Source organism: Phocoena phocoena, chromosome 3, assembly GCF_963924675.1.
Source record: "Phocoena phocoena chromosome 3, mPhoPho1.1, whole genome shotgun sequence".
Lineage (NCBI taxonomy): Eukaryota > Metazoa > Chordata > Mammalia > Artiodactyla > Phocoenidae > Phocoena > Phocoena phocoena.
Genome location: NC_089221.1, coordinates 167,678,730 through 167,739,677, shown reverse-complemented (window position 1 = coordinate 167,739,677; position 60,948 = coordinate 167,678,730). Strand labels below are relative to the sequence as shown.

Sequence of the window (60,948 nt, the reverse complement as noted above, 5' to 3'; positions counted from 1 at the left end):
GAGGATGCTGGAAGCAAACATGCCGGGAGGACAGAAGGGGACGGTGGGGAGGGGGCCACCTGGTGCACACAGGGGAGCCAGTGTGTCCGGAGCTGCCTGGGCCCCAGGAACAGGCCCCGGAGAGAGGTAGGACGTCGATTCCAGCAGGCGTGGGTGGGGCGGTCCAGACCAGCAAGGCATTCCAGTCCGGCTGGTGTGGGGCTGGGCTCCAGGAGGCCCCCGGCTCCTGCTCTGACGCCGCCGGAAGCCCCCTGGCTCTCGCCTCCAAGGACGCCTGAGGGCCTGCGGGGCGCCTCCCAAGGCGGGAAAACCTTTGCTTGCGTGCTCACAGCGCTTCCCCCGGCAGAGTGTGCCGGCAAGCGGCAGGCACTGTCTTCACCCATGTTTACCCTTGGGGTCCACAAAGGTCACGAGAATCTCCCCAGGGAAAGCAAACACACGTGTGCGCCGGCAGGACACGCCACGCTCCCAGGAGGGGATGGGCACGAAGGCACGCCCTTCCCCGCCAGGTCGCCTCCCCTTGCCCTGAGCCCCAGATCCCCCGACAGAGCCGCACATGGGGACACAGAAGCCCAGTGCGAAAAGGACTGGTCCAGGTCTTTCGCGGGGGGCGCTGGGACACGGGCCAGGGCACACGCACCACGCACATCCCACACGTGCGCTCAAACACATCTACACTGGCCCCGTGGTGCGTGCGCCCACACCTGCTACTGCACGGGCACATCCAGACAGGAGGGCCCACGCCCCAGCTCCCCTCCTTCAGGAACCCCCACCCACTGCCCCATGACACCCACGCCTCAAACACGCCTGTGCAACGCATGTTAAGGGGATGGGGAATTTCTACAAAGGCTGGGGCTCAGGGACCACCATGGGCGGGTGGGGGGAGGGGTGGTTCTCAGGAGCCTGACTTGCTGTAGTGATTTCTCATCTCATAAAAAAAATTTTTTTCATTTACTTTCTTTTTCAAATTATTTATTTATTTTTGGCTGCGTTGGGTCTTTGTTGCTGCGCGTGGGCTTTCTCTAGTTGCGGTGGGCAGGCTTCTCGTTGCTGTGGCTTCTCTTGTTGCAGAGCACGGGCTCTAGGTGCGTGGGATTCAGTAGTTGTGGCACGCGGGCTTCAGTAGTTGTGGCTCGCAGGCTTGGTTACTTCATGGCATGTGGGATCTTCCCGGACCAGGGCTTGAACCCGTGTCCCCTGCACTGGCAACCGGATTCTTAACTACTGTGCCACCAGGGAAGCCCTCATCTCATAGAATTTTATACAGTCAAGAAAACACAGTTCTGTGCGTGTGTGTGTATAGATTGAAACCCCCGCCATAATTGTAAAAATTCACCCACCTGGTCTCACTTATATATGACAAACAAGGGCATCTAGATGCACACAAATACCCTTACACACCCACAAAACCATTCAAAACACAACTCCTTACACATGTACACCTCCTCACACACTACAGCCATATGTTCACAACCAGGCACCCATAAATGCACTTACACATAAAGAGATACATTCAGATACTCAGTTTACATTCAGAAACCAGATACACACACTCATACATGTGCACCTCGTCAAACTCACACTCACAGATCCGTGCAAATATCCACAAATCCACACAGATGTAAACGCCAGCTTCACACACACAAATACACAGAATACACTCATCGATACATGTCAACAAATAAACAGATAACATATAAACCCAAACACATACGTACACCTATTATACACATGAAACTACACTCAGGTATACACATCGGGACATACACGAAGACCTCACACTCACAAGCACAAACACTTGTGCATTCACAATTACACACAGTTAAGAGGCACACAGTAGATACCTTGACAAAAAATCACATGGAACACACAAGCAAATATTGACTATCCACAAATAGAGGCTCAGACATTTACAAGTACACCAGGCAACCTCCATACAGTTGCATCATGTATACAAATATCTGCGTTCACACACACACAAATATATTCTCTCTCACACACACACCCCTTCACACTGCCGTACACAATCAAGCTCATGCCACACATAGATTTGCTCACACAAATATGCAGTTCCTAGATAATCTTGCAATCTCATAGATGCATCCAGAAATGGACATTCTTCTACAGTTATACCCACTTCCACTGTTTACGCACCCTGTCACACCACCTTATCTCACACCATATACCCAAACACAGTCACCCACAAATACACTCACATGTAAATACACATATATGAGCAAAACACATTCCACAATCGCTACCCCCATACACACACCCGTGTGCACACAATCATACTCATAGACTCATATACAAATGCACTTAGATACAAATACATCATCCTCATTTACACACAATTGGAGCCCAGCCCCCAACACATTCTGTTGATACCACAAATGCACACACAGACATTTGCAAATATACCCAGTAACAGCCATTCAACCACACTCACAGATACAAGCTGTCACACTCCTGCATAATTACACACACTCTCAATTTGTCGCATATACTCCTTCATTGACATTCATCACACCCTGACACAAAAGAGATGTACATTTAGATGCCCACAAATAGGAAAACTCACAAATGCACTAACAAAACACAAATACACACACACTCCTGAATCCTCAGGACACCAACACCTACACAACACAGATCCTTGTACACACAACACACATGGAAAACAAGGACGCGCGCGTTGTCACATTCGCACAGATACGGACACGCAGACACCCTCAAACATATTCCACACCCTCCTTTCACCACCCAAACACGTCCAGAGATGCACACACTGATGCGAATACAGACACACCTTCTTGGACGCTCACAAGACACAATGAGAAACAGGTGCACACACGCGCGCGCTGCCTCCAGGCCGGGAATGACTAGCTCACACTCACATCTAAGGAAACACAGTTGGGCAGGCACACACACCCGCAAGCAGAGGGTCCCTCATCCTCCCCAGCGCGCGCGCACACACAGGCGCGCGCGCGCACACACACTCCTCCGCAGCCTCCCCCGCCACCACCGCAGTCTGGGCCCGCCCCACCCTGCGGCGGCGAGGGGCCGGGAGAGGCGAGGGGACAGGGTCGGGGGCCAGGCCCGGGGGCGGGGCACACCTGGGCTCCGCCCCGGGGCGGGGCCGACGCAGCGTCGTGAGCGCGATCGGCCGCACCTGGCTCGCCTGCGGCCGCGGCGGTGACGGTGGTGGTGACGGCGGGCCCGGCCGGGGTGCTAGCGCGGCGCAGCCCAGCCCAGCTCAGCCGGAGCGAGCGCGGAGCCGGTGCCCGCAGCCCCGGCGCCGCCATGGTGGAGGCGGCGCCCCCCGGGCCCGGGCCGCTGCGGAGGACCTTCCTTGTGCCCGAGATCAAATCGCTGGACCAGTACGATTTCTCACGGGCCAAGGCGGCGGCCAGCCTGGCGTGGGTGCTGCGGGCCGCGTTCGGGGGCGCAGGTACCAGGCTTGGGGAGAGGGGGCGGCAGGTGCGGGGGGCGGGGCGCCGCGCCGGGGAGGCCGGGGCCGTGGGAACAATAGCGCCGGTCGCCGGGGGTCCCCGGGCCCGGGCCCCTGCGCGCCGGGCCTCTGGGCTTCCTGCTCGGCCCAGGCGGTGGACTTTGCCCGGCCGGCTGCGGGAGCGCGGTGGGGGTGGGGCCGGCGGCCCAGCTCCGCGCCGAGACCCGGGCGTCCCGGACCCCAGGTGACCCGGGCAGGGTCTGCGGGCCGAGTGTTGTCTCCCACTGCGGGCCTCGCCTGGCTGCCCTCCCCCCCTTTACACACACATCGTGCGCCCGCGAGGACCCCCGCCCCCGTCCAGCCCGGACGCACACCCCGCGTCGGCCCTGCCTGCTCTGTGGGCGGTGAGGGGAGCGGGAAGCCCCTGTTTCGCCTCCACTGCCCCGGCCGGCGGCTGGCAGCTGTGACTTATTGCCCCATTTTGCTTAGGAGGCGGGCGAGCCCAGCAGAAGGGAAATGGCTTTTCCAAGATCGCCGGGGGTGGGGGCCCAGGTGCAGGGCCTTCTCCCACTTCCTCCCCCCGGTTCACGTGTGTGAAGAACTCAGGCCACCCCACCGGGGAGGATGCGAATGGGTCCCTAGGTTTTGCGGCCCAGGGAAGGATCAGTAATGGCCCCGTGCCAGAGCTGAGAGTCAGGGCCTGGCCATGGGGAAGACGAGTTAATTAAGGTCTGGGCCTTCTGGGGGGACGCCCTGCCCTCCCACTGGCCCTGCCCACTGGTCTTGGCACCAGCTGAGCACAGCCCATCATACCTTCAGTGGCCTTCCCAGAACAACCAGTTCTGGGTGTGGGTCTTGGTGACAGCTGTCCGGCTCCTGGTTCCGCCTGAGCCTGTCTTTCTCCCAGTCTCTTTCCCTGCACCCTCCCAAGCAGGGCCCACTCTGGGGCTCACCGCCCACAGGGATCTGCTTGAGAAAGGGGGTGGGGGTGGGGGGATGGTTGGCGGGGAGAGACCCAGGTCTGCCCCAGCCCCTCGCATCCCAGGTTATGAGGCCACAGAGGACTCAACTTTGGGAATCAGAATTGGCTTTGAGTCCCACGCTCCACCAGAATGTGGACGAATTAACCCAATTCTCTAAGCTTCTGTTCAGTCCTCTATAAAAGAAGGCATTTGTGCACTTTGTTATCCATTTCACAAATGTCTGCGGGGCACCCACGAAGTGCCAGGGCAGTGCTGGGGTGATTGGGGTCCCAGTTCCTCCTCTCGCAGGGTGAGAGAGACTGACCACAGGATTACTCTGTTTCTGGCGCACGGTACACGCTAAGTGGATGTTGCTATTCCTGCTGCCGTGACCAGTGGTATTTTTATTAACGATAATATTATTCATCATCTGGTCAGGGATCAGAAGAGAAATTACTGTTCCATTTCCCAGAAAGAAAAGTCAGGTCCCTGGGGGACGCCCTGACTCACCCGGTTCTGTTCTCACTGACCCAGCTCCCCTGCGTTGTGTGACATCCTTCCCGAAGGTCACGTTGAATCTGCCCCCCCGACCCACGTTCTCTAAACAGAGGGGGACTGAGGAAGGTGGGACCCCAGGCTCTGAGCAGGAAGTGGGGAGCAGAGCCCTGCTTGCTTCATGAACTCTGGGACTCTTTACTGATGCCTGTTGGGTGCCAGTCCAGTGCTGGGTGCTCAGGATGGAGAGAGGGGGATGAGACTTGAAACCAGATCATTGGTGCTTAGGGTGATAAAGTCGGTGATGTCCAGTTAATGTCGAGGTGTGCTGAGGGCCTTCCAGCGAGCAGGCTGGGGGAGGAAAATCCCGGAAATCTTCCGGGGGGGGAGGAGAAAGGAAGGCTCCCAAGAGGAGGGAGCATTTGAACCTTGAAGGCTGTGTAGGAGTTTGCCAGGGGGAGGAGACGAACAGCGAGTTCTCCAAGAAGAGTGTACAGGTCCCAGTGGTGGCCAGGAGTGGCCAGGGAGATGAGGGAGTCTGGTGCAAGTGATGAGGGCCTCTCAGGCCATGGATGGGGAATCTGAGGGCCCTGGGGAGACATGGAAGGTGTTTGGGGACTGACCAGATGAGATCAGATATGCAGTTGCCCCGGGGGAATAACGGCTGGGGGAAGGGGTAGTTCTGATGGCCCCAGGGTACAGGCGTGAAGAGGCTGGGCAGGAATGCAGGCTAGTGGGCTCCACAGAACTCAAGCTCAGAGATAAGGAAGGGTGGCATCTTTATGCAAGTTTGGGAAACACCACATGCAGTCCCTTAGGCCGCCAGAACCTCCAGGTGATACTTAGGGAACTAGGGTCCCATCGCTCTGCCCTTTACTATCTCTGTGATCTTGGCCAAGTCATCTTAGCTCTCTGGGCCTCGGTTTTCTTATCTGTACAACAGATAAGAATAAGTCTCGGAATAATTCAACGAGCAAATGCACACAAGGCGGCCAAGGCAGCGGCGGCGGTGGTCCAAGGGCTAGCTGCGCTTTAGCTGTGCTGTCCAGTGTGGTAGCCACGAGCAGCATCTGGCCGGTCTGAATTGTGAGGTGCTGTACATGTAAAAAACACAGGGGCTTTGGAAGCCTTTCTACCAAAAAAAAAAAAAAAGTGAAATATCTCATTAATAACGTTTTTATGTTGATGACGTGTTGAAACGATAATATTTGGGGTATATATAGGGTGAAATATATTACTAAGGTGATGTTACTTGTTGCAACTTTTTTAATGTAGTGACTATAAAATTTTAAACTTCCTGTGTGGCTCACATGCTATTCCTGTCAGACAGGACTGCTCTACAGTAAATGGTCAATAGAACACTTTATAGTACAGAGCAGTGGATCTCAACCAAAGATGAGTTTGTCACTTAAGGGACATTTGGCAGTGTCTGGAGACATTTCTGGTTGTTGCTACTTGAGAGGACAGTGCTCTTGGCATCTAGTGAGGAGAGACCAGGGATTCTGCTAAATATCTTAACAATGCACGGGACAGCACCCCCCTGCCCCAATTCCCCACACCTCAGCCCCACTAAACACGAAATTATCCAGCCCCAAATGCCAACTGTGCCGAGGTAGAGACGGACTGGTGTAAAGTAAGGACTTGATAAACATTAGCTCTAGCTCAAGTTGTCATCTTCAAGGCCCTGACAAGCCCTGCAGGAAAGAAACTTTAATTTTGCTGATGGGACCAGGAAGCAACCGGGCGCTGGAGAGAGGGGGAGGAGGGTTTGGCTTCAGGGGATGCCAGGAGCTGAAACCAGATGACGGATTGGATGTTGGAGCGGGGAGAGAGAAGGAGAGATGGTGATCTGTCTCTCACTGTGATGATGGGGACAGAGAGAAGGAGCACGTTTGGAGTAAGACGCTGAGCATGACGGGCGATGCCTGGGCTGTGGCAGGTGGCAGTGTTCAGATGGCCATGGAAGCCATCATAGTAGCGGGGGCAAGTCCATTGACAGGGCTGCCCAGAGCTGTTGGGAGCCCAGCATCAAAGAGGCATGTCAGGAGGTGGCCTGGCTTGAGTGGTGGGAGAGAGAGAAAAAGATGCCAGGGGAAGGAAGTTTTCTGGAAGAAGGAGGTACTCGGCAGAGAGCCCAGGCAAGATAGTGGGCGTTGGAAGGCCACTGCTGGCCTTGGGGAGGCCGGGAGCTAGGAGGGCAAGGGCAGATCAGGGAGGTTGGGACAGGGGAATGGTGGAAGGAAAGAAAACCTGGAGAACTCTTTTTTTTTTTTAATTGAAGTGTAGTTAATTTACAATGTGTTAGTTTCAAGGGTACAGCAAAGTGATTCAGTTATACACACACACATATATATACTTTTTCAGATTCTTTTCCAGTATAGGTTATTACAAGATACTGAGTATAGTTCCCTGTGCTATACAGTAGGTCCTTGTTGTTTACCTGTTTTATACATGGTAGTGTGTATGTGTTAATCCCAAACTCCTAATTTATCTCCCCTGCCCATCATTTTTGCTTACCCTAAGTTTGTTTTCTATGTCTGTGGGTCTATTTCTGTTTTGTATCGTCTCTTTTAGATTCCACATAGAAGTGATATCGTATGATATTTGTCCTTGACTGACTTCACATAATATGATAATCTCTAGGTCTGGAGGACTCTTCTTTCAAGGGGCAGAGAGATGGCCCAACTCTACATGGGGTTTGGGTATTAAGTAGGAAGGTCAAGTGTGAGTTTAGGGGGTGGGGAGAGAGTGGGGGGGTGGGGCAGGGAGGGGCTGAAAGCCAGGGTGCCTGGTCCTTGTAGGTGAGGGTAGGGGCCTCTGGAGAGCATCGCTGTGAATTCAGGCACCTGAGGAAGGCCTGGTACGACACATCCAAATGTTTTTAAGCAGTAGAATCCTGCCCCCTTCCATCTTTTCAAACACGCAGAAGCCCAGGATACAAAGCAGCAGCTCTGATTGGGATGAGTTGGGGCCTCCCTGGAAGACCCATAAGGGCACATCCAACCGCCTTGGCCTCGGTTGCCTCCTGTCTACCTCCCAGATCTTCCTGGCGGCTTATTCTGATCTTTCTCCTCCCCACCCTTGGGTCCCACTTGGTTGGGGCTCTGCCACCCCTCCTCCCTCCACATGCGGCTTCCTCAAGCCTCTTCCTACCCTGCCCCTCTCTTTCAGGGTTTTTGTGGCTACCTCTAAGCTCCAGCCCCTCCTGTACCCCCATCTCAGCCACCACCCTCTTTCTCTTGCCTTCCGCCTCCCTCTGTCTCTCTTCCCCCTCACTCCCAATGGAGCCCTGGGTGCCTCTCCCCCCTCCCCTTCAGTCACCAAGCTCAGGCCATTCACCCGCCCCCCACAAAGTATCTGCAGTCTGTCCCCCTCCCCCATTGCATGTCCTGTCAGCCAGCCCCCCACTCCACAGCTCATCCCACCCCCTGCTTAAGGCCTGGGTTTGAATCCCAGTCCAGAGCTGTGTGGCCTTCTTCGTGCCTAGGTTTCCTCATCTGTAGAGCGGAGTTACCACGTGTGCCCTGGCTGCTTCTTCCTAGGGTTGCCTTAAGGCAAAGCGAGTCCGCTGGGGTGGTGTAGGGCACCCAAGGAGAACGATTAAATCACACAGTTGTGCAGTCCTTAGGTGAGGGCGAGAGGGGTGGCTACAAGACCCCGCCCATCTGGCCTCCGCCCCCTCTCCTCAGGGTCCAAGAGCCCGCCATCTCCTCGAAGCACGTGCTCTCTCCCACCTCCTCGCCTTTGTATGCAGACCCCCTGCCTGGAACACCGTCACCCCTTCCTCTGGCAAACTCCCCCACACCTGCACCTCGTGTCTCAGGCCAGGTGCCCTATTTTCCCGTCCCGGTGCCATCCTCCCTGGTCCAGACCCGCAACGACCGCCCCCCCCCCCCCCCCCCGACCCATAATTGGGTCCATGTAATTGTATGTATGCGGAGGGGTTCTGTCCGGTGGCCCTGACCCGCCATGATCCACCCCCCCTCCTCGCCCCGGCAGAGCATGTGCCCTCGGAGCTGTGGGAGCCCTTCTACACCGACCAGTATGCACAGGAGCACGTGAAGCCCCCGGTGACGCGGCTGCTGCTCTCGGCTGAGCTCTACTGCCGGGCCTGGCGCCAGGCGCTGCCGCAGCTCGAGACGCCCCCCAGCCCCTCTGCGCTACTGGCCCTGCTGGCGCGGAGGGGCATGGTGCCCGCGCTGCCCGAGCGCCCGGTGCAGGAGGCCGACCTGAGGCACCAGCCTATCCTCATGGTAGGCCACGCCCCTACCTCGTTAGGTCCCGCCCACCAGGCCTGGCTCCTCCCCTCATGGCTGCTCCACCAGGCCAGGCTCCTCCTGCCAAGCCTGGCGCCTCCCAAAAGGCGCTAACTCTGGCTCCTGAGGACTTGCCTACCCGGCCCACCAGATCCCTAAGGCCTAGTTTGTGACCTCAGAGCTTGGACAGCCTCCCAAGCCCCTCCCACTTCGAGCCCCTCCCACCTCCAGGTTCTTCCTCTTTCTCCTCCCTGGGAGGCGCTCTGGTCTCACCCTGCAGCTCTTGCCTCCACAGGGAGCCCACCTAGCTGTCATTGATGCCCTCATGGTTGCCTTCGCCTTTGAGTGGACAAAGACACTGCCTGGTCCCTTGGCCCTGGCCAGCTTGGAGCACAAGCTCCTTTTCTGGGTGGACACGGTAGGTGGGGCTTGGGCCAAGGTGGGCTGGTGGGGGCCAGGATCACCCAGTGACTGGAGCACTGACTTCTCCCTGCTCCCCAGACCATCCGGCGGCTGCAGGAGAAGACAGAGCAGGAAGCTGCCCAGAGGGCATCTCCCGCGGCCCCTGCCGATGGGGTGGCCCCAGCGCAGGCTTCGGTGAGCCTGGGGCGATGGATGGAAGGAAGGAAGGAAGGGCGGTCCCTCGAGGGCTGGGTGGGCAGGTTGGAGCTGTGCCTCGAGGCCATGCCTGCACTGGGGGGGCTGGAGGTGACTCTCTCTCTCTGCCCTCTCCCCTCTGCCGCCCCTGCCACTCTCCTCTCTGCCTCTCTGGCATCAGTGTCCCACACGCTGGTACTGGAAGCTGGTTCCTGTAAGTGGGGCTCTCTCTCTGCCCCGTCTGCCTGCCCTGCTCGTCGCTGTCTGTGTGTCTGTTTCTGCCTGCCTGTCCTGCTCCCTCTCCTGTCTCTCCCCAGATATGAGCAAAGGAAGTAGGACCCCAGCCCTGGGGGCACAGAGAGAAACCCTTTGGGAACCAAGGGAAGGGGGGAATCTCTGCTGTTCCTGAAAGGACAGACTTCTCCCCGGTACATGACCCACCTCCCAGTAATCAAGAGGCTTGTACACTTGAGCCAAGGTGGGGAGAGGGAGGACCCCAGCCCATCAGACACATGGATCCTGACCCCAACAGGCAGGGCACATGGAGAAGACCCCTCTAGCCAAGAGAAAAAGAGGGTAGAAGAACCTTCCTAACTGAGACTCCAGCTTCCCTAAGGACAGCTCCCTGCTCTCAGTTTTGGGGGCAGTGGGGTGTCCATCCCTGAAGTACAAGGGGAAAGTGACCACTGCAGGTGTCGGGGGGAGGTTTTGGGCTGAAGTCCCTGCCTTTGCTCACTTCAGGGTCTCCTTCCCCCCACACTAGGGCCTGGGTTGGGGGTTCCTCTCCTGCCTTCCTGCTTCCTCTGCATCCCCTCCCCCAGCTGGGACCTGGGTCTTGTGTTGGGGGGAGAGGATTCCCTGCATGAGTGGCTGCTCTGTGGGGTCGCTCCTGGCTGGGAGGAGCTGGGGTCCCCAAAGCCGGCCAGGGCGCAGTCAGGGAGCTGGATGGCCGGGGCTCAGGACAGGGGTCAGGGCTGTCTCCTCCCCCGCTGGAGGTGTGCTTGGGGGCCCAGCAAGTCAGCACCCCTCCCGCCCCGCTGACAGCTGCTCCTCTCCCCCCAGCACGCAATTGCCTTCTGTTTGAAGGAGTCGGGGAGCAAACCCCCCATGGTAACGTATCCCCCACCCCAGGGTCCCAGGAGTCCCTGTCCCCAGCCCCCGCTGCTGGCCTGGCTGCTCGCAGACACCTCCTCTGCCTCTTGCTGCTGCCCTTCCCCTGCTCCAGGCTGGCCCCCCCCCACTCTGGCTCTGGGACCCCCGGCTTCACGCCCCCTCGTGGCGGAAACCCCAGGCCTCCCCGCCCAGCCTGCATGACTGCTGACTTTGGAGGGGGCCAGCTTGACCTCTGACGTGACCCGGCTCCCACCCACAGATCCGATATCGCAAGGACCGCGCCGTGGCCCGACGCGCCCCCTGCTTTCCGACCGTGACCAGCCTCCAGGACCTGGCAAGTGGGGCTGCGCTGGCCGCCACGATCCACTGCTACTGTCCCCAGCTCTTGCGACTCGAGGGTGAGTGAATGTGCCTGAGCCAGACCCCGTCCTTGCAAGCCTGGCACCCAGGCATTGGCGTCTGTCCCCAGAGTAGTGCAGCGATTATAAGTGCAGCTCCCAGAATTGGCAGACCTGGGTTTGAACCCCTCTCTTCCCGTAATGAGCTGTGTGACCTTGCACAAGCGTCTAAACCTCTCTGCGCTTTATACAGTTCACTCCTGCAGCAGATACCGATAGAGTACAAACTGCCAGGTCCTGTTTTAGGTGCCAGAGCTCCAGCCAGAACAATGCAGACCCGTTCCTGACCTCAGGCGGCTCACATCCTAGTTGGGAGAGAAAGACAATAAGTTCATCGAGAGGAATGTTCCGGATGTTAGGTGCTCTGAAGGGCACTGGGTAGTCAGGATAAGCTTTCTGAGTTGAGTTCTTGGGGAACTAGCACTCCAGGTGGTGGGAACAGCAGATGCAAAGGCCTGAGGAACAGCGTGTCACGGTACGCACCTTGTGAAGGGGGCCTAGCCTGGCTCGTCAGAGGTCCTCTGTACATGTTGGCTGCTGGGCCCCCGCTTCCCCGGAGCCCCATCCTCCTTCCCTCAGAGCTGGGGACGCAGGCATCCTGTCCTTACAGAGGTGTGCCTCAAGGACCCCATGTCTGTGGCGGACAGCCTGTACAACCTCCAGCTGGTGCAGGATTTCTGCGCCTCCCGCCTTCCTCGGGGCTGCCCGCTCTCTCTCGAGGACCTGCTTTATGTCCCACCGCCCCTCAAGGTAAGGCCATCTCGGGGCCTTGTGGGCAGAGGGGGGGTGTCGGGGGCCGTGCGCCTGGTTGGCTGACCCTGCTTTCCACCTCCAGATCAACCTGATGGTGCTGCTAGCGGAGTTGTTCATGTGCTTTGAGGTGCTGAAACCCGACTTCGTGCAGGTCAAGGATCTGCCTGATGGTCACGGTGAGGCCCGACCCTGGGTCCGGGGGGCATGGGGGCGGGGGAGGTCAAGCCCTGCCTGACCCTCCGCTCTGTGCTGCAGCTGCCTCCCACAGGGCCACGGAGGCCTCCCCACCTCAGAACAACAGCGGCAGCAGGTACCGCTCCCCTGTTGGGTTGAGACTACACAGCCACAATGGGCTCCTCCTCCTGCGGGGACGGGGAAGGGAGATGATCTGGTCTGCAGTCCCAGGAGGGGCGAGGGAGGGGGAGAGGGGGCCCCTCGGCTGACGCGCATCTCTTGGCAGTTCTCCTGTCTTCAACTTCCGCCATCCACTCCTGTCATCCGGCGGCCCCCAGTCCCCACTCCGAGGATCCACAGGTGAGGGCAGGGAGATGGCTTGTCACTGGAGACCCCCATCCAAAGACCACCCCAGCTGACCTCATGTCGTCCCTCTAGACCCCTCCATTGGGTCCCTCTGGCACCCGAATGATCCTTGGTGACGCTCATTGTCCCCCCAGTGACCTCCCCAGTGGCTCAACAGGACCCCGTAGTGACACCACCCACAGTTATCCATCCGCATAATGACCCATCAGTGACTCACCCATTGACAACCCGTGGCTGAGGCCACCCAGGATCCCCATTGACCCCCCCCCGAGTGAGCACTGAGTGACCACTCACTGCCCCTCCCCAGGCTCGCTGAAGTCCTCCCCGTCCATGTCCCACGTGGAGGCCCTCGGCAAAGCCTGGAACCGTCAGCTCAGGTGAGCGCATGGCAAGGGCCCGGGCAGTGGAGCGGGTGGGGCCCAGGCTTGTCCCAGGGGCTGACCCCTCCCTCCGGCCGCCCAGCCGTCCCCTTTCCCAGGCCGTGTCGTTCAGCACTCCCTTTGGCCTGGACAGCGACGTGGATGTTGTCATGGGAGACCCCGTCCTACTCCGCTCCGTCAGCTCAGACAGCCTGGGTCCCCCGCGCTCTGTGCCAGCCCGGACCCCCACCCAACCAGCCCCGGAGACTGGCGACCTGCCTACCATCGAGGAGGCCCTGCAGATCATCCACAGTGCCGAGCCCCGGCTGCTCCCGGATGGGGCTGCCGACGGCAGCTTCTACCTCCACTCTCCCGAGGGGTCCTCCAAACTGCCACTGGCTTCCCCCTACCCACCCGAGGGGGCCTCAAAACCACTGCCCGACGGGCCCACCAAAGCACCCACCTACTCGCCCCACCCCGAGGGCCTCTCGAAACCGTCTCCCTGCCCAGTGGGGGAGGTATCGAAACCGCCAGCCCTGTCTGAGGGCTCCCCGAAGGCGGCGGCTTCATCCCCAGTGGCCAGCAACTCTGAAGTGAAGATGACCAGCTTTGCTGAACGCAAGAAGCAGCTGGTGAAGGCCGAGGCTGAGGCAGGGTCCCCGGCAGCCACCCCAGTGGCACCAGAGGCCCTGAGCTCAGAGATGAGTGAGCTTGGAGCCCGGCTAGAGGAGAAACGCCGGGCCATAGAGGCTCAGAAGCGACGGATCGAGGCCATCTTTGCCAAGCACCGCCAGCGACTGGGCAAGAGCGCATTCCTGCAGGTGCAGCCGCGGGAGGCCGGCGGGGAAGCAGAGGTGGAGCCAGGCCTGGCCCCTGGTGGGGAGCGGCCGGCAGGCGAGGGCCAGGGTGAGCCGTCGCCACGGCCAAAGGCAGTGACCTTCTCGCCGGAACTGGGCCCGGTGCCCCCCGAAGGGCTGGGGGACTATAACCGGGCGGTCAGCAAGCTGAGTGCAGCGCTGAGCTCGCTGCAACGGGACATGCAGAGGCTCACGGACCAGCAGCAGCGGCTCCTGGCCCCGCCAGAGCCCTCTGGGCCTGCCCCGCCTCCCGCAGCATGGGTCATCCCTGGTCCCACGACGGGCCCCAAAGCCGCGTCCCCCAGCCCCGCCCGGCGTGCTCCGGCTGCCCGGCGCAGCCCCGGGCCTGGCCCCAGCCCCACACCCCGGAGCCCGAAGCACGCGCGGCCGGCGGAGCTGCGGCTAGCACCCCTGACGAGGGTGCTCACGCCTCCCCACGATGTGGACAGCCTCCCCCACCTGCGCAAGTTCTCGCCGAGCCAGGTGCCCATGCAGACACGCTCCTCTATCCTTCTGGCGGAGGGGCCACCTCCCGAGGAGCCCGCGGCCCGGCCTGGCCTCGTCGAGATCCCGCTGAGCAGCCTGGAAGAGCCCACGGCTGAGGATGACGGAGATGGGAGCCCCCCTGGTGCTGAGGATTCCTTAGAAGAAGAGGCATCTTCAGAGGGAGAGCCCCGGACCGGGCTGGGATTCTTCTATAAGGTGAGAGTCACCTGAGCAGGTGGGGGAGGGGCCAGGTGGGTAGATGGATGGATGGTCAGGGATGGGTGGGCAGGTGGGTAGACAGGCAGTCACATGGATAGGGCTTTCCCAATGGATGGACAAACAGATGGAACTGGGGTGAGGGGGGAACAGAGGTGGATGAGTGGTTAGCCAGCTGGCAGCTGGCAGACAGACAAGGTGTGTATGTCCAGATGGACACATAGATGGGGTGGGTGGATAGACAGAGGGAGAACAGGTAGTAGACAGTTGGACAGGGCTGGGCAGATGGATGGATGGGTGGGTGACGGACACATGGATAAGAGTGGGTTTAGACAGATGGGGCTAGGGTCCTCTATGGTATCCTCTCCCTCCTGCTCCCTCCTTCATTCCCTACCGGCTCCCCTTCCGGACTCTTCCATATCCAATCACTCTTCTTCCTGTTGGCATCCCCAGCCTGGGCCACCACCTCTTACCTGGACACCTGCAGTCATGTCCTGATTGGTCTCCACTGCCCACCCCTCACCACACACCAATCCCTGGCCATTTTCAACTGAGCGGTCAGCAAAATTTATTTAAAATGTAAATTGGACCTGGTCACCCCCTTATTTCAAACCCTTCTGTAGGTCCTCTTTGCTCTTAGAATAAAAGTCTTTCCCATGGCTGTAGGCTCTGCTTGCCCCTGACCTCATCCTATGGCATCCTCCCCAGCTCTGCATCCCAGCCACACTGGCCTCCCTGCTGTTCCACACCTGCTAGGCTTGTTCTGGCCTCAGGGCCGTTGCACTTGCTATTCGCACTGCCCAGAATGCTCTCCTCACCGCTCACCCCCACCCAGTTCAGTCCTCATCATCACTCTCCGAGGTTGCTTCCTCTGGGAGGCCCCTCTCGGTGTCCCCAGGCCAGGATAGGTCCCTCCCCACAGTGTAGACTGACCGCAGCCTCTGCTGGTGTTCACCAATGTTGGTGTGATACCCGATTGCCTTCCCCGCTGGGTTAAGTGCTTGGTGTGCCCAGAACCCAGCATGGGGCTGTGCGTACAGCAGGTGCCCACCAAGTGCCTTCAGAACAATTACAAACACTCAAGGACAGGCGAGCGGCTGGCAGGCTGGGTCGACACAAGGTCAGACTCCAGCCGAACCAGGGGAGAGACAGCCAGCTACACTTGGTGCCTGCCCCCAGGATGAAGACAAGCCCGAGGACGAGATGGCCCAGAAGAGGGCCAGCCTGCTGGAGCGTCAGCAGCGGCGGGTGGAGGACGCACGGCGGCGGAAACAGTGGCAGGAGGCCGAGAAGGAGCAGCGGAGGGAGGAGGCTGCGAGGTGAGGCTGGACCCAGCCTGGGGAGTCTCCCACCACTGGCGTCCCCACAACCTGACTGCTTCGATCCCCTCAATCTGCAGGCTGGCCCAGGAGGAAGCAGCCCCCGGGCCCCCGGCCCCCGCAGCTCCTGCCGCCCCTGCCTCAACTGCAGCCCCTGCCACCCGGGCCCCAGCCGAGGAGGAGGTGGGCCCCCGGCGGGGGGAGTTCACGCGGCTCGAGTATGAACGCCGGGCCCAGCTGAAGCTGATGGATGACCTCGACAAGGTGCTGCGGCCCCGGGCGATGGGGAGCGGGGGGCCGGGCCGGGGCGGTCGGAGGGCCCCCCGGCCACGCTCCGGTTGCTGTGATGACTCGGCCCTGGCGCGAAGCACAGCCCGTGGCCTGCTGGGTGAGGCCCCCGTGGGTGTGTGGGGCGGGCGGTGCAGGGCGCATCCGCAGGGCCGAAGCGTGGGCTCCCAGGGGTCAAGGCTTCCACAAGGATGTGGGGCTGCAGCAGGGTAAGGGCCGTGGGCAGAGCTGGCCTGGGGTTCTCTCCACGGCTTAACAGGTGAAGGGCCGCTTCCCACAGCCTGGCGTGGTGGGGTGAGGTGGGGAGGTCATTCTCCAGCGAGGCTGCGTAGGGCGAGGGTCTTGGACAGGGCTGACCGCACATTCCCTCACCAGCCGGCCAACTAAGGTCCCCTGGGCATATGTGGAGGTAAGGGGACTTCAGGTGGGGCCTGACCCAACACCCTCTGCTCCCAGGCTCTCGGCTCAGCAAAGTCTACTCCCAGTCCACCCTGTCTCTGTCCACTGTGGCCAACGAGGCGCCCAATAACCTCGGCGTGAAGAGGCCCACGTCTCGGTGAGTTTAGCCTGGGCAGGCAGGCGTTTATGTTCCAGGTGGCCTCTCAGAGAGAGGAGAGGAGAGGGGAGAGGGAGAGGGAGAGAGGGAGGGAGGGAGGGAGGGAGAGAGAGAGGGAGGGAGGGAGGGAGAGAGAGAGGGAGGGAGAGAGAGAGAGAGCTGGAGAGGGGGAGGGGGAGGGAGAGGGAGCCTTAGGAGGGTGATCTGGCACGAGGGTGTGCACCTGCCACCGAAGATGCAAGGCTGCACACCTGAGACGGGTGTTCAATGTGCCCGGGGCCGGAAGAGGGCCTTGCGTGGACTTGGGAGCCCAGATGATGTCAGTGGATGCGTCCTGCCTGCTCGGCTGTGTCCTTGGCTCGCCCTTCCCGGGTCCCACCGCACACTGATTGGGAGGCTTCGTCCACCGCTGAGCGCACCCCACCCCACCCCTCCCCCCGCAGGGCTCCATCTCCATCCAGCCTCATGTCCCCAAGCCGCCTGCCTGGCAGCCGAGAACGTGAGTGGGAGAACGGCAGCAACGCCTCCTCCCCGGCCTCAGTGCCTGAGTACACGGGTAGGTGGGACTTCAGGGGGTGAGCACCGAGCCCCACCGGCGCCCCAGGTTGTCCCTGCTGACCGCCCCGCCCCCTAGGTCCACGGCTGTACAAGGAGCCGAGCGCCAAGTCCAACAAGTTCATCATCCACAACGCCCTGTCGCACTGCTGCCTGGCGGGCAAGGTGAACGAGCCGCAGAAGAACCGCATTCTTGAGGTGGGCCTGGGCCGGGGCTGGTGGACTGGCGGCAGGCGGGTCGCAGGGGCCCTGCTGGCCTGGCTAACTGCTTCCGCCCCCCACCCAGGAGATCGAGAAGAGCAAGGCCAACCACTTCCTGATCCTCTTCCGCGACTCAAGCTGCCAGTTCCGGGCCCTGTACACCCTGTCCGGGGAGACGGAGGAGCTGTCGCGGCTGACAGGCTACGGCCCCCGGACGGTCACGCCCGCCATGGTGGAGGGCATCTACAAGTACAATTCGGACCGAAAGCGCTTCACCCAGATCCCCGCCAAGACCATGTCCATGAGTGTGGATGCCTTCACCATCCAGGGGCACCTCTGGCAGAGCAAGAAGCCCACCACTCCCAAGAAGGGCAGCAGCACCCCCAAATAGCCCCGTCCCGGGTGGTCCGCAGGCCGGGCCCCATGTGCTCTGGCCACCGCCCTCCTGGGGGACAGCCCAGAGGACAGTCCGTTGGTATGCCCGGGTCCTGTCTGTCCCCCCGTGACCTCGCCTGGGTGGGGCTGGAGTCCCCACCCCCTTACTTTGGTCCCATCCTGCTGTGGGGGCTGAGCTGGGAGGTTCAGGGACTCAGGGCTCAGCTCAGTCCCCCGTCTGTCCTCCCCACCTTCTCGAATAAAGTAATTTAAAGAGAGCTCGACTGAGGCTGGCTGGCTGGGGTGCCTGGTGACATCTCTGCCCGAGACGGTTTCCCATACTCGCCGGCTGTTCCCTGCCTCCCGTTCCCTCTTGAACTTGCTCCAGCCTCTCCTCTGCCCCCTCGACACGACCCGGCCCCCAGGGCCCCGTGGCCGCTTCCCAGCTGCCTCTTAACTGACTTCCTGGGCACCTGAGGCCTCTGGCCAGCCCTCCCCGCCCCCGCTCGCTTCAGTTTTCTCCTCAGTGTGGCTGTTATTATCGGCCAGTCCCGGCATTTGGTCCTTGGCCAACTGCTAAACGTGATCTCTCCAGCTGCCTGCCTACGTTTCTAGGCTCCGTGGCCGCCTCTGGGCCGGGGGTTCCTGTTTCTCTCCTCTGAGCTGTGCGTCCAAGGGTCTGGTTGCCGCCTTGGCGCGGCCGCTGGACGTCTCAGATGGAGGAGCTACATCACAAGCTCGAGCCGGGCGGAGCTCGGGTCTCCCTGCAGCTCAGACTCTCCACCGCCACTGGATCCCACACATTCACCTCCCGAGGGCCTCTCTGTCCCCGTGACTGCACCCCCAGTCACCTCCTGCCACAAGCCGGTCCCCACAGCAGCCTGCCTGGCCTGTTCAGGGCACAAATCCGGTTAAGTGCCCGAATGCTTAAAATCCTTTACTAGCTTAGAGCCCGCTAATGGCTTCCGGGAGCTTAGGACTAAGGACCGCACCTAGGCCATGGCCCATGGCTGAGGTCTGGCTCCTGGCAGCTGTCCAGGGAGAGAAGCGCCTTGCTAAGATCACAGAGCTGGTTGGGGCCCGCCTGCCCCCGGAGCTCTCAGCCCAGTCTCTTCCCAAGGGGAGGGGGGTGCCCTCATCCAAGGAAGAAGGGTTCGTGGTGGGGAGGCTGAGTATCTCTATCTGCTGAGAGGGAGGGGCGCAGGGGCCCCCTCCAGGCTCAGGGCCTCAGGCGGCAGAGAGACTGGCCTCTCGGAGCTCAGAACTGGCTCTGCGGGGTTAGGGTGGAGCGTGTGCCCTGGCCTGGAGCCCAGCTGCCCCACCTCCCCACACCGGCCAATCTGGGGGGTGGGGTGGGGGGCAGGGCGGCACTGAGCTGGCAGTCCCCAGGGGCACCGAGGCAGTAGGAGAGGTCGGGGAGGAAGGAGGCTCAGACCAGAACGTCCAAACACAAGCTTCACTGGGGCAGCAGGGGGGGGGGGGGGGGGGGCGGGCGGGCGTAGGGGATGGGAGTCAGTCTTCCTTCAGGCTCCCGAACACGGCGGCCGGCACGCTCTGCTGCTCCAGGCGCACCTCTGGGGGTGGGGCGAGGAGGACTCAGTCAACTTCCAGGAGGGGGTCCCGCCCCCACCTCCGCCCACCAGCCCACCTGGCCAGCCGGCCTCTTACCGTTGGGCTCCAGGTCCATCTCGTCCTCGTCCTCACCCAGCTCGATCTCCTCCGGGTTGGCCTGCTGGGCCAGCTGGGCCAGCTCCTCCCGGGAGGCGTCACTCCTGGGGAAGGCAGGCGGCCGGGGGAGGGGGCCACACTGCTCAGCTGGGCCCAGCAGCCCCCCAACCTCCCCACCCCTCCCCTCCTGCAGAGCTGGCCGGCTCCCAGCTCGGCTCCACCGCCCCGCCCTCACCTCACAAACAGGATCTTGCTCTGGGCCCGCGAGGGCTGGTCCTGCTCAGCCTCAGCTGCCAGCTGCTCGGCCCGCTGTTCCAGCAGTTTCATGTCGTCCATGCCACTCTGCCCAGGGGCCAGGTCGGACACTGCGGGGGGAAGCGTGGGAGTCAGATGCCTTGGGCAAGCTGTCCTCAACCACGGCCTTAGGTGCCTGCCTCGGTCTGAGTGCTGCTGGGCGTCCCCCGACCTGGGCCTGAGGCCCTGGCCCTCGAGGAGCTCCCAGCCTGAGGCAGGGGAGGCAGAGGAGACCCTGATGCTCCCAGCCTGGGAGACCACCACTGGGCCACAGCTGCTCACCAGTGCCCGTGGCGCTGCCCGTCACCTTGAGCATCTGGGAGGCCATGAAGTTGACCTGAGTGTTGTACGTGGCCTGCACGCTGCGGCGGATCCGCAGCATCTCCCGGATGGTGTCCTCGTTGCCGTGCCGGACCTCGAAGTCCTTCCACGTCTGCCAGAAGGCCCCGGTCGTCTGCAGAGGGGCAGGGCCGGGGGACGTGAGCCGGCTGGCTCAGCCGCAGACTCCCACACCCACGGGCCCGGGACCCGTCCCTACCCGGGGGTCACAGATCTGCGAGCAGAAGCTGTAGATGGCCCGGGCGCGGTCGATCTCCCCGAGCTTGCACTCCATGTCCGCGAACCGCAGGCACATCTCACGGGCGTGCTCGTCTGACAGCACCTGGGGGGGGTTGGGAGGGATCAGGGAGGGTGGGATGTGAGGCGGAGGGGGCCGCCCCTCTGGGGGAGCCCTGGTGGTTCCCAGCACACCAGGCCGGCCCCTGGGCGGGCGGGCCTCCCCACAGACGCCACGCACAGGCTCGCTCGGATACCCTGCCTACAGGACCCCTTGTTCCCCCTCTCTAGCCCCAGCTCCGCACCCCACCCCCTGCAGCGGGCACCTCGATGGCCTTCTGATAGATGCTGCGGGTGTGGGTGACCCCGTAGATCTCAGCCGCCCGCTTGATGTAGATGTTGAACATGTCGTATTGCTGGGCGGGCTCTACGGCCCTGGTGGCGCGCTCATACACGGCCATGGCGTGCCGGGCCAAGCCCCACTCCTCCTCCAGCTGTGCGTACAGCAGGTACAGGGCTGTGACAGGATGCAGCGGCGGGGGGGGGGGGGGGGGGGTCAGAGGTCAATGGCTGGGCCCGTGATGCCCCCTCCAACCCCCCCACCCCCACCGAGCCCACCTGACCCTCCTCACTCTTTGCGTATTTGGGAGGGCAGCCATCCAGTGCCTGCTCAAACAGGTCCCGTGCCCGCTCCAGCTTCTGGCCCCCGTAGCGGGCGATGAACTTGGTCAGGTAGGTACTCCAGATGTCGGACACGTTGGGCCACTTGAACAGCGAGATGCCGCGCTCGTATGCCTGCCCCGGGGGGGAGTCATGTGAGTCCGCAGGGGGAGACTCCTTAGGGCTCAGCAAGTAGGCCCCTTGTCTGCCCACCTCTCCCCATCCCACTTCTCCCTGTGATCACGCAGTCAAAGCCCAGCCAAGAGTGTCTGTGCGCTGCCTGTCTCCCTGGACAGACTGCAAGGACCCCAAAGACAGAGCTGGACTAGGGCTCACTAGGATCAGTCAGTGACTTTATGGCTGAAGAGGAGGGTGGAACCTCAGCTTGCAAACACTGGAGCCCGGTGCCCCGGAAGAAGGTTCACCACCCAGGCAGAGGGGCAGGGCCTGCCACTCAGGCAGAGGGGGCACTCGCACGTGTGTATGACTTCCCCGTCCATGTATGTGCACAGTCTCCACTTGTACACGACAAAACCTCAGACAGTGGGGCAAGGCCCCGCCACACGTACACGTGCACATGGAAAACACCCCACGTGCCTAAAACCCACCGCCTGAGCAGCAAGGCAGGCGCACCCCCGCATACACAGGCAGAACTCCATGCCTGTGACAGGCTGACCTGTGTCCCCCCCAAATTCAAGTTGAAATCCTAACTCCCCGTACCTCAGAACAAGACTGTCTTCTGAGATAAGATCTTTAAAGAAGCAACTAAGTTAAACAGAGAGAACTTCCCTGGTGGCGCAGTGGTTAAGAATCCACCTGCCAATGCAGGGGACACGGGTTTGAGCCCTGGTCCGGGAAGATCCCACGTGCTGCAGATCAGCTAAGCCTGTACGCCACGACTACTGAGCCCGCGAGCCACAGCTACTGAAGCCCACGCGCCTAGGGCCCGTGCTCCACAACAAGAGAAGCCATCGCAACGAGAAGCCCACGCACCACAACAAAGAGCAGCCCCCACTCGCCGCAACTAGAGAAAGCCCGCACGCAGCAACGAAGACCCAACACAGCCAAAAATAAATAAATTAAAAAAAAAAAGAGAGATTAGGGTAAATTTCATTCCAATACAACTGACAGCCTCACAAAAGCAGAGCTGGGAACAGGAGGGACACCAAAAACACACAAAAAGGTGTCCACGTGAAGACACAGTGAGAAGGCAGCCTCTACAAGCCAAGGAGAGGGGCCTCAGAGGAAACCAGCCCTGCCGACACCTTGATCTTGGGCTTCCGACCTTCAGAACTGAGAAAACACATCTCTGTTGTTTAAGCCTCCCAGTCGGCGGTGATGGCAGCCCGGGTAGGGGACAATGCCGTCCGGGGCCCCCTCACCTTGAAGCTCTCTTCAAAGTACTTGTGCTCCTCCAGGAACATGGCGTAGTTGATGACGATTTGGGGTGTGGCGATGCGCAGGTCCAGGATGCGGTCATAGACGGCTTTGGTGGACTGTGGGGCAGGGGGCCGGTCAGAGCATGTCCCGGGGGTGGAGTCAGCGGCCCCCCGCGGGGCGTGTTCCATCCCACGCCCCCATCCCATCCTGGCGGCTCACCTGGAAGGTGCCGAGGCTCTCCTCCAGGTCGGCCAGCATTGACCACACCTTCAGAGACTTGTATACGCGGTTCTGCACGGGCTCTGAGCCGTCGAAGTACTCGGCGCGGCGGGCGGGCAGCGCCGTCGCCTTCTGCACGGGCAGCGCCAGCAGGGGGAAAGCCACGGGGGGTGTCCAGGACCAGATCACACACCCTGAGGCTCCCCCACCCCCTCCCAACCCGGGCTTGTGTTTACACGCAGCAGCCGCAAGGCCTGGTCGTAGTTCTCGTGCCGGAGCTCCAGCTCGCCACACTCGCACCATACGCTGGCCAGGTCGTCCACCTGCTTGAAGCTCACCTTGGTGGCTTTCTCCAGGATGACGCGGGCCTGTGGGGCGGGCAGAGGCCAATCTGAGACCCCGCCCGCCCGCCTGTGGGCACTGGGCGGAGGACCTGTAAGTACTCGCAACACGGCACTCACGTCATCCAGCTGCCCGTTGTCCTCGTAAAACTTGGCGAACGCAACCCACAGGGTGTGGGGCTTGCCGGTGGCCTTGAAGGGGTCCACAGTCTGCACGGCCTCCGTGTACGTGTTAATGATCTGGGCAGGAGGGGTTGGGTCAGGCTGGGCAGGGCCCTGGTCGGGGAGGGCGGGGCCTGGGGACGGGGGGTGGGGCCGCCACGTACCTCCCTCGGGCGGCCCTCGTGCAGGGCCACGCGCTTGTGCCACTCGTGCACGTGGTGCGGGTTCTGGCGCAGCAGGACGCTGTTGAGGAGCAGGGGCCGCCGGCTGATGAGCTGCTCAAAGCGAGCCAGGCGTAGCTCCAGGTCCACGTCGTCTGGGACCCGTGGTAAAAGCCGGGAGCAGGGGGGGAGGCCTCAGCACGCGGCCCCCGGCCACCTCCGTCTCTCAGGTCTCTCTCCCTTCAGCCCCCAGCTCCCCCCCACTGTCCATCCGGGCACTCCCTCCCTGAGCTGCCCCAGGGCCACCCTGACCTCACACTTGCTCTGGGGCCAAGCTACTCTGGAACTCCCTCCAATCCCCACCATTCCTCCCAGCCCTTCTTCCCTGCCAAGCTCTGGCCCAGGCCCCCCCTCCCCATGCCTGCTGTCCAGCCAGCTCTCCCTTCCCACCAGTGGCCGGCCCGAGCCCCACTGAGATGTGTTCCCAGTCCTGGCTACCCGCCGAGATCCCACCCGCAGCGCCCATTCAGACTCCCTCCCTGCTGGCCTCTGACCCCAAGCCCCACACCTCCCCTGACCCAGCCACTCGGGACCCCTCCGAGCCCTGCGGTCCACCCCTGCTGCTCACCTTCCTCCTCCCGCCCCAGCTCCGAGGCCGTCTCCATCTTCGCCGCAATCATGCTCTCCTCAAACTGGGCATAGCTGTCGAACACCTGGGTGAAGTCCCGCACGGTCATCACGGTCCGGATGGCCTCCTCGTACACGTCCCGAGCCTGTGGGGATGGGGAAAGTGCTGGCAGGGGAGAGGCACGTGTGCCCACCGCATGCACACAGGGCATCTGGCAGCACCGCCCTTGGCACCAGTCCCAAATCAGAACCCCCGTAGGGCCTTCCCTGGGCCCGCCCAGCTCTGTCAGCGCACGGCCGTGGTCGGAGCTCCCCTCCCGTCCTCTGCCAGAGCGAGTTGGAGGCCTCAGCTCCTCAGCAGTAAACCGACAGTGACAGCCCCTCACGCAGAGTCACTGCGGGGCTCGAGTGAGACGCACAAAGGGTCTGGCCCCAGTGAGACCCAAAAGGTGACCAGCCACCCTGCAGGGACCCTGCCACGGAGTACTCAATCGTTGCTACAAAGTACCCCTCACGCCTGCCCGACCCCCTTCTGCAGCTCACGTTCTCCCCGTCACCCCCCACACCAACCCCCAAGGGCAGCATGAAAGGGAAGTGCTGGCGTGGGCGAGGCGCATCCCCACCAAGGGCAGGCCCGTCGCTCTACCCCTGGCCCTGGCTGATCCTGCCCCTCTGCCTCTGCCTGGCCGCTGGCTCCAGCAGCCTCCTGGCCGGTCTCCTGCTGCCGGCCTCGGCCTGTGCGCTTCACTCAAAGTGTCAGCCTGAAGGGTCTTTGTAAGACACACACCTGGTCAGGCTTATGTCCTGCTCACGGCTGGCTGGCTGGCGGCTCCCCACAGCAGGACACAGCTGGCCCCTCCTCAGCCTGCAGGGCCCCCCTTCCCTAGTCCTTCACCACTCCCTCTGAGCCCCCTCCAGCTCCTCCTTCCCACTCTGCTCCCCCCGGCACCCCCCTCCCCAGCCAGTCCCAAGCCAGCCCCTCTGGGGACCTCTCAGAGCTCCACACCCCGCCCCCCACCCCGGCCCCAAGCTTGCCACTCCATGGCCCGATGAGGAGAACAGCCGACATGGACACTGACAGAAACACCAACACCTCGGGAGGGACCCTCACACCGGACACCCCCTCGGTGCCCGAGTCCCAGTAGGCAAGGAAGTGACTGTCACTCTCATTTTGCAAATGAGGACACCCAAGCTGAAGCAGGTCCAAGGCCAGAGCAGAGAGATCCAGGTCTGGCTGGCCTGAAGTGGGTGCACTTGCCGGCAGGGCCATGATGCCTGCCTCTCCCCACCTTCAGAAAGGCAAAAGCGGTCCACGTGCACGTCTTCTGCTCACACGCGTGTCCTCAGGCATCCCCCAATACTACGTGCTGGAGGGAGACCCCACCCCACTCCCAGAGCCCCACGTGCTCAAGCACCTTCTCGAAGTGACCGCTGCGGATGTAGTAGTCGGCCAGCGAGCACCAGAGCTTGCCCAGTTGGTCGGTGAAGCGGGTGAGGCCCCCGCGGATGATGGCGTCCACACTGAGAGACTGCACCTTGTCTGGGTTCTGGGAGATGAGGTCGCAGAGCTCGTGCCACAGCTGCAAGGCATGGGAAGGAGCGTCAGCCTTGTCCCTGAGGGGGCGAGCCCTCCCGCCCAGCCGTCACCCCGGGGCCCACCTGGTAGTTGGACTTGCCGGCCTTGGACACGAAGCGCTCGTCGTTCACCACGGTGGCCAGGCGCTGTGCGGCCTCGTCCAGCCGGTCGCTCGACTTGAGGTACTCGATGTACTCCTCGGCACTCTCGGGGCTCAGCTGGGCACCCATCCACCCGCCAGCTGTCAGTGGGGCCACAGGGCCATGCCACCGTGCCCACTCCCACTCTGGGCTTTCTGTCAGCCACCCACCACTGTCCCGGACAAGAGCTCGCCCCGCACACCCAGTCATAGCCACACCTGTCCAGCCTGGGCCTCATTGGTCCAGCTCCAGCCCTGACTGGGCCCTGACTGGTCCACCCTGCGCCCCAGTGGTCCAGTCTCAGTCCTGACTGGTCCAGCCTGGGCCCCAGTGGTCCAGTCTCAGTCCTGGCTGGTCCAGCCTGGGCCCCAGTGGTCCAGTCTCAGTCCTGACTGGTCCAGCCTGGGCCCCAGTGGTCCAGTCTCAGTCCTGGCTGGTCCAGCCTGGGCCCCAGTGGTCCAGTCTCAGTCCTGGCTGGTCCAGCCTGCGCCCTAGTGGTCCAGTCTCAGTCCTGGCTGGTCCAGCCTGGGCCCCAGTGGTCCAGTCTCAGTCCTGGCTGGTCCAGCCTGGGCCCCAGTGGTCCAGTCTCAGTCCTGGCTGGTCCAGCCTGCGCCCCAGTGGTCCAGTCTCAGTCCTGACTGGTCCAGCCTGGGCCCCAGTGGTCCAGTCTCAGTCCTGACTGGTCCAGCCTGGGCCCCAGTGGTCCAGTCTCAGTCCTGGCTGGTCCAGCCTGGGCCCCAGTGGTCCAGTCTCAGTCCTGACTGGTCCAGCCTGGGCCCCAGTGGTCCAGTCTCAGTCCTGGCTGGTCCAGCCTGGGCCCCAGTGGTCCAGTCTCAGTCCTGGCTGGTCCAGCCTGGGCCCCAGTGGTCCAGTCTCAGTCCTGGCTGGTCCAGCCTGGGCCCCAGTGGTCCAGTCTCAGTCCTGGCTGGTCCAGCCTGGGCCCCAGTGGTCCAGTCTCAGTCCTGACTGGTCCAGCCTGGGCCCCAGTGGTCCAGTCTCAGTCCTGGCTGGTCCAGCCTGCGCCCCAGTGGTCCAGTCTCAGTCCTGGCTGGTCCAGCCTGCGCCCCAGTGGTCCAGTCTCAGTCCTGGCTGGTCCAGCCTGGGCCCCAGTGGTCCAGTCTCAGTCCTGACTGGTCCAGCCTGGGCCCCAGTGGTCCAGTCTCAGTCCTGGCTGGTCCAGCCTGCGCCCCAGTGGTCCAGTCTCAGTCCTGGCTGGTCCAGCCTGGGCCCCAGTGGTCCAGTCTCAGTCCTGGCTGGTCCAGCCTGGGCCCCAGTGGTCCAGTCTCAGTCCTGGCTGGTCCAGCCTGTGCCCCAGTGGTCCAGTCTCAGTCCTGGCTGGTCCAGCCTGGGCCCCAGTGGTCCAGTCTCAGTCCTGGCTGGTCCAGCCTGGGCCCCAGTGGTCCAGTCTCAGTCCTGGCTGGTCCAGCCTGCGCCCCAGTGGTCCAGTCTCAGTCCTGGCTGGTCCAGCCTGGGCCCCAGTGGTCCAGTCTCAGTCCTGGCTGGTCCAGCCTGCGCCCCAGTGGTCCAGTCTCAGTCCTGGCTGGTCCAGCCTGCGCCCCAGTGGTCCAGTCTCAGTCCTGGCTGGTCCAGCCTGCGCCCCAGTGGTCCAGTCTCAGTCCTGGCTGGTCCAGCCTGCACAGGCCAAGACCTGCTTTCATCACAAGCCCCTAAACAGCACCATGCTAAGCATTTCAAGACGCGTAAGAGACGTTATAAGTTCAGGAAAACCACACAGTGCCTTCCGACTATTGGCACCTCGACTCTCAGCCCTGCCTGTTATTTGTTTCCCTAGTCGTTTATCTCCTATTCCCTGCCCTCCCGTGGCTGCAGTTCTACTCTGATTTATGGGGTCAGGTAATATGTATCTGTCTGCAAAGTTAGACTGAAAGCTCCATGGAGGCAGCAACTGTCTTAGCCACACTGCCCCCGGCACCTGTCTTAATACCTGACATGGTTACTAGCAAACTGTCTGGAGATTAAACACAGAACTCACAAACAAAACCCTGTCTTAAGAAGCCTTGTTCCCATATTCTGTCTGTTAGGGCAGACAATGTCCCAACGAGCCGGTTTCCGGAAAGTCTTGACCTGGGGGAACTGGCCCACCTGGCTGAGCCTGGCCCCATCTCGCCCTCTGAGGGGCTTACCTTGAGGAAGCGCCGGTAGCCCCGCACAGCAGTCTCAGGCAGGGGGTGTGAGCGCAGGAAGCGCAGGTACAAGGGCCAAATACGAGAGTGCTGTGTGATGGGCAACGCTCGGAGGGCACGGTCGAAAGTGCGCCGCGTGTGTGTGACGCGTCCCTGGTCCATCAGGAACTGGCAGTAATCTAGCCACAGCCGGGGCATCTGGAGGTGCGGGGAGAGGCAGGGTCTGAGCTGCCAGCACCACCACCAGGCCATAAAGACACCAGATGTCCATTGCAGCAGGACCCGGAAGTCCCGTGTCCCTGGAACCAAGTCTTGCTCAACCCTGAGTGCACAGAGGCCACAGGACTCCAACCCCCTGCTCTGTCCACTTCCGTGGACTCTGAGCCCCACCTCCCCACTCATCCCCTGGCCCAGCCAGGCCCCCTCCCCACCTTGTGCATGAACACAAAGGCCCTCTCGTGGCAGTTGTTGACATCTTCGTAGGCAGGGTCAGTCACACAGCGATGCTTCACCTGTGCCCGGCGTGCCTTCAGGTAGCGGTACCAGAGTTTGTAGCTGGGGGGGTGGGGGGAGAGGGGAGGGGCAGACAGTGATTGGTCAGCTTTATGGACCTGGGGACCCTTCACTCTGCCCCATGAGACAAGTGCTGGGAGAAGGGGCTCAGGGAGGGGTGACAAGTCTCTGCAATGGGGGAATGGCCGGGACGTCAGGGAAGGTGTGCTCACTGATCAGGGGAATGTATATTCGGCAACACAGCACATAGCAGTCACGTGGGACCTACTAGCAAGTTCTGGGGTGATTGGATAAGGTGGGGTGGGTGTGGGGCTGGGGCAGGCAGGGCAGCTGCAACCAATCTCACCTGCAGGGCAGCAGCTTCAGCGCCCGCTCATAGAGCTGATTGAGTCTGGGCTTCGGGGCACCCTGCTTAAACTCAATGTAGCGGAGCCAGCATTTGACAGAGAACTGGTTCCGCATGATTTCCTCCTCATAGGGGAGGTCCTCCTCCTCCTGCCAGGGCCGGGGTACAGGGAGAAGACAGGCCTGTTCTCAGAGCCTGCGCGCAGCACCACTCCACTCCAAACTCCAGACCCCCTCCCCAGGTCCCACAATCCTCACCATCGGGAGCCCGGTCACCAGACACCCAGATACCAGGAATCTGGTCCAGACCCTTCAGAATACTACTGCCTACAATCTGACCCAGACCATCAGACTCCTTGGTCACAGCGTTCTAGGCCAGATATGAGACTGTCACCCAGACATCACTCTTTTGGCCTTCCTAATCAAGCTATCCACTCTGGTCCAGATCACCAGACTCTTTTGCCACCAAGACCCTGGTCCGACGCCAGGCCTCTGCCCTAGACGTCAAGTGTCACCTCCTCACAACATGGCTCTTCCCAGACACGAGACGTTTGGCACCTCAGGACCCCACTAGCCAGAGTCTAGCTCAACTCTGCCCCAGAACTTGGAAGCTAGACCCTTATCTCAGAAAGAAAGGTATGTACAAGATGCCTAGCCTTTAACTCGAGACACCAAGAATCTAGAGAAGATACCAGGCTTCTACTTCAAACACCAAGCCTTTGACTCTTCAGGAGTCCACGGGCCATCGCCTGATCAGCTCCACATCACCCGGTCTTTACTTCTGATTCCAGGGTTCTCCCGGTCCAGACACCATGCCCTTATCCCAGAAACTATAACGCTCAGGACCAAACCTAGACCGTTACCCAAGACACCAAGATTTTACCACTGAAACCAGAGACCTGGACTGGTCGTCATGCCTTTACTTCAAACACCAGGCCTCTCAAGATTGAGCTACGCGAGTCTCCCTTCTCGCCCACTCCCATTTCCGCCCCAGGCCCGGGACGCCAGGCCCTTAACTTCAACCACCTGCTATTTGCTCAGGTCACCTGGGCTCTAGCACCAGACCTCTGCTCCTGACCAGCCTGGTCCGTACATCATAATCCGGTCTCTGGCCCGTAAGGGTCCTCCTGCCCTCAGACCGGAATAACTTTGGCCTAGATCCCCCGGGCTGCCATGCCCGAATCTCCTGAGGCATCTGAGCCCCAGTGCCCCCAGGCAGGCCACCCCCGGGCCCGCCGCGGACTCACGAAGACAAGATCCGGCCGCTCGGGCCTCGAGAGGCGCGCCGTCACCACCATTTTTCTGGCACTCCAGGTACGCGCAGGAGTCGCGTTATAATGACGTCTCCGGCTGAAGGCCCACCCTCTCGAACCAGGCCCATTTCCTATTGGTTGAACCCTTCCCGATTGCGCGCCCTGCGTTGTTGACTTCACGTAGACGTCCAGCTACCGGAAGCACAGGAGAAGCGCCCGAATATGACGTCATCAGGGATCTCATCGGACCAATCAGGTTCAGCAGCGGAACCCTCGGACTCCCAATGGGCTGCTGTCTTGCTGGATGGTTGGCTTTGGGCGGAAGCGGCTTTGAAGCCTGAGAAGAGCGAGATGGGGGTGAAGCTGGAGGTGTTTCGGGTCAGTGAGCAATGGAGTGGTTGCAGGCCTGGGCGCGGGGTCTTCCTGGTTGAGGAGGAGGCTCTGAAAAGGGGGACCTCTGAGAGAGGGCACTCTGGAGCGAAAGCTCTTGAGATTTGATAGGGACCTTTACGGTTGGAATCCTAGAGAAGGGGGCACAGGGTTCGGGGCTCTGGGAGGGCTCGTGTGAGGAAAGCCTTCTGAGAAGGGTGATCTGGGGACGGGGTGGGATAATGAGATCTCAAAGAGATGCCTTTACTGTAGTACGAGCTTTTCTGTTCCTGGGGCGACTGTGTGTGTGTGTGTGTGTGTGTGTGTGTGTGTGTGTGTGTGTTTGAGAGGGAGTCTCCCGGACTCGGAGGGGGCTTTTGGATTATGGAGGCTAGACTTTAAGGTGTATGGCTTCTGTACCCTTGATGGGAGTTTTGGAGTTCTGGGGGCGCTGGGGAAGCACCACTGGTCTCTGTCAGGGGATGGTCCTCTAGGCTCTAAGCAGCCTCTGCACAGTTTGGGGGTGGTGGGGGTGACTCCTGGCTCTTCTTATCTCGCCCCTGCCCTTCCAGATGACCATCTACCTCACCTTCCCTGTAGCTATGTTCTGGATTGCCAATCAGGCCGAGTGGTTTGAGGACTATGTCATACAGCGCAAGGTGGGCACAGGTTCATTCCGGGGGTGGGGGAGGTTATGGGGCACCAACCTGATGGGGACCAGTGTCTGCCTCCCCTGAGCCAACCCTGCCCTGGGTGTGAGGCTCTGGAGGCTCCTGGCTTGTGTATCCAGCTGTGACTTTGTCCCTACAGAGGGAGCTGTGGCCCCCCGAGAAGGAAGACAAGGTAAGCAACCTCCTTTTCCTCCCACCGGAGGAGGGAGGAACGTGGGTTCCTGTGGCCATCATGGGACCCTCAGTCATGGACAGGGAACCGAGAGTGGAGGGACATGTGATTTCCTTATTGCCCTCTCCCTGAAGGTTGAAGCTAATCCCACTTGGACCTGGGTTATAATTGGCACAGGCTTCCAGTGTAGTCACTGAACTGTGAAGTGGTGGTCTGGGGGATTAAAGGGAGGGGTGCTGAGAAAGAGGTCCAGGCCCTGAGGTGTGTACGCCCCTCCTTCCTTCCCATCCCACTCCCTTACCCAGCGCCAAGAGCTAGAAGAATTCAAAGAAAGGATACGGAAGCAGCGGGAGGAAAAGCTCCTTCGTGCTGCCCAGCAGAGGTCCTGAGGCCTCCAAGTGCCTGAATCCCTGCCTCTCCACCCACAGAATGACACACATACACGGTTCTTCGTTGCTCGTGGAAGTGTTTTATTGTCTGCTTTGGGGGGCCAAGTGGGGCCCAGGATGCCTCAGGCCCTCACGGGGCTTGTGTCTGGGGCTGGGGGCTGCTGTTTCGACGGAAGCTGAGTGCAGTCGGGTCCTGAGGGGTGAGGAGGGGTTGGGGGCTGAGGGTCCCGGCTCGTTTCTGCACTCCATCCTGTGGATGCAGAGGGGTCAGCCAGAGGGCCAAGGGCAGTGCTGGCCAGTGCAGGTGGCAACCGGAATCCCACCTCCCCCCATCTGCCCCACCATCCCTGAGCTTCTCCACTCCTCAGTTACTCAACATTGAGGGTGGTATTTGGGAGCTGGTGGGTCTTGGGGACGTCCCTGGGATCTTGATCAGAAGCCAAGCTGTGGGTGAGTACGTGTGACATGGACACATGGGTGTCTGGATGTGTCCTGGGCATGAGCTCGCATGCTCTCCACCCTCAAGGTGTCTTCCCAGGAGTGGGTCTATTCTCTTGCCTCCTTGAAGTTCTCAGACTTGGGAGCGGGAGCCACAAGTTCTGGCCACAGCTCTGACTTTAACACGCCCCCTGCATGACCTTGATCTCTTCCCAGCCCTGTCTGGGCCTTTGTCCTACCTCTGAACTGGGGTATTGGATGGGCCGGGGTCTTGTGCCTGGCAAGTACACAGGGTGGGTGCTCCTACCAGGTGCTCATCCCCAGGGGCAGATGATGGACAGGGGTGGGGGTAGGAGGCAGGGTTAGAGGGATCAGTGTGGCTGGTCTCTCCTCAGCCCTGGCAGAACATCACCTACCTTGGGGCCCAGGGGCTGGAAGCCAGGCAAGGCGCTGACTGTCACACGCTGGTCATCCATGCGGCGGCCCTGGGTACTGGCCAGCATGTCCATGAGACTGTCCATCTCGGGTGCAGGGCCGCTCTCTGCATGAAGCAGAGGCCGTGGGGAAGAACTCAGCCCGGATGGAGGCCCCCAACCCATCCCTCCACCCCCACTCACATTCTCCAGGAAGCATGCTCACATCTGCCCCCAACCCGCAGGCATCTCTGTCCCCACTTGCCTGCTCACTTTCTCAGACCCTTGCCCACTGGTCCTCCAGATGGGCACTTGCCCCATTCACACCCCCCCATCACGCCCACTTCCGCACACCTCCCTGCCCGCTCTCACGGCCCTGGGAGGCTGGGCCCGGCCCCGCCTGCAGTGAGCAGCGCTGCTCCTCCATCCGGCCGCCCTGCACGTGGCTCAGCAGGTTGAAGAAGCCCTCCTGGTCTGGGGAGCCCGCCTGGGGGGCACACACACTCAGTCCGGCCGGCCCCTCAGCTGGAGGAGCCCTCAACTCCCCTCCTGGCCGGCCAGCTTCCCCCCGACCCCCGGGCCTGCCCTGCCCCTTCTGTGGCTCTCACCATGGTGCCCGCCGATGTGCTGCTCTGCAGAGCTGCTCCAAATGAGACATGAGTCTCCTCAATCCCGGCCCCCGCCCCAGGGGCCACACCAGCAGTGCCATGTCACGTGGTGCTGCCCCAAGGGAGAGGTCCACCGTCCTAGATTGGGGCCTGACTGCGGGGTGGCCCGGGGGCTGGGACACGAGCCAGGGGAACGTTCCCCTGACAGCTCCTGAGTCCCAGCATCCCTCACCTCACAGGGGGTCAGCACTAAGAGCCCTGACCTCTGCCCTGGGGCTGGGTTAGGCACTCGGACCCTCCCGCCCACCAGCACCTTCTTGGGCAGCAACTGGGTCGGGGGTCCCGGGAGACTCACTTGCTAATTAGGTGCCCTACAAACTCATTAGCCTTGTCATTCACGGGTCCTTGAGTTGGTGGGGGAGGACGGGGCCTGCTCACCTTGTCGCAGGAGGCCGAGCCCCCATCCTCCTCTTCCTGGTCCATTATTGTCCCTGCTCCCCTCCCCTGGGTCCTGTCCACCTCTCCACTGGCCTCTGCCCTGGCCCCGTGCCAGAGAAGGCTTTTTAAGAGACGGACGTGGCGGGGAGTGGATACCCAGCCCGAAATCCCCAGCTCACGCCCCATCTGCTCCCACCCAAGCTTAAGCCCCATAAAGATGATCCAGATAATCGTTTTTGCAGCGTGAGGCCAGGGCTGCTGTGGGGGGCAGGAGGCAGGGTGACCTGGGTTCGGACATTGTTGGCCCAGCAGGACTCGCTGGGCCCCAGGGACTCTCAGGTGGGGTGCAGCAGTCGGCCAAAGCAGCGCCCCCACAGTGGGGAGCTTGGGCTGGCTTGGTCCCATAGGGAGAGGACAGGGTCATAGGGCAGCCGAGATGAGGTCTGAAGCTACCCAGCTTGCCCACCGATATCTGCCAGAAAGGCAGTTGCCATCCGCAGGTGGTGGGAGGAGGGGAAGCTGGGCCCGAGGACCCCTGAGGCACCACCGGCTGGCCTCTGTCACCTGGCCACCCTTCCTCTCTACTCACTGTCCCCTGGTCTGGTTGCCCACCCCCTACTCCCAGAACAGGAAGGTCTGGTAGCTCCTGTCTCCCCACCGCCAATGCCAGGTTGGTCTGTCTCCTCTGATCTTTCCCCCCAGCCCCGCCTAGGAACTGGAGGCTAGACTCCTGGGGAGGAAGGTGCCTGCCCCCTCCGCTGAGCAGCTATGGCTCTCCCTCAGTGCCCCGGGAGAGGAGGATGCTGGGAGGATCCCACCTGCACCCCACTCCATCCCCAGGATGCCTTTCTGGAAACCAGTTAAAGTTTCTTCTCAGAATACACGGGCCACGCTCTCATCACCTCTGCTCAATTGAAAAGCTTGGTCCTCCTCTCCAGGCAGCCCTCCACCATCCGGAGCCCCCATTCACACCCTCTCCATGGCCCCAAGACCCGGATGCCAACGTGATGTCCTGCTCCTACCCGGACATATTAGTTTCCCAGGCTGCCTTAACAAAGTGTCCCAAACTGGGTAGCTTAGAGCAACAGACGTTTATTGTCATACAGCTCTGGAGGCCGGAAGTACAGAATCGAGGTGTTGGCAGGGCTATACTCCTGTAGCATGGAAGAGAGGGTCTTTCCTTGCCTCTCCCTGGGTTCTTGTGGCTGCCGGCAGTCCTTGGTGCCCCTTGGCTTGTAGCAGCAGGACTTCAGTCTCTGCCTCTGTTGTCACAGATGTCCCCCTTGTGTCCTTCACATGGCTGTCATAAGACATGGACACCAGTCACGTTGCTTTAGGGATTCACCCTCCTGCAGCACGACCTCATCTTTACTAATTGCACCTGTAGAAACCCTATTTCCAAATAAGGGCACGTTCTAAGGTTCTGGGGGTTAGGACTTCAACACACTTTTCTGTTCTGTGGGCAGCCTTGCGCCCATAACAGCAGAAGACCTTGGTCACCCTCACTGAGTAAAATGAGAGGAGGCAGACCCTACAGAGCCTCACCACCAGGGGACAGGCTGAGAAGCTAGAGGTGGTCCCAGCTTCCTCAGGGTCTCCCAGCTCCCTCCTTTGCCCCTGCAATCTGTCCTTCCTCCCAGGAGCTGCAAGGGTCCCCTCCTTCCCCTGCTCAGAACTCTCTCTTGGCCCCCACTGTCCTCAGGAGAAAACCCGAGCACCTTGGGATCATGGGAATGTTCTAAACTTGACTGGTTATGCCGTCCATCATTTAAAAATCTACAAATAACAAATGCTAATGAGGGTGTGGAGAAAAGGGAACCCTCCTACATCATTGATGGGGATGTAAATTGGTGCAGCCACTATGGAAAACAGTGTGGAGGTTCCTCAAAAAACTAAAAATAGAACTACATTATGATCCAGCAATCCCACTCCTGGGCATATACCCAGACAAAACTATAATTTGAAAAGATACATGAAAAGATATACCCAGTGTTCATTGCAGCATTGTTTACAATAGTCAAGACATGGAAGCAATCTAAATATCCGTTGACAGAGGAATGGATAAAGAAGATGTGGTAAATATATACAATGGAATGTTAGTCATGAAAAAGAATGAAACTGCCGTTTGCAGCAACATGGATGGACCTAGAGATTATCACACTAAGTGAAGTAAGTCAGAAAGAGAAAGACAAATACCATATGATACCATTTTTATGTGGAATCTAAAATGTGACACAAATGAACTTATCTACAAAACAAAAACGGACTCACAGACATAGAGAACTGACTTGTGGTTGCCAAGAGGGGAGAATGGGGGATGGATTGGGAGTTTGGGATTAGCAGATGCAAACTATTATACATAGAATGGATAAACAACAAAGTCCTACTGTACAGCACAGGGAACTATATTCAATATCCTGTGATAAACCATAATGGAAAAGAATACATACATAGGGACTCCCCTGGTGGCACAGTGGTTAAGAATCTGCCTGCCAATGCAGGGGACACGGGTTTGAGCCCTGCTCCAGGAAGATCCCACATGCCATGGGGCAACTAAGTCCGTGAGCCACAGCTACTGAGCCTGTGCTCTAGAGCCTGCGAGCCACAACTACTGAGCCCGCGCCCATGAGCCACAACTACTGAAGCCAGTATGCCCAGAGCCCTGCTCTGCAACAAGAGGCCATCGCAATGAGAAGCCCGTGCACGGCAATGAAGAGTAGCCCCCCACTTGCCGCAACTAGAGAAAGCCTGCGCGCAGCAAGGAAGACCCAACGCAGCCAAAAATAAATAATTAATTTAAAAAATATATATACACGTATATGTATATTCTCAGAATCACTTTGCTGTACAGCAGAAATTAACATTGTATATCAACTATACATCAATAAAATAAATTTAACAAAACAAAATTGGTGATGGATACACAACTGTGAATATGCTAAAAGCCATTAAGTTGTATGCTCTCAGTGATCAAATTGTATGGTATGTGAATTATATTGCAATAAAACTATGAAAGAAAGAGAGAAAAGGAGAGGATGGGAGGGAGGGGGAGAGAGAAAGAGAAGGTGAGCAAGAAAGAGAAAGAGAAAGAAATAAGGAAAAGGAAAAAGGAAAGAAAACCCCAAACTCCTACATAGAGAGAACAGCCATCCTGGTTTGCCCAGGACTGTCCCAGTTTTAGCACTGAAAGTCCTGGGTCCTGTGAACCCCTCAATCCAAGGCAAATCGGGTTAGTCCTACCACGTCCCACAGAGGTCTGGCCTCCGTAGCCCCTTCAACCTCACCTCACTCCAGCCACTCCTCTGAGCTCATCCCTCCCTTCTCTCTGCATGGTTGCTCCCTGATGTCATTCAGGGTTAAGCCTAAAGGCCACACCCATAGGGTACCCCTCTGGCACCACCCTCAATAAAGCGCCCCCCACCGTGGCACTTGTTATCAGGTCACTGTTTATTTCCTTAAGGCATAACCGATTATTTTCTATCCCCTCCTCCTCCATTCAACTTTAAGTGCTGCCTGGCAGGCTTTCTGGTCTTATTTATTCACTGTGGTCAGTCCCATGCCTGTCCCATGAAAGTGGCAGAGGACCTGGCACCTGGCCGACTCTTAAGAAACATGGCCAAATAAAAGCATGGGTTCGGGACTGAACCAGCTTAGGACTCTGCATTCACACACGTGTGTCACACTTTAAATCCTCATTTAAAGGATGAGGTGCTGCTGAACTGGGCCCTTTGCATGACAAGGTGTCAGCCCTTTGCTGGTGCACAGCAGGGCAGGCCCTGAAATTTCTAGTCGAGCGTGAATTGAGGGGTGTGTGTGTGTGTGTGAGAGAGAGAGAGAGAGACAGAAAGAGCGAGCAAGAGAGAGAGAGAGAGAGAGAATGCAAGCCGTTGAGCATGCCACTGAATCCACGTGCGTATCAGCAAGGCCATGACCAGCAAACCTCCCGGGACAGACTCGTGTTTTAGATTGCAATAGGCCTACTCATCACGTGGCCTTGGACAAGGGTCCGGCCCAGCCCCTGTTTCATTGTCTATCCTGCATCTCCCGTCAGGGTCTCTGGCAGGATCGACTGAGAACCTGGCACGGGTCCCTAGCACACAGTAGGTACAGGCTTAGCTTCAACCATCCCTCCAGGCCTCCTCCTCAGTTTATCAAGTGTTGCCTAAGCCCAGTGCTGCTGTTAAACTCGGGTACATTAGATAAGTGGGGCACGGGTTTGTGGCCCCGCGGCTCCGGGTGGGCACACTGTATCTTTCGGACAAAGAGAAACTTCGGGCAGGGTGGAGCTGTGCCTGGGGAAGATGAAGAGGTTATTACTGCCTTGCGATCCCACTTTCTCGCTGCACACAAGCTAGGGAAGTGTGTCTGAGCTCACGTCTGTGAGTGCGTCGTCCGGCGACTTGGTGCGCGTCTGCGTGGACTCATTCGCGGGTCGGCTCCACACTGAACCCAGCATCCTCTCTGAAAACCGACGGCGGGGCGGGGCCAGGTGCGCAGGGGGCGGGAGCCAGGCCCCGCGGGGCGGAGTCCACGTGGATGACGTTCAGGGCCACGCCCCCACCTTGGGACAGACCCGGAAGCGGCGGCGCCCCTAGGGGAAGATGGCGCCCTCGGGGCTGAAGGCGGTGGTGGGGGAGAGTGAGTGCCGCCCCCTGGGGGCGGGGGGCCGGGTGCGCACGGACTCTGGGACCCAGGCGGCGGGGAGTTGGGGGCCTGGCTGGGCGTCGAGCACCTGACGCTCGAGGGGGCGGACGGGGACTTGGCCTCAGCTGGATGTCCCGTTTCTCCCTTGAGGGAGCGGAACTAAGTTGGGAGACAGAACTCCGGGGACCTAAAGGAATCAGACTAAGGGTGGCGTAGACAGGCGCTGGGCAGGGACTCCTGGGCCCCCTAGGGTGCCAGCGGGGGGAGGGCACAGCTGAACATCCAGACTCCCGGATCTCAGCCGGGCAAAGTCCGGCGAGCTGGACTCTTGGGGCCCCTGGTGCGGACGGGGTCCGGGCCTGGGTGCGCTGGTCAGCGACCCCAGGTGGTGAGAGTGCTCAGGCGACGCGTCCGGACCCCTATCCAGGTCCATGGGTGGGGGACGCCTTCCTCCTTGCCCGGTCGCTAAGAGCCCAATGCAGCTAGAGGACCCAGGCATCCAGGCCCCGCAGGCTGGGTTCTTGGGGGAGGGGTGGAGGTCGCCCCCTCCCCCACCTCCGGTAGTTCCGGCCTCAGCGGCTCCTTCCGCCCTGGCCGTCATGATAACTGTGGACACGACACTCTTGCCGGGCGGGGCTGCCTATCCACTCCCTCCACTAGGCAGGGACCAGTGTGGCTCAAACCCCCAAAACCCCAACTGAAAAAGGAGTCTCCTACATAGGAGTTAATGGGGAGATAGGAGAATCGCTGATTCCATTATACAGATGAGGAAACTGAGGCTGGATGTTGGGTAATGGGATGACCACAGCCAGGCATGCTTCAGACCAGGGATCCAGGGGTCCTGTGTTCTGGTCCAGGGGAAACTGATGGAGGTCGAATGAGGGTGTGGCTGAAATATACAGGCCAGGAGTACTTGAGTAGCAGATAGGGAGGCTGAGAGCCCAGCTCTGGAGGCAGGTAGACCTGTTATGTGAGTCTTGGCTTTCTAGTTATTCGTTTATCTAAAGCATAGTTATCCAGTGGCTACTCATGCCTCAGGCACTCGCCACTTAAGTGTAAGGGTGCTTATGCAACTTACTTCTCTTCTCTGAACCTCAGTGGCCCTGTCTGTAAATTGGGGGTGACTAGGAGCTACCTCACAGGACTGGGGGGAGGAATAAATGTGAGTTCAGATGGAGGTCCAGCCCGGGACCCAGAAGGTTTGGGGGCACGGTGGGGCCAGAGGACCTGAGCCTGCCCCTCACTTCCCCGCAGAAATTTTGAGCGGAGTCATTCGGAGCGTCAAGAAGGATGGGGAGTGGAAGGTAGGGGTGAGACAGAATGCCTTGTCCAAACCCATGTAGGGGGCCCTGAATGTGGGACTCCCTCCAACTCCTTAAGGAGGTTGCTGGTCCACAGAGGTGGGATGCGGTGGGTTGGGGATGGGGTCCTGGGTCCTCGTGTTCAACCAGCTCTTGAAGCTGTCAGGCCTGCCCACTGCCCCAGCCCCTCCTCAGGGACAGGTTCAGCCTCTCCCACCCTCTTGTCTGTCCGCCGGTCCATCTGTCCATCCATCTGGACAGGTGCTCATCATGGACCACCCGAGTATGCGCATCTTGTCGTCCTGCTGCAAGATGTCAGACATCCTGGCTGAGGGCATCACCAGTGAGTGGACACTCCCACCCCATGCTGCCCAGATGGGACCTGAGTGTGGGATCCCCTCAAATTCTCCAGAACTCCCAAATATGCAGCTTACTGCACAGACAGCCCTGATTTGGGAGCCCATGGCTGTGCAGCCCCTGTATGTGGAACCCCATGTAGGACTCTCAGTGCGTGACGTCCAGAATGGATAACTTTCTATGGGCGATCCCCAAGGGGTATGACTATGTGACCCGCGAATGTGCAGGACCCTGCCCATGTAGCTCTTAGCCGTGTGACCCATGGGTGTGCACCTCCTGCTTTGGACCCTTAGGGAGTGCAGTCCCCCTGCTTCACTCCAGGATCTGACCCTCCTTCCCAAGTGTCCAGCTCCCTGAGTCAGAGACTCCCCATGTGCCCTGGCCCCACTGCCATCATGTGCCCCTTCCTCTGTTCCTACTAGTTGTGGAGGACATCAACAAACGGCGAGAACCCATCCCCAGTCTGGAGGCCATTTATCTGCTGAGCCCCACGGAGAAGGTGCCTATGTGAGCGGGTGTGTGCGCGCATGTCTGCAGTGTATGGGGGACAGGCAGCTGGCTGGAGGCTGGGGCAGGGGATGGTCAGTCTAGGGGCCATGCCTGGAGAGTGATCCGCATTCCTCAGTCGGTGCAGGCCCTGATCGCAGACTTCCAGGGGACCCCGACCTTCACCTACAAAGCGGCACACATCTTCTTCACCGACAGTGAGTGAGGAGAGCCAGTGGGGTGGGGGTCAGGGCGAGGGGTGTGTGGGCTGCCCTGACCTGATGCCCCCTCTTGCCCACCCCAGCCTGCCCCGAGCCCCTGTTCTGTGAGCTGGGCCGCTCCCGGCTGGCGAAGGTGGTGAAGACGCTGAAAGAGATCCACCTTGCCTTCCTCCCGTACGAGGCTCAGGTACAGCCCAGCCTAGTCCTGGGAAGGGGTGGGGGTCTGTCACCAAACGTCCCAGGTTCCCTCAGAAACAGGCACCGAGACAAGTAAAGGGGACACTGAATCAGAAAGCAAAGGAGCCAACACCGGGCGGAATGAGCTCCTAGCGCTGCGGCACCCGGAGTACTGTCCCACTGGGTAACGGCAGGGGGCAGCATAGAGCTCACCTCAGCGTCGTCCCAAGTTGGAGGGGACTGAGGTATTTCTCCACCTCCTTCTCTAGACAGGAGCTGGGGGCTGCCCCAGGCCTGCCTCCTAGATGGCAGAGCAGGCTCCAGAGACCAGAGGAAGCCCCAGGGAGTGGCAGATGGCGGCTGCTGGAGTTGGGCAAGGCTACATCTCCAGCGGCGGCTCTGTGCCCTCCCAGGTGTTCTCCTTGGATGCCCCGCACAGCACCTACAATCTCTACTGCCCCTTCCGTGCCAGCGAGCGGGCACGGCAGCTCGAAGCGTTGGCCCAGCAGATCGCCACCCTGTGCGCCACACTGCAAGAGTACCCGGCCATCCGCTACCACAAGTGGGAACCCCACCTGGATGCCACCCTCTGACCTTGACCCCATCCTGTTTCCAACCCCAGCCCCAGTCCTCACCCTGGTCCCTAACCCCATCCCCGACCCCCAGTCTGCGCCTGGCCCTCCCCAACCTCACGCCCTGAGCCCCCCCCCCACATCTGCCCACCCCATCCCCAGGGGCCCAGAGGACACGGCCCAGCTGGCCCACGCAGTCCTAGCCAAGCTGAACGCCTTCAAGGCAGACACTCCCAGTCTGGGCGAGGTGAGGGGGCTTTCTGGGGAGGTGGGGGGAGGGCCCAGCCAGGGTCAGGGTCAATGTCCTCATCCCTGCCCACCCCCTCCACCCCAGGGCCCTGAGAAAAGTCGCTCACAGCTACTCATCATGGACCGGGCGGCCGACCCCGTGTCCCCACTGTTGCACGAGCTCACCTTCCAGGCCATGGCCTACGACCTGCTGGACATCGAGCAGGACACGTACAGGTGGGTGGGCCCCGGGACTTGCCATCTGCCATCACTGCGGACCTGGGTCCTCAGCCAGTGCGCCCGACGCTCATGTCTCCCGCTCCCCCAGGTATGAGACCACGGGGCTCAGCGAGGCCCGGGAGAAGGCCGTGCTGCTGGACGAGGACGATGACCTGTGGGTGGACCTGCGGCACATGCACATCGCAGATGTGTCCAAGTACGGGCACGTGGTGGGCGCCGGGGGTATGGGCCCTTCCGCACGCGGTCCCCACCCCCTCCCACCCCGCTGTGGACCGGGTACATGGCCTCCCGCTGTGGGTGAGCGCCCCTCCACGAGCCACACCCCTCCGCTGGCCTCCCCGGCGCGTCCCCAGTGTGGGCTCGCACGTGGCCTGTGTCTCCTGGCTCCCATCCCCTGGCCGTGCAATGCCCCCCAACTCTGCCGTCAAACTACGGTCTTGGCACCCGTCCCCATCCTGCCCCCTGCCCACTCTCACTGCCAGGAAGGTCACGGAGCTCCTGAAGACATTCTGTGAGAGCAAGAGGCTGACCACAGACAAGGTAGGGTGTGGGCCTGTGTCAGGGTGGGCAGCTTGGGAGGAACGCCCCTCCCCCCCAAAGATGGGGGCGGGGCCTCAGTCTGGATCCCTAGCCTGCAGCAGGGGCCTCCGGTAGGCAGGGCCTGGCTCACGCTCCTTCCTGTCCCCAGGCCAACATCAAAGACCTGTCCCACATCCTGAAAAAGATGCCACAGTACCAGAAGGAGCTGAACAAGGTGAGCGGGGGCGGGGAAACTGCCCCCCTCCAACTGCCACCCCGTCTCCACCCTGGCTCACCTCTGTTACCCCAATTCCCACCTCTGCCCCTCAGTATTCTACGCACCTGCATTTAGCCGATGACTGCATGAAGCACTTCAAGGGCTGTGTGGAGAAGCTGTGCAGTGTGGAGCAGGTAGGGTGAGCCCAGGGCAGGGGTGGGGTCTGTGGAGGGGAGGCTGGGCGTGGGGGGCGGGGTCGGTGGAGGAGGCGGGGTCTGTGGGGAGGCGGGGCCTTGAGGGAGGCGGGGCCTGTGAAGGGGCGTTTTCTGGGGTAGAGTATGGCTTGTGGGCGTGCCAGGCCCGTGAAAAGGTAGGACCAGGGTAAGGGGCGGGGCCTATGGAGAGGTGTGGCCTGTGTGAGGGGTGGGGCCCGTGGGGAAGAGGCTGGGGCTGCGAGGGGGTGGAGCCTATGGAGAGGACGGGCGTGTGCGAGAGGTGGGGCCTCTCTGCGAACACATGTAGAACCTTCAGAGACCTGGTGGTCAGATGAAATGAAGCCCAAAGGTCTTGCCGAGCCCTCTGGGATGGTCCGGTCCTGCCCCGCCCCGTCCCCCCACATAGTGGCTGACCCCCATGCCCCACAGGACTTAGCCATGGGCTCTGACGCAGAGGGCGAGAAGATCAAGGACGCCATGAAGCTGATCGTGCCAGTGCTTCTGGACGCCGCAGTGCCAGCCTACGACAAGATCCGGGTTCTATTGCTCTACATTCTTCTACGGAATGGTGGGTAGGGGGCAAGGGGGGGCCTTGGTATACCGCCACTCACCGCAGTTTCCAGTGATCCTGGGACTCTCTAAACCCCACAGTTGCCCTGCCCTCGGGATGCCCCCAAACCCCACAGATACCCCTGTGGACCCTGGGCCTCCTTCCATTGGCCTCCGTTGGCATGGAGAGCCTGCAAATCTATGACGTCTCCAAATTTGGCCCCCTCAACTGATTCCAGAGGATCCCCCAGTCTACTACCCCCTCTGGGATTTGCATCCAGAATTCTAACATCAGGAACCCCCCCGCGCCAGCCTGGGTGGCTCCCCTGGTCCCGAGGGTCTCTGAACTGTAGGCTGCTCCTGTCATGGTTCTGGCACCTCCTCACCCCACCGCAAGCCCCTCAACCCAGAAGCGTGCATGGCCACCTCTGTCCCCCCACCCTCCCCTCCCCCGCAACCCCGTGAGCATCCCATCCACGTCAGCCCGCCCATCGGCCTCCTCCAGGTGTGAGCGAGGAGAACCTGGCCAAGCTGATCCAGCACGCCAACGTGCAGGCACACAGCAGCCTCATCCAGAACCTGGAGCAGCTGGGGGGCACTGTCACCAACCCCGGGGTATGCTGGGTCAGAGACTGCGGGGGGAGGCGGATATGGGGGTGGGGCCGCCTGGGGAGCGGGCACTGAGTCAGAGGGCAGTGACCAGGGCAGGGATACGCAGGGCACGATGTGGTTCTTGGAGGACAGGAGGCTTGAGTGGGGTCTGGGGACCGGGGGGCACCAGGGCTGTCCCCAGCCTCGGCGGTCATAGGAGAAACAGGGCGGGCAAGGCATAGTCAGAGCCCCAGTCCATGTGGTCCGAGTCCCAGGGGCGGATAGCCGGGTCACCAGCATGGAGCACACAGTTGACCCTGGGCTCCTAGAGGTCTGAGGGCCACCGACCTGGGCGGGACACACATGGCAGCTTCCTGTGCTCCGATCTCCACACATTCCGCTTCCCCTGACCCTGCCTCCGCCTCTGGCCACGCGCATCTCTCATGTTCTCCCCTTGCCGGTTGGTCCTCCGTCTCTCTCCCAGGTGCCCGTCTGTTGCCCTGTCCGCCACTTCTCAGTTCCCTTGCTTCTGTGTCCTCCCACATCTGTCTCCATCTTTCTCTCTTAGTCCTGATCTTTCTGTTTGTCGCATCTTTGTCTCACTGCCTCTGTATTTCTTCCTCCCTCTCATTTTCCCTTCCTCGCTCTCTCTGCGTCTCTCTCTCTCTGTCTCCCTCCCTCCTTCTATCTTTCTCTTTGGTTCTCTGTCCCCTTTCTCCATCTTTGTCTGCAACCTTCCCAAGTCCGACAAGCCCCCAGCCCCATTTATGACCCGCTTCCTTCTCCCTGATTCCCCCACTGACCCCGGCCCGCCCCGCCTGTAGGGCTGTGGGACCACAAGCCGGCTGGAGCGGAGGGAGCGCTCAGAGCCCACCTATCAGCTGTCCCGCTGGACCCCGATCATCAAGGATGTGATGGAGGTACCGCTGCTGGGGGGTTGGGGCCTGACCCCCACCCCCTGCCCCTATCCAGGCAACGCTCAGCCCTCTTCCTGATCACTGTCCTAAGCCCCCAGGCTTAAGGGGAAATCCTTCATTATGGGCATCCCTGTGGCATCCGATTTGCGCTGTCACGGGGGCAATCCCAAGCCCACACTGGAGGAAGTGGGGTGTCAGAGGGGTCCCTCATAGGGGAGCTTCATTTCCTCTCCACCTGCTGGTCCCCTCCTCTGTCCCCCTCTATTCGCTCCTGCCCCCCAGAAAGCCCCCTGGGTCCCCCTTTGTCCTCCCCATGCCAGTCCCTGCCCATTCTGGGAACCAAAATTAGCAGCAACACAAAGGACCAGGCCAGGGACCTGGCTTCCTGGCTTCCTGCCGTCTGTGTGGAGTCCGGGCACCTCCGCCTGCTTGGAGACCAGTGACCTTGGCCCCCGTATCCCCATGGGCTCTGCATGCTGAGACTCCTGGGTACCTGAGGGGCAGGGAGCTCAGAATCCTGGGTTCCCAAGGGTCTGGGGGTCCACACTTCTGGGTCCCTGAGGAGCTGAGGAGGAGCAGGGTCCTTAAGAAGTTAGGGGCCCAGAGTCCTGGATCGCCAAGGGGCTGGAGACACAGATGGTAGCTCCTGTCTGCCGGGATCTTGGCCCATGAACACACCCTATGGAGGGGGCTCCAGGCCGTGCGCCCCGTCGCCCGGACCCCTCTCTTCAGCCTCCTCCTCTGGCCCCAGGATGCCGTGGAGGACCGGCTGGACCGGAAGCTGTGGCCCTTTGTGTCTGACCCTGCACCCATGCCCAGCTCCCAGGCTGCTGTCAGGTGAGGCCCAGGGATGCCCCCGCCCCAGCTGTGCCCGGGCCTGTGGGGGGTGAGGCTTGGGTATGGGGGTGGTGGTCTGCTGTTGAGACTGACCTTTCCCTGTCTCCCCCGGACAGCGCCCGCTTCGGCCACTGGCACAAGAACAAGACGGGTGTGGAGGCACGGGCAGGGCCCCGGCTTATCGTCTACATCATGGGCGGTGTGGCCATGTCAGAGATGCGGGCCGCCTATGAGGTGACCAGGGCCACTGATGGCAAGTGGGAAGTGCTTATTGGTGAGTGGCCAGGACTGGGGCCCCTTGGCTGGGGTGGGGTCGGGAGCCTGCCCCTGTGTGTGGGTCCCTGGGGGACTGACAGCTGCATGCCTTCTGGGTGCCCAAAGCCTAGAGCCTCCACAGGGCCTGGGTGAGAGGATACCGGATACCTGAGGGGCTAGGGCTTGGCTTCCCAGGGAAGGGGTTACCTAGGAGTGGACCCCTCTCTCTCCGAGGGGTGAGCCTTCTGAGGCCTTAGGGTCAGGGCCTGGTTTCCCAAGCACCCCACCTGGGGGGTGTCGGGGGCCGAGGCCACTCCCCCAACCCCATCCTCCTGCCCAGGTTCCTCACACATCCTCACCCCGACCCGCTTCCTGGATGACCTCAAGACGCTGGACCAGAAGCTGGAGGACATTTCCCTGCCCTGACCCTCCCGCCCCTGCCTGACCTGCCCCCTGCCCTTTTCAGAGAAATAAACTCCCATGTTTCTGCCAGCTGGCACCCACCTCACTTTCTTTCCATGGGAGCTAGACGAGGACTGCCACCCTTGGGTCCCATTCCCTGACCTGTGCCTCAGGCCCCACCCCATCCTGTTGTCCTTCCAGAGGGCATCCCAAGCTCTAATTTGAATATTGGCTCCAAGATCTACTAGCTGCTAGGTTTTGGCCAACTTCTTGGGTCCCCCTTCCAAAAACACGGGGGTCAATGACGGCAGTGGCTTTACAGAGGAGGTGAAATGGCGCCGAAAGCTGACGGCACCGGAAAATGACAGCAGCTGCTCCTCTACTGGTACTAGGGTTATCTCGGCTGCTCCAATGGGACCATCAGTAGTAGTGTTAACAAGCAGAACAGGCCCTGTATCCCAGCACCCCCAGCCCTTCAGGAACTGTCTCAGTGGGGCCTGGGGCCACACAAGGCCAGGGGTCTTCTCAGGCTCCTAGGATCAGAATCTGCATTTGTGTGAGGAACACAGCAAACAATGCCCAGTTCCCACCCCAGAGAGAACTCTCCCTGCTTATCCTCCTCCCCGCCCCCACTTTCTCCAGGCTGTTCACAGGGGCTCCTAACTGCAGGACTTATCAGACCCTTCATTGGGTGTGTTAGTTTGCTAAGGCTGCCATAACAAAGTGCCACATTCCGGGTGACCTACACAACAGAGATTATTCTCTCACAGTTCTGGAAACCGGGAGTCCAAGATCAAGGTGTCGGCGGGGTTGATTTCTTCTAAAGCCTCTCTCCTTGGCTTGTAGATGGCCATCTTCTCCCTGTGTCTTCACATGCTCTTCCCTCTGTGTGTGTCTGTGTCCTAATCTCTTCTTCTTCTTTTTTAAAATTTATTTATTTTAATTTATTTTATTTTTGGCTGTATGGGGTCTTCATTGCCGCACACGTGCTTTCTCTAGTTGCAGCGAGCGGGGGATACCCGTCGTTGAGGTGCACGGGCTTCTCATTGCGGTGGCTTCTCTTGTTGTGGAGCACAGGCTCTAGGCGTGCGGGCTTCAGTAGTTGTGGCACGTGGGCTTCAGTAGTTGTGGCACGCGGGCTTCAGTAGTTGTGGCTCACAGGCTCTAGAGCGCAGGCTCAGTAGTTGTGGTGCACGGGCTTAGTGGCTCCGTGGCATGTGGGATCTTCCCGGACCAGGGCTCAAACCTGTGTCCCCTGCATTGGCAGGCGGATTCTTAACCACTGTGCCACCAGGGAAGCCCCTAATCTCCTCTTCTTATAAGGATACCAGTCATATTGGCTTAAAGTCTACACTAATGACCTCATTTTGACTTAATTATCTTTTAAAAATCTTGTCTCCAAATACAGTCACATTCTGAGGCATGGGGGTTAGGATTTCAGCATATGAATTTTCTGGGGACACAGTTCAGCCCATAACACTCAGCTAAAGTGAGATGTGAATCTCACAGCCTGAATAAGATAGATGAAGGCCCTTCTCTCTGGGGCACAGACACACAGCCAGGCTGGCAGTCTGTGGCACAGGTGGCTGTGGGATCCCCAAGAACATGGTAATCCACTCAGGGGCAGCCTGGGAAGGCTTACTGGAGGAGGTGGCACTTAAGAGAATGAAAGTGAAGAGGAGTCTGGGAAGGGAGGGGAGGGCACAGTGGAGGCAAAGGCAAGAGAGCAGAATGGAGCCAGAGGGAAAGGTCTTGAGGGACGACAAGGTCTGAGAGCCACCTGGGGCCTGAGTGAGGATTTGGCCCCTGCTGGGATGATGGGAAACTACAGAAAGGATCTGAGCAGGGTCAGGTGGGGGCCCCAAGTCTAATGTTGGCGATGGGGCTCAGCTGGGATGAGTGCCTTGGGAGGGGGCCCTGGTGGGTGGGTAAATTGGGTATAGCGCCCCCCAGTGGAGCAGTACTCATTTCCATCCTGTCACCTCTGGAGTTGTGGCCCCTCCAAGACTGCGACCAGGGGGGCGTGGGGGGGACACAGGACACTTGAGGCCCTCCTTCCCTGCCCACGGAAGACTTGGCCCTGATTTTGAGGTCACCTATCATTTTGAGAATTCAGAGAAATCTAAAGACACTCTTGCCAGAAAAATTGCTCGGACAGTTTTGCAGGTAGGGCCTTGGAGAAGCAAAAACCCCTCCGATTCAGCAATTCTACTAAGATTTATGCGAAACGCGTAATAGGGCAGAAAGATGGACGTGCAAGGCTGTCGAGTAGATGAGGTGCAGGGGAGAAAGTGAGTCATCTCAGACCACTGAGACGGCTGGCCCTGGATGCCCCGCCCCTCGCCACGGCTTTGGCAGGGAAGCCTTTAGACTGGGAGACGGAGTGGGAGGGAGGTGGATTCAAAAGTTTAACTTTTAGGGACTTCCCTGGTGGCGCAGTGGTTAAGAATCCGCTTGTCAATGCAGGGGACACGGGTTCGCTCCGTGGTGGGGGAAGATCCCACATGCTCACGGAGCAATTAAGCCCGTGAGCCACAATTGCCGAGCCTGTGTTCTAGAGGCCGCGAGCCACAACTACTGAGCCCACACGCCTAGAGCCGGTGCTCCGCACCAAGAGAAGCCACCGCAATGAGAAGCCCGCGCACCGCAACGAAGAGTAGCTGCCACGCCCCCACGCGCAGCAAGGAAGACCCAACGCTGCCCAAAATCAATTAATTAGTTAATTTTTTTTTAAGTTTAACTTTTAAACTCTCCTCCTTGGAAAGCCGCGGTTTTCCTCCGGGACCCGCTTAGGTAGGTAAGCGCTCCGAGCGCCAGGGGGCGCTGTGGCTCAATTTGCTGGCTGCTTTGCTCTTTAGCGTCTGTAACCCGAGCTTGGGTGACCCTAATTAGAGACGGCGGGGGTGGGGGAGGGGGAGTAGGTCATGAGTTACTCAATAGTTCTCAGCGCCAGCGAAACTCTGTTGCTTAAATCGCCTCGGCCTCTGGCCCTTATTTGTACGTAGATGATGTTGTAAAGTCTCCCACCTCAGGGCATTTTGATTCTACAAATATTCACGGACCACCCCCATCCCCGCCCCCGAAAATGGGCCACAGCAGCCGGTAGTGTCAGGCCCTGACCACGTCCCAGGCATCCTGCCAAGCCCTCCACATGCATTACACAGAATTCTCAAAACCCTCGTGTGAGGGTAAAATCCACCCTCTCTCTGCGTCCTGTGAGGCCTCACGTCAGGAGCTCCATGATGTCATGTCCCTACGATTGGTCGGTGGGTTGGGGGCGGGCGGGAGGTGTCCCTGGTTTCCAACAATTCTCCACATAAAGGTTTTAGCAGCCATGGATTCCTTCCGATCTCTCCCTTTTTTTTTTTTTTAAATTTAATTTTATTACTTTTTTCCCCGACGCTGCGAGGCTTGTGGCATCTTAGTCCCCCAACGAGGGATCGAACCCAGGTCACCGCAGTGAAAGCGCGGATTCCTAACCACTGGACTGCCAGGGAATTCCCCAATTTTTTTTTCTGTACTTTAAAATTTTATCTATTTATTTATTGCCAATATCTCTTGAAGATTATTTTCAAACTTGTCATTCCTCCCACTGGAATCAGCTGGGATCCTTCTTGAAAGGACTCTCAGCAACTACTGAAGTTGGTTCGTATGGAAAGTTACAACCTAGCGCGTTTTGTTACGTGTTATTGTGGGTGTGGATTAGGTCGCTGAATCCCCGGGGGGCAGCTGGACACATGAGCTCATGGGGAGGGCGGGAGTGGGAACAGACTCCAGAGTCACCGGTGGTCATGGTATAAGCTTAGAGGCAACATCCAAGAACCACCGACTGCCACAATAATAATATATTAATATATACCAAGATAATATAGTATTAATATAATAATACATCATTATTATTTAATACTGTAAGATGGTCTGGCCCCGGCTAGGCGGTAGTTCTCAGGATGTGCCAAGAAGGAGGACTCCACAAAGTGAGAAAAAAGGATTCCTCAGGTCAGCATCAGGGCTTCAGAAGGTCAGGAGGGCACCCCTGGGGTGGTGAGCACTGATGCTCTTGGTTGTGGGGACATGGGGACACATCATAGCAGGGAGACTTCTCAGCCCATGCTGTGCAGGGCAGGGGGCTCTGCTAGAGCAATATCTCATCCAAGTTAACAGGAGGGAAAAGTTTGTGGTCTTGAATTTGCTCTACTTAAAAATAAAAGTGAGCGGGGGAGATAAATTAGGAGTTTGGATTTCTGGGGGTTTTTTTTTTTGTTTGTTTGTTTGTTTGCTGCGCTGTGCAGATCTTAGTTCCCCTACCAGGGATGGAACCCCGGGCCCACGGCAATGAAAGTGCTGAGCCCTAACCACTGAACCACCAGGGAATTCCCAGGAGTTTGGAATTAACATAGACACACGACTATATATAAAATAGGTAAAAAACAAGGACCTACTGTATAGCACAGGGAACTATACTCAGTATCTTGTAATAACCTATAATGGAAAAGAATCTGAAAAAGAATATATATATGTGTGTGTATAACTGAATCACTTTGCTGTACGCTTGAAACTAACACAGCATTGTAAATCAACTCTACTTCAGTTTTTTTAAAAAAATAAAAGTTTAAATACTTTACGGTACATTTAGACAATGGAAACTGACCCTGCATTAAAAAGAATTCACCCAAGAGAAAGGAAAATATACATCCACACAAAGACGTGTCCAGGAATGTTCATGGCATTATTCATAATAGCCAAAAGGTGGAAACAATCCAAATGCCCATCAGCTGGTGAATGGAAATCAATGTGGTACATCCAGGCGATGGAATGCAGCTCAGTCAAGGACCAAAATACATGTTATGACATTAATGAACCTCAAAACACTATGCTAAGTAAATAAGCTTGATGCAAAAGACCACATAGTGTACGATTCCATTTATATGAAATGTCCAGAATAAGCAAATTCACAGACAGAAAGTGGTTGCCTAGGGATGGGGGTGGGAATAGAGAGTGACTGCAAAGGAGCACAAGATTCCTTTTAGGGGTGATAGAAACTTTCCAGAATTGGATTGTGGTAATGGCTGTGCAACCCTGTGAAACTTACTACAGATCACTGAGTTGTACAATTGAAATGGATGAATGTGGTATGTAAATTATACTTCAATAAAGCTGCTTTAAAAAAGAACGAAAAAGTGAGGATCCCAGACATGGTGGAGCTGCCGGCTGGGCGGAGAGGGGTGGAGGTGGGATGGTGAAACCTCCAGGACCCTAGCAAAGCAAGAATTGCCTGAGGCCTCTGGGGGAGGGGCTGAGTGGCCCCGGGGAACCCAGCAGATGTCAAGGAAGCAAGGCAAGCTTCCCCCACCCTTTTTTTTTTTTTTTTTCCTGTAAAGTTGCTCCAAATCTGAAAACACAAGTTAACCAACAGCTACTGCCAAAAATATTGTGAAAAGACTCCTGGAGGTGAGGAAATAGCCCTGAAAGTGGGAAAGTTCTGTTCCTGTTGGGCTGAGATGGGGTCCCCAGGGCTGAGGTATTGAGGGGACAGGACAGGAAGAGGAAGTTCTGGCTGGTGGCCCCTCCACATTGAGTGACCACTCAGAGCCTTGATCCCTGTCTATGGTTGGGGAAATTCTGGGAAAATATTGATCCTCCTCCCGAAAAAAAGCTACGTTTGAAGCATCCACTACATACCGTGCCTCATTCTGTATCGTCTACATAGATTTACATAAAGTATTTGCTGGATGAAATAAGTCAGATGGAGACAGACAAATACTTAAATGTGGAATCTGGTTGTCCCCCAGCTTCGTTGACATAAGCTTAAGGTGTACAACGTAGTGATTTAATACATATATACTGATCAAAGAAATGTTCACATATTGAGATATAGGGAAAGTCATTCTGGCTTATACATGAGTTAACTTGAATTTTATGCTAACAGCCTGTTTGTGGCCTATGCTGACAGCCTGTTTTATGCTAACAGCCTGCTTGTGGCCTATGAAAACTACATTGTGCGTTTGCTTTAATTATTAAAGAAAAGGGCACATTGACCAGAAGTAAAGAATGTCCATGTTCAAAATAAAGATTAAATGCCTCCCTTCCTGGGACGCCAGGGCTGGTCCTCCTTTGATGATAAGACTCCCTTCCCAGGCACCGAGGTCATACCGACTCGCTGTGTACATGCTGATCTGTTTTTTTTTTTTGAAACCTTGAAGGAGTGCCTCCCTGACTTGTTTGATGTTCTTTGTTCTGACAAGATATAAAACTGCGCTGAAAACCATGCATCTCTGGGGCAGTTCCTCAGAGTTATCAGAGAGGCCGTCTTCCAGGCTATAGTCCTCAGTTTGGCTCAAATAAAACTCTTTTCTGGGACTTCCCTAGTAGTCCAGTGGTTAAGACTCGGCGCTTTCACTGCTGGGGGCGCAGGATCAATCCCTGGTCCGGGAAGTAAGATCCTACAAGCCAAGAGCTGCGGCCAAATAAATAAGGACTCCGGCATCCAACAAATCTGGATCTGAAATCTCCCCTTCGGGAGTGACTCAGCCTCACCCAACATCAGTTTTCCCATCTGTGAAATGGGGCACAAGGTGGAGGCTGTCAGGAAGCTGTGGTCAGACTCTCCCTCCTGCCTCCACACCATTCCCCTTTCCTTTAAATTTTTTCTAAACATCTTTATTGGAGTATAATTGTTTACAATAATGTGTTAGTTTCTGCTTTATAGCAAAGTGAATCAGCTATACATATGCATATATCCCCATATCTCTTCCCTCTGGAGTCACCCTCCCTCCCACTCTCCCTATGCCACCCCTCTAGGTGGTCACAAAGCACTGAGCTGATCTCCCTGTGCTATGTGGCTCCTTCCCACCAGCTATCCAGTTTACATTTGGTAGTGTATATATGTCCATGCCACTCTCTCATTTCGTCCCAGCTTACCCTTCCCACTCCCCGTGTCCTCAAGTCCATTCTCTACGTCTGCATCTTTATTCCTGTCCTGCCCCTAGGTTCTTGAGAACCTTTTTTTTTTTTTTTTTGATTCCATATATATGTGTTAGCATACGGTACTTGTTTTTCTCTTTCTGATTTACTTCACTCTGTATGACAAACTCTAGGTCCATCCACCTCACTACAAATAACTCAATTTCATTTCTTTTTATGGCTGAGTAATATTCCATTGTATATATGTGCCACATCTTCTTTATCCATTCATCTGTCGATGGACACTTAGGTTGCTTCCATGTCCTGGCTACTGTAAATAGAGCTGCAGTGAACATTGTGGTACACGACTCTTTTTGAATTATGGTTTTCTCATGGTATATGTCCAGGAGTGGGATTGCTGGTATGGTAGTTCTATTTTTAGTTTTTTAAGGAACCTCCATACTGTTCTCCATAGTGGCTGTACCAATTTACATTCCCACCAACAGTTTTTTTAATTTTTAAAATTTTATTATGTTTTTTATTATTGAAGTACAGTTGATTTACAATGTCATGTTAGCTTCAGGTGTACAACACAGTGAAACAGTGTTGAGATATATATATATATATGATATTTATTGTTTGTACTTTTTGATGATGGCCATTCTGACGAGTGTGAGGTGGTACCTCATTGTGGCTTTGATTAGCATTTCTCTAATAATTATCAAGGCTTTTACTTTTATTTTCTTTCATCCTTGTGGGACAGGAAGCAGGTGTCAGTGACTCTCTTCTGATTGGCAGAGGTACCTGTCACTGCGACATCATCACTAGGCCAAGTTATGTAGCAAGGCAACCAGTCAGAAGCGTAGGTTGCCTCTGGAAGTCAGTTTCACAACAAGTGGCAACAGTTTCCAGTCCTCTGAGTGATACAGGCCTCTTTGTTCAAAATTACTTCAAGGACAGATGTATATTAACAGAGGTGAGAACAAGCTGGTAACACTTACCAATATTCACAAGATCTGCAGCGCACAGGAAAACCAGTTGTGTGGGTAGAAAAATCTCCTTCTCTGTTACTTCAGGACAGTTTTCCTTCAGATCTTTGGGAAACTTCCTTTTTTTTCTTCCAATTATAATTTAAATTATAAGTATTTGGTGGCAGTGGTTACGCAACTGTATGCATTTGTCAAAACTCAGAACTCAGGAAAAAGGGCGAATTTTGCCGTATGTAAATTACACCTGATTTTTTAAAAAAGCAATACTTGGGAAAAACAAAACATTCGTGCAGTATGCAGGTATATAGACTTGTCAAAATGTTTGCAACTGAACACTTAAGATAGATGCATTTTATTATATGGAAATTATACCTCAATAAGATTGAGTTTTAAAAATTGTAGTTATGTGATTGCCCTATTGTACTTTTTAAAGACCTGGTTCTAGAATTGTATTAAGTAGTATCAGATGTAAAAGGTCACTAGAGCTCAGTTTTGCTGGTAGAAATCAGGGAGAATAAAGGGATTTTTTTAAAGAGAATTAAGGGGCTATCGATGACAATAATCAATAAACAATCAATAATAGCAATAGAAAGAGTTTTATTTTAGCCAAACTGAGGACTATAGAGCCCAGAAGACAGCTTCTCAGAGGAAAACTCTGAGAAACTGCTTGGGAGAAGCAGGGTTTTCAGCACAGTTTTATATCTTGTAAGAACAGAGAACATAAAAGAAGTCAGGGAGACACTCCTTCAAGGTTTCATAAAAACAGATCAGCATGTACACAGCGAGTCGGTATGACCTCGGCGCCTGGGAAGGGAGTCTTATCATCAAAGGAGGACCAGCCCTGGCATCCCAGGAAGAGGGGCTTTAATCTTTATTTTGAACATGGACATTCTTTACTTCTGGTCAATGTGCCCTTTTCTTTAATAATTAAAGCAAACGCACAATGTAGTTTTCATAGGCCACAAGCAGGCTGTTTTACCTAGCACAAAATTCACATTAACTCATGTATAAGCCAGAATGACTTCCCCAGACCTCAATATGTGAACATTTCTTTATCAGGGCATATATAACTCTTTCCTGCTACTGAACTAAGGGTTTTCAAACTGAGTCCCTGGGGAGCCCCAGGGGGTTCCACACATTCTCTCTGCTTTTCACCCTGCCTGTAGTTAGAGCTGCCTACTTCTTTTACATCCTTCAAAAGTTATTTTTTTTAATTTTTTAAACATATTTATTGGAGTATAATTGCTTTACAATGTTGTGTTAGTTTCTGCTGTATAACAAAGTGAATCAGCTATATGCATACATATATCCCCATATCCCCTCCCTCTTGCATCTCCCTCCCTCCCACCCTCCCTATCCCACCCCTCTAGGTGGTCGCAAAGCACTGAGCTGATCTCCCTGTGCTATGCAGCTGCTTCCCACTAGCTATCTATTTTACAGTTGGTAGTGAATATATATGTCAGTGTTACTCTCTCACTTCGCCCCAGCTTACTCTTCCCCCTCTCCGTGTCCTCAAGTCCATCTCTACGTCTGTGTCTTTATCCTGTCCTGCCCCTAGGTTCATAGCATCATCCTTCACAATAGCCAAAAGGTGGGAACAACCCAACTGTCCATCAACAGATGATACACGAAATGCGGCATGGACATAAAATTGAATATTAGCCTTAAAAAGGAATGAGGTTCTGATCCATGCTACAACATGGATGAACCTTAAAATGTTATGCTCGGTGAAATAAGGCAGGCACAAAAGGATAAATATTGTATGATTCCACTTATTTGCTATATGAATAGGCAAATTCATAGAAATAGAAACTAGATGAGAGATTACCAGGGGCTTCAAGAGGAAGTGGGACTTAGCGTTTAATAGGTAAGGTTTCAGTTTAGGATGGTAAAAAGAAAGTTCTGGAAATGGACAGGGCTGATGATTGCACGACACTGTATGGCTGAAATCAAGCCATACTCCCTCTAAAGACTAGGGAAAAGTTGGTTCTTTGCTTCTTTCAGCTTCTGGTGGCTTCTGGCATTCCTTGGCTTGTGGTCACAGCATTCCAGTGTCTGCCTCGGTGGTCACACTGCCTTAATGCTGCTGAATTTACACTTGAAAATGGTTAAAATGGTACATTTTATGTTACGGGTGTTTTATCACAATTTTAAAAAAAGCCATCCATATTGGAAACAAAACAAACCCAAACAATGTGAAAACCATTCTTAGCTCATGAGTCATACAAAAATAGATGGTAGGCGGGACTTCCCTGGTGGTCCAGTGGTTAAGACTCCGTGCTTCCATTGCAGGGGGATGGGTGTTCGATCCCCGGTTGGGGAACTAAGATCCCGCATGATGCTCAGTGTGGCCAAAAAAAAGAAAAAGAAAAAAACAAAGACGGTGGGCTAGATCTGGCCCATGGGCCGTAGTTTGCACACTTCAATTGTCGATTATTCTATCGAAGGAATAAACCGTGATTTTATCTATCTCTTCTATGGTGATAGCTTTTTGGGAATGAACATGGCATGCAGTTCTCAAACAAGGACATTATTTTGGTCACGTTCGTGTGCCCCCTCCCCTCCGTACGAGCTCCTATATCTCTCCCTGCCCCGTCGACTATGGTTCCTGGAGTTATCCCCCAGGTTCTACCCTCTGGACCAGTCCCAGCCTGGATGTGGGAAGGGAAGGCTCTTGAAGGAGAGGCTGTGGCATCACTAGGTCCCTGGACTCTACCCTGGGGGCTTCCTCTTAGCCCCGGATGTGGGAAGGGAGGCCCAGGATGCCAGGGGTCTTAGCCAAGACAGGAAGCCCCACACTCGGAGGCTTTAAAGAGACAGCTGAGGCAGAGGCGCGTCATTCGTGTCCAAAATTGGGCCTGCTGAGTCCACGGAGAGGGTAAGTGACAGTTGCTCCCGCCTTTAGGGGCAAAGCTGGGCCTCCAGCCCCGTCCCCCGTGGGGACCCAGGGTTCCCGATCCCACACATTCTGTGGGCCTGACCCTTCCCAGGTTGGAGAGGGGCTGATGCAGCTGGGGTCTCTCGGTTCCCTCTTGCAGCACCTACAGGATGAAGGCTCTCTCCCTCCTCCTCCTCCCAGTCCTGGGGCTGCTGGTGTGTGGCAAGTTGACGTGTCCCATGGATAAAGCCATCAGTGAGAAGATCCAGGAACTCACCAGCTCCCTAAGTGAGCACCCTCGCATCCAACCTCGGCAGGGGCCTCAGGGGCCCCTCTGATTCCTGACATGGAGCGAACATCAAGCCAACCCCAGCTCCAACCCCAACCAAATCTCAACCCCAAACCCAACCCAACCCCATTTCCCCCCAGCTCCACCTTTAGCAACAGCTCCAAACCCTCCTCCCTCCAAAACACCCACCTCAAAGCAGAATCTTGAGAGGTGATGAGCTCCCGACCCCCTGGGCCTTCCCCAGGGGCGGTTTTCTTGAGCCCGCCGCCCATCTCCAAACCACCAGGGCCTGGGCAGCATGAGATTGGGGGAGGGGCAGCTCGGTTTCACAGTTACCTCCGTCACTCCTTCCATAGTTCCTGAGGCAATAAGGAACATTGGCCTGGACTGCCGGAGTGTCACCTCCAGGGGGCACCTGGTCACTTGCCCCGCAGGTGAGTACAGAACCCGTGGTCCAGGCTCTCAGTTCTGTTCTCAGTACCCCATAACCCCCTCCCCTAGGTCCAGCCTCTATTTCTCTAGGACCACAGAGTCTCAGCCTCTACTTCTGTAATGTCCTGGTCTGCACTCCCATCCTTGTCCCTTCCCCCAACTCCCGGACCCCATTTCCTCAGGACACTGGTGTCCAGGCCCCCGGCCTCCCCGCCGCCCACGCTGTCAGCCCCCTGGAACCTCAGGCCCGCAGCCTCTGGCTCAGAGTCCAAGCTCTCTCCTCCTCGCTCCGCCTCGCAGGTTTCGCCGTCACCAGCTGCACCTGTGGCTCTGCCTGTGGCTCGTGGGACGTGCGCGCCGAGACCACGTGCCACTGTCAGTGCGCCGGTATGGACTGGACCGGAGCTCGCTGCTGTCGCCTGCGGGCCGAATAGCCTAAAGTTGCGCTTGGGGGGCGGCGGCGGCGCGGGCCTGGGTGCGTGGCCAGGCCTCGGAGGGGCGGGGTCCTGTCTAAGAGGGGCGGGGCTGGAAATAAACCTCCGAGAAGATGATGGGGAAAGCCCGGGACGTGTGCTGTTGTCTTCTGTGGGGTGTGGGCGACTGAGCTGGCATCTTCAAAAAGAGCAAGGCGCCAGAGGGAGGGGGGTGGGGGACAGCTGTGACTTTCTTCCGCCCCATTCCCCCCTCCTCCCTTGTCCGCCACTTCTACTTCTGAAAATGGGGCCTTAACTTCCTGTAATGACAACCACACCCAAGGCACATGGCCTAAGGGAGTGTAACCTTTATTTATTTATTTTTGGCCACACCGGGTGGGCATGTGGGATCTTAGTTCCCTGACCAGGGATCAAACCCGCGCCCCCTGCATTGGAAGCGCGGAGTCTTAACCACTGGACCAGTAGGGAGGTCCCGAGAGTGTTACCTTTGAGGCCACCTTGACGGTCACCCTAAGGTCTCGGGCCTCCTGGGAAGTTGCTGGGCCATTCTCCCCCACTGCTCACAACGAAGCCTCATCGCGATCTGGGTCTGGACAGGACAGGAACCCCACCGCCCCCTACCCCACATACACTCCAGGGCCTCAAGCCACCAGCAGCCCCAGGGTCAGGGTGCATCCCTGAATCCATTGCTGAGTCCAGAGTCCTGAGCACCATCCCTCACTCCCCACCTGCATCAAGGGACATTTGTACCCGTCATGAACACTCAAATATGAAAACACAGGGCAGGGGACTTGTTTGCTCTTTGGTGTATCCTGGCACTTAGAAGAGAGCATGGCACATAGTAGGTGCTCAGGAAAATGTCTTGAATAAATAACCACACACACAGGTGAATACACCACCTAGGTACACACACTACACGTATGTACACACGGCCATGTGCACACACAGTACACAACCCAGTTACCACTGTCACACAAAGACACCATGCCCACAGACACACACATGCCCACTGTGGAGAGGGACCTAGGGACACATAGACACATGTATGCCTTGGACAGACACTCGTACTTCCAACATCAAGTCCCCACCCCAGCTCGGATGACGTTGGTCTCAGTCTGGAGTCAAAGCCCTAGAAGGCAAATCCTCAGCATTGCTGCGGGCACAAATCCAGGTGATTCAAGGTCCCGTTTCCTGAGAATCTTAACCCAGGAGTCTCAAAATCCAGCCCCTGAGAGATGCAGACAGAGACTTCAGAACACTTACCACCCAGTCTTTTTTTTTAATTATTCTTTTTTAAAGTAAATAATTAATTAATTTATTTATTTATGGCTGTGTTGGGCGCGGGCTTTCTCTAGTTGTGACGAGCGGGGGCTACTACTCGTTGCGGTGCGCGGGCTTCTCACTGTCCCGGCTTCTCTTGTTATGGAGCACGGGCTCTAGGTGCACAGGCTTCAGTAGTTGTGGCATGTGGGCTCAGTAGTTGTGGCTCGCGGGCTCTAGAGCTCAGGCTCAGTAGCTGTGGCACATGGGCTTAGTTGCTCCGCGGCATGTGGGATCTTCCCGGGCCAGGGCTCGAACCCGTGTCCCCTGCACTGGCAGGCAGATTCTTAACCACTGCACCACCAGGGAAGCCCCAGTGCCCAGTCTTAAGAGGGACCCAAGACTTAAATGTCACAGACCCCAGCAGCACACTCCAGAGGCTGGAGAATGGGTGACAGGGTGGGTTTGTGGTTTTCAGGATGTTTTGGACTCTCTTCCCACTAACAACCACCCCCTATGATGGTACACCCACCTGTCTGATCATGGTAGTCGTGAGCTGAGATCACACAAACACTTCTGGTGCCCATGGAGCCCACCAGACCCCAATCCAGGGATTCCCCTCCCAGGTCCTCCCTCCTAACCCCACATTGGCTATGGGGTTGGAGTGGGACCACTGAGTCAGAAGAGTGTTAAAGGACCAGAGAGGGTGAGTGTAGTACCTTGTCCATCCTGCTCCCTCGCTGTCCCCTGACCCTGATGCGAATGCCTCTTTGTCTCCAAGACCCACAATTGTCCACCTGTATCTGGACCCCCAAGAAGAGCCTCTTTAGAGGTCTCAGTTCCAACACAGTCATCCTCCTGTCTCAGAATGCAGACTTCGACAGGCAAAGCCCCTTCTTAAGCCTCTTTCTTCATTTGCCAACTGTCCGGCCCCCTGTAGTAGCCAAGATTGTGCTAGTTGCAGGTGCCGCAGACCCCCCGTCAAGCTAGCTCGAGCAAAAGTGGAAGGACATTTCTGGATTATGTAACTGAGGGGCTCAGGGTTAGAACAAAAGATTCAGGTATGGCTGGATCTAGGGTCTCAGATAATGTCTCCAGGACCCGACTCCCTGTCAGGTCTGCTCTCCATAGTGCTGGCTTCACTCTCAAGCAAGTTCTCCCCTGTCACAGCACCAGTCTTATACCCTGGCAGTCTGACAGAGGGGAAAAAAGAGAGAATGCCCTTTGTCCTGGTTAACCCAATAAAAGCCTTAGGCTTGGGGACTTCCCTGGTGGTCCAGTGGGTAACACTGCGTGCTCCCAATGCAGGGGGCCCAGGTTCAATCCCTGGTCAGGAAACTAGATCCCGCCCGCATGCTGGCACAACCAAAATAAGCAAGCAAACAAAAGAATCCCTAAAGCCTCCGGCCTGAGTCTCATTGGTTGAGTCTGGCTCATTTTGCCCACCCCTTTGCCAAATTTTGGACTTTGATTGGCTGGGCCTGGATCATGTGCTCACCCTAAACCAATACCTGGTTAGGACACATTTTCTTTCTTAAAAGAAAATTGAGACTGTTGCTCCATGAAACGATCTGGTCAGGCAACCCCATGGAGCCCTGTTAGGCCACCATGACATGGTTGCTTGTGGATTTCCAGTTCCGGGGCTACCTTTTTCTCAAAGTCCAGAGGGCTGGAGCCTGGTCTTAGCCTCATCGGAGCCAGGGAAATGTGTAATGCCACGGCCCC

General features: G+C 57.8%; 6 protein-coding genes across 10 annotated transcripts; 4 read left to right on the top strand and 2 right to left on the bottom strand.

Moving 5' to 3' along the window:
• Nucleotides 1–3,303: 3,303 nt before the first annotated feature.
• On the top strand, nt 3,304–18,057 carry CAMSAP3 (calmodulin regulated spectrin associated protein family member 3). 2 transcript variants are annotated; one of them, XM_065873275.1, is made up of 19 exons: nt 3,304–3,451; nt 8,908–9,161; nt 9,460–9,582; nt 9,666–9,761; nt 9,943–9,975; nt 10,824–10,871; nt 11,134–11,272; nt 11,883–12,022; nt 12,108–12,201; nt 12,281–12,335; nt 12,486–12,559; nt 12,873–12,942; nt 13,028–14,483; nt 15,663–15,802; nt 15,883–16,190; nt 16,547–16,646; nt 17,090–17,202; nt 17,281–17,399; nt 17,488–18,057. In XM_065873275.1, the coding sequence occupies exons 1-19, from the start codon at nt 3,304–3,306 to the stop codon at nt 17,791–17,793; spliced, it is 3,816 nt and encodes a 1,271-aa protein (XP_065729347.1). In that variant the 3' UTR covers nt 17,794–18,057. The 2 variants fall into 2 exon arrangements, with proteins under 2 accessions (XP_065729347.1, XP_065729349.1); XM_065873277.1 differs by lacking the exons at nt 9,943–9,975; nt 10,824–10,871 and having other exon boundaries at nt 17,488–17,793.
• A 1,164-nt stretch (nt 18,058–19,221) lies between these two features.
• Nucleotides 19,222–29,883, bottom strand: XAB2 (XPA binding protein 2). Its single transcript, XM_065873442.1, has 19 exons — nt 29,810–29,883; nt 28,564–28,712; nt 28,136–28,259; nt 27,705–27,902; nt 25,504–25,638; nt 25,260–25,424; nt 23,846–23,990; nt 23,221–23,372; nt 23,015–23,134; nt 22,790–22,921; nt 22,554–22,685; nt 22,337–22,450; nt 20,927–21,089; nt 20,621–20,811; nt 20,278–20,400; nt 20,022–20,193; nt 19,681–19,810; nt 19,446–19,549; nt 19,222–19,351 (listed from the first exon to the last, which is right to left on the bottom strand). Exons 1-19 carry the CDS (start codon nt 29,858–29,860, stop codon nt 19,290–19,292), a joined length of 2,562 nt encoding a protein of 853 aa, XP_065729514.1. The 5' UTR covers nt 29,861–29,883; the 3' UTR covers nt 19,222–19,289.
• Nucleotides 29,884–30,166: 283 nt separating this feature from the next.
• Nucleotides 30,167–31,416, top strand: PET100 (PET100 cytochrome c oxidase chaperone). The gene is made up of 4 exons (XM_065875438.1): nt 30,167–30,193; nt 30,757–30,843; nt 30,995–31,027; nt 31,342–31,416. Exons 1-4 carry the CDS (start codon nt 30,167–30,169, stop codon nt 31,414–31,416), a joined length of 222 nt encoding a protein of 73 aa, XP_065731510.1.
• Nucleotides 31,417–31,479: 63 nt separating this feature from the next.
• PCP2 (Purkinje cell protein 2) lies at nt 31,480–33,358 on the bottom strand. Its single transcript, XM_065875262.1, has 4 exons — nt 33,314–33,358; nt 32,640–32,754; nt 32,271–32,395; nt 31,480–31,666 (listed from the first exon to the last, which is right to left on the bottom strand). Exons 1-4 carry the CDS (start codon nt 33,356–33,358, stop codon nt 31,547–31,549), a joined length of 405 nt encoding a protein of 134 aa, XP_065731334.1. The 3' UTR covers nt 31,480–31,546.
• Nucleotides 33,359–37,887: 4,529 nt separating this feature from the next.
• Nucleotides 37,888–46,138, top strand: STXBP2 (syntaxin binding protein 2). Of its 3 annotated transcripts, none has more exons than XM_065875176.1 (19): nt 37,888–37,951; nt 39,212–39,261; nt 39,520–39,601; nt 40,038–40,114; nt 40,241–40,319; nt 40,406–40,509; nt 40,913–41,061; nt 41,234–41,318; nt 41,406–41,536; nt 41,628–41,735; nt 42,022–42,079; nt 42,228–42,293; nt 42,389–42,469; nt 42,920–43,058; nt 43,545–43,654; nt 44,455–44,550; nt 45,299–45,384; nt 45,501–45,658; nt 45,980–46,138. In XM_065875176.1, the coding sequence occupies exons 1-19, from the start codon at nt 37,915–37,917 to the stop codon at nt 46,063–46,065; spliced, it is 1,782 nt and encodes a 593-aa protein (XP_065731248.1). In that variant the 5' UTR covers nt 37,888–37,914; the 3' UTR covers nt 46,066–46,138. The 3 variants fall into 3 exon arrangements, with proteins under 3 accessions (XP_065731248.1, XP_065731250.1, XP_065731247.1); XM_065875178.1 differs by having other exon boundaries at nt 37,915–37,951; nt 40,250–40,319; XM_065875175.1 differs by having other exon boundaries at nt 37,915–37,951; nt 40,202–40,319.
• Nucleotides 46,139–56,745: 10,607 nt separating this feature from the next.
• RETN (resistin) lies at nt 56,746–57,979 on the top strand. Of its 2 annotated transcripts, XM_065874722.1 has the most exons (4): nt 56,746–56,808; nt 56,969–57,096; nt 57,454–57,531; nt 57,830–57,979. In XM_065874722.1, exons 2-4 carry the CDS (start codon nt 56,979–56,981, stop codon nt 57,961–57,963), a joined length of 330 nt encoding a protein of 109 aa, XP_065730794.1. In that variant the 5' UTR covers nt 56,746–56,808; nt 56,969–56,978; the 3' UTR covers nt 57,964–57,979. The 2 variants fall into 2 exon arrangements, with proteins under 2 accessions (XP_065730794.1, XP_065730795.1); XM_065874723.1 differs by lacking the exon at nt 57,454–57,531 and having other exon boundaries at nt 56,792–56,808.
• The last annotated feature ends 2,969 nt before the right edge of the window (nt 57,980–60,948 follow it).

Coding starts and splice junctions, on each gene's coding strand:
- CAMSAP3 (XM_065873275.1), top strand. CDS start 3,304: ATGGTGGAGGCGGCGCCCCCCGGGCCCGGGCCGCTGCGGAGGACCTTC. Junction 10,872..11,133: donor CGGGGAGCAAACCCCCCATG/GTAACGTATCCC, acceptor TCCCACCCACAG/ATCCGATATCGCAAGGACCG. Junction 16,647..17,089: donor GTGAAGAGGCCCACGTCTCG/GTGAGTTTAGCC, acceptor CTCCCCCCGCAG/GGCTCCATCTCCATCCAGCC.
- XAB2 (XM_065873442.1), bottom strand. CDS start 29,860: ATGGTGGTGACGGCGCGCCTCTCGAGGCCCGAGCGGCCGGATCTTGTC. Junction 28,713..29,809: donor AGCGGCCGGATCTTGTCTTC/GTGAGTCCGCGG, acceptor CGGCCCTGGCAG/GAGGAGGAGGACCTCCCCTA. Junction 19,550..19,680: donor AGCAAGATCCTGTTTGTGAG/GTGAGGGCGGGG, acceptor TGCCTTCCCCAG/GAGTGACGCCTCCCGGGAGG.
- PET100 (XM_065875438.1), top strand. CDS start 30,167: ATGGGGGTGAAGCTGGAGGTGTTTCGG. Junction 30,844..30,994: donor ACTATGTCATACAGCGCAAG/GTGGGCACAGGT, acceptor TTGTCCCTACAG/AGGGAGCTGTGGCCCCCCGA. Junction 31,028..31,341: donor CCCCCGAGAAGGAAGACAAG/GTAAGCAACCTC, acceptor CAGCGCCAAGAG/CTAGAAGAATTCAAAGAAAG.
- PCP2 (XM_065875262.1), bottom strand. CDS start 33,358: ATGGACCAGGAAGAGGAGGATGGGGGCTCGGCCTCCTGCGACAAG. Junction 32,396..32,639: donor GGGCCCAGCCTCCCAGGGCC/GTGAGAGCGGGC, acceptor TGCTTCATGCAG/AGAGCGGCCCTGCACCCGAG. Junction 31,667..32,270: donor TCCAGCCCCTGGGCCCCAAG/GTAGGTGATGTT, acceptor CTGCATCCACAG/GATGGAGTGCAGAAACGAGC.
- STXBP2 (XM_065875175.1), top strand. CDS start 37,915: ATGGCGCCCTCGGGGCTGAAGGCGGTGGTGGGGGAGA. Junction 41,062..41,233: donor CCGGCCATCCGCTACCACAA/GTGGGAACCCCA, acceptor CCCCATCCCCAG/GGGCCCAGAGGACACGGCCC. Junction 42,470..42,919: donor AGCTGTGCAGTGTGGAGCAG/GTAGGGTGAGCC, acceptor CATGCCCCACAG/GACTTAGCCATGGGCTCTGA.
- RETN (XM_065874722.1), top strand. CDS start 56,979: ATGAAGGCTCTCTCCCTCCTCCTCCTCCCAGTCCTGGGGCTGCTGGTG. Junction 57,097..57,453: donor GGAACTCACCAGCTCCCTAA/GTGAGCACCCTC, acceptor CTCCTTCCATAG/TTCCTGAGGCAATAAGGAAC. Junction 57,532..57,829: donor CCTGGTCACTTGCCCCGCAG/GTGAGTACAGAA, acceptor TCCGCCTCGCAG/GTTTCGCCGTCACCAGCTGC.